Source organism: Neovison vison, chromosome 3, assembly GCF_020171115.1.
Source record: "Neovison vison isolate M4711 chromosome 3, ASM_NN_V1, whole genome shotgun sequence".
Taxonomy (NCBI): Eukaryota; Metazoa; Chordata; class Mammalia; order Carnivora; family Mustelidae; genus Neogale; species Neogale vison.
The window spans coordinates 80,552,524-80,624,612 of record NC_058093.1 but is presented as its reverse complement, the minus strand read 5'-3'; positions in this window follow the sequence as shown (position 1 = coordinate 80,624,612).

Here is a 72,089-nt window from a genome sequence, read left to right as displayed (position 1 = left end):
TTTCTATGTGAAATTCTGATTATATTGATATATTAATTCAGTTTTCTCCTATTAAAGTGACTGGAGTAGCTGGTGAAGTGTATTTGTAATGTGAAACATGAAGGACCAGAGGACTGCAGTTAAAAGGGAAGGAAACCCTTTTCCTTTTCAAAGTATCGTTGCGATCAACCTGGGGATTTGCCCCAGCTGAAAGCCCTGAAACTCTGTTGTCCCTTTTCGTATAACTCCAACAGATCCTTTCATAATCTTAGTGAATTCAACCTGGCCTGCTGGAGCTGCTTCTATTGGTTGAAAAATAGATAATGTTGCTTTAGATATAAGAGAGTATCTGTTCCAACAGTTTAACAGTAAAGGGGTATAGGAGTTGCTGGTCTCTTCATCAAGGTAGCAATAAAAAAAGATGTGTTCTTGATATACCAAATTGAAATTTTGAATGAACTTTTCTGATTATTTATTCAGCAACTGTTTGGGAATATCTATTTATATATTAGATCCTATTCTGGGACATGGCATACTGCCCCATTCATGTATCACTTATATTGTAGTAGGGAAAACAGACAATAAATGCTATACATGGTAAATGTGTAAACTGTATAATATGTAAGAAGTTAATAAGTGCAATAAAGGTTAAAAAGTAGGGCATAACATATTACTGAAGATGCCAACAGGAAAAAAAAAACACACTCAGAAAATGCGATTAAGGGGCGCCTGGGTGGCTCAGTGGGTTAAGCCGCTGCCTTCGGCTCAGGTCATGATCTCAGGGTCCTGGGATCGAGTCCCGCATTGGGCTCTCTGCTCAGCAGGGAGCCTGCTTCCTCCTCTCTCTCTCTCTGCCTGCCTCTCTGCCTACTTGTGATCTCTCTCTGTCAAATAAATAAATAAAATCTTTAAAAAAAAAAAAGAAAAGAAAATGTGATTAAAAAAAAGTTAATAATTAGACTATTTCAAAAGTGTGGACATACTTATGGAATCATGTAGGGACTAGCAGTACTGGAAAACCTTTAACACACCCAGACCTGAAGTGACAAGGGAAGGGAGCCATAAAGCACCATGCGGTGGGCACTCTACCCATGGGAATGTGGTTGACCCACAGAAACTATAGTCATAAATTAAGGAATGCAACACTGCAAAACTAGGGAATAACAAGAAAGGAACCATGGGATTAAATATTCTGGCTTCTCTTATTTTCTAATCTCTTGAGAGTGCGATATAATAGTCAGACTCAACGTGGAGCAAGGGAGCCTTAAATGCCAGAGCACAAGGCAAGCCAGTACCATGAAGCTAGAGAAGAATGTCCCTCAAGACTAGAGTTATTGAGAGAGTGAATCACTGTGGTATTATGGGTAGTTTGCAAGGTTAAATAAATTAGCCCAGTTTCATCTCACTATTGAATATGTTAGTCATGTTCTAAAATATAGCTAGCAAATATTATAAACACTACATATATTACATTGATTACCACAAAGCTTAGTAAATATGAAAAAAATGTTTCTGGTGAATAACGTCTATTTATCAACAACCTGTTTGTACATACATTTTTATACCATTTGTGCATGCATTCTAAGTCTTTAAATAAATTGGGTATTTATTATATTTAAGCACTAGAAATCAGATCATAAATTGTTATTTTGGTAAGCTATAAAGTGAATAGTGTTTTTGTTCTGTTTTTTAGTTCACTCTTAATATAATCATGCAGTTCTGTGAAAGCTCTGCTAGTTTCAAGAGTTAATATATGAGCAAGAAATATTAATAAAATTGACCTAAATTAGATGTGACTGGCTAGCCCATCACAGACAATGTGATAAAAAAGAAAAGAAAAAGATATCTCTCCTTTTCAATTTCAGACTTTCCTACCCTAAACTCAAAATTATTATTTTGTTTTGGATTTCAATATTCTACTTAACTATAATTATAGCCAATTAAATCACTATAATTTTATAGTGAAATGAAGCATTGTTCTATGAACCTAACAATGAAACTATTGTTCATATAGTATGTTCTGTATTTATTCAGTAAATACTGGAAACCTGAAACAACAGATTACCAAAACCTCAAGGACATAGATTGGGATGATACCATTGGTGGTTATTTGAATTATTCTCTGAAACCAATTTTAAATCTCCAATTTTAAGAAATGCCACAAGAAACAACTAAATATCTTCCTTCATTCAGGCACTGTAGTTGGGTATTTTGCTATTTTTAGTTGATGACAATGCAAATGGATACAACAAACTTGGTCTAATAAGATAGAGGTACATAAAAGAGATAGAGATTGAATACTTGCAATGATTTAACATGTAAAGGTATGGCAATATGAATTCTCTGAAGATGGTACTAAAGCCTAGTTTTGAGAAGAAAATTTTGTGTCAAAGTTACTCCAGAGCTGAGTTATTTAGATAAACGAAGAAAAAACAACATTTTGTAGAAAGGAAGCCATTTGAGCAATGCCAGAAAGGTGAAAAACCCTCTTGTCGTAACCCCAACTATTGGGTGGGGAACCCAATAGATGGTCTAAATGTTACACATTAGGTGAATAAAGAGATAAGCCTAGAATGCTAAGTAAACGCAAGATCACAGGGGGCATTTTACGCTCTGCTAAATGGCAGAAATTTTATCCTATGTGAGGAACAGGCTGTTTTTTTTTTTTTTTTCTTTGATCAATTATCCATATTTAAGAGATGGAGTAAAAATATCTCAGAAAGAGAAAGAGAAAAACTTTGGGGAAGTATGAGAAGAATTAGGAGAGTTTAGTTATATAGCAGCCAGTTGGCAGGGAGCTTCAATAATGATTAATACAAATAACCGTTCTTAAAATTTGTGTATCACTTTTTAGTTTTGTTTTGTTCGTGTACCTGCATTTTCTAATAAGCACTTTGGAATGTACACTAAATACATATTTAAAATTAGATTGGTATTATAAAAAGTTTTTTAAAAGATCTTTGCAAATAAATAATAATCATCTAAGTGTAATGATTTCTTCTTAGTCCATTTTTATATGCTTGGAATGTGAAGATGAGTTGGCATTCCTGAGTGAATGACTTATCTGTCTCTTAACAGATGTGAGGAGTCCTGTGTTTTCTAAACATTACACAAATGTGTTCTAGTTAGTATGCCTTTGATAACAATGATTTGGTAGGACAACAGTGTGTATGGAGGTTATTTGAATATATAGCTTAAGTATAATCTCAATTACATTAAACAAAACTACATGGATTCATGGATTATTTTCAAAAGAAAAAAGAAAAGGATGATTCTACATTTAAAAAAAAATAAGTTCATAAAAGAAAACATTCCATCTGGAAAAACATAGGATATAGGTTTATAAATATTAGTTTTTAAACCTTATATCAAGTATTACCAGTGCAACTTTCGGTCATGAATGCATATTAGAAAATGAAATGTTTTCATTTCCTTTGAGTATCTCATTCTCAGAAGTAAATTGCTGGGGGCACCTGAGTGGTTCAGTCAGTTAAGCAACTATTTTCCAGCTCAGCTCATGATCCCAGAGTCCTGGGATTGAGCAACATGTCGGGATCCCTACTTGGCAGGGGAGTCTCCTTCTCCTACCCCGCCCCCCCCGCGCCAATCACTTGCTCTCTCTCACTCACTTGCTCTCTTTCAAATAAATAAATAAAATCTTTAAAAAAAGAAGTAAAATTGCTGGATTATATGGTAGATCCATTTTTAATTTTTTAGGAACTCCATATTGCTTTTCATAGTAGTTGAATCAATTTACATTCCCAGTAATATTGTATAAGGGTTTCCTTTTCACCACATCTTTGCTAGCAGCTCTTGTCTCTTGTCTTCTTGGTAACAGCCATTCCAACAGGTATGAGGGGATATCTCATTGTGGTTTTGGTTTGTATTTCCCTGAGATGTTGTGCATCTTTTCATTCAGTTTTACTACCATTTTTAAAATAAAACTTTTTTTTTTATTATTGAGTTATCTGAATTATTTATGTATTTTGGATATTAACTTCTTATTTGACATGCAGTTTGCAATTTTTTTCCAATTCTATAGGTTGTCTTTTCATTTTAATTGTTTCTTTTACTATGCAGAAACTTTTGAATTTGATGTAGTTCCATTTGTTGATTTTTTTTGTTGTTGATGTTTGTGCTTTTGGAGGCATGTCCCCACAAATTATTGCCAAGACCAATACCAAGGAGCTTCTTGTCTATGTTTTCTTCTAGGAATTTTACAGTATCAGGTCTAATTTTTATGTCTTTACTCCATTCTCAGTTGATCTCTGGGAATGGTATGAAATGGGGGTCCAATTTTATTGTACTGCATGTGTTTCTTCAGTTTTCTCAGCACCATTTATCTAAGACACTATCCTTTCCACATTCAGTATTCTTGGCTTCCTTGTCAAGTATTGTTTGACTGCATATGCTTGGGTTTAACTCTAGATGCTCTATTTTGTTTCATAGGTCAATGTCTATTTTTGTGTTGGTACCATATTTTTTTAATTACTATGGCTTTGTAATATAGTTTGAAATCTAGAAATTGACATCTAATTTGTTATAGTACAAATTTTTGGTTTCTCTTAACAGAGCTGATTCACTGCTAAGGTTGGCATTAAAAAACACTTAAAAGGAAAGATTAGCAACAGAGTAGGGGAAGGGGTATAGTTAGCACTTGCAGTTTTGAGTGTGCCCGCATCCAGGTTGGGGATCCTCAAGTGGGAAGATTCCATATGTCTTTAGTCAGTCTTCTTGTCTCCCGAGGTAGACAGCAGGAGATGCTTTCTTTCGGTTCTCTTTGCTTACTTCCCCTTCTTTTCCCTCCCTCTAATCTCTATAATCTCTCTTCAGAGAAAGCAACTGGTCTCTCTACCTGAAGCACATGTGATGGGCAGATCCTCACTGCTTAACCCTCTACCTCTTCTACTTTTACGATCACGCTGGCTCACTGCCTGGCTGGCCGCTGCCTTCTCTGCCTTTACTAATAGGGCAATAGGGCTCCACCACCACTCGCCCCGAACTCTGTCTCCTGCATGCTCTAATCTACCCACTTTTGTGTACACAGGGACATGGATCTCTCAGGTGTTCTGGTATGCTATGCAGAGGCATATATTATCTATCTATCTGTCTGTCATGGTTATGGATGCCCAAATAATTGCAAATCATTTGCAATAATTGCAAATCAAAGGGGAGAAAAAAAATAGGCATAAGTCACACTGTCATGATGCTGACCTAAACACCATTTTTCAAAGTTGAGATTTAAAATCTAACAATTAGATTGACTTCCTATTAAATATGGTAAACTAAACATATGCCCAAGTTTCCTCCTAAAAATTTACTAAATTGACAGTAAAATGTTCATATAAATAAATAGTTTTATTTAAGAAAATACAATAAGAGTGATTTATAGGCACACAATTTTGGAAGTTGAAAAGAGCACAAATTAATGGAAACTGGTTTAGCAAATTTGAGAAATAGTACTTGCATTATAGCAGAAGAAACCCCAGAGTAACATGATCTTCACTGCAAAAGTCATTAAAATCTCAGAAATTGCTAGCTCAAAACATGGAGACAAAGTTGCTTGACAGCACAAGGATTTGTTAACTTGTTGAGTTCTTTTTAGAAAATGGTTTGATCTTCAGAGTCTTCCTTTACACTAGAGTATCCGTACGGAGCACCCCAGGAACATCTAACTTCAGGAGCACAGTAGTGAAAACAATAGAATATGTTATCAACCCAATTTTTTTAGAGGAAGTACATTCTGATTTAATAAAAATAGATGTAAAACAGGCATTTGTCATGGGACAGGACTTATTTCTAAAGAAAAAAAAAAGAGAATTGGATTCAATACTATTGAAAGAAACAGAGATTTATTACTTAGGGAGGGAACTTGGTTTTTCCAAGAAAGGGGTCCATTTCACCTACACAGTGGAGCTTGATGAAATGATAAGGGAGACTCTAGGTTACAGTAGATGAACAACCAGCACCATGACAGTGGTGTTTCATCTTTGGAATTGGCAGCAACGCTTATAGCCTTCTGGGAGGGAAAGAAGATTTTTACCTGAATATTTTAGCCAGTCTGAATTATACCTTTGAAGATGCCCCCAGATTATTGATTTGAAGCCTTTACTTGATAAGCTTTACCCAAATACACCAAGCTTCTGCTCAACTTTTTAATGCCTATCTCTTAACCATGAGTATATAGCCATGAATCCCCAAATATCTGAGGAAAATTCATAAAAATCTGATACTGAGACATACCTTCAGGAAAAATAAGATTGGATGACCAACAACAGTGTCCTCAGAGAGATGAGAAAGCTATATTCCTGTGAAGAAAAGTACTCAGAGTATAAAACAGGAGTTGTTTGAATTAAACATACTATAGCAGAAATTTTTTTTTATTAATAATTTTTTGGGAAAATAAAATTGAAAACATTCCTTTAAGAAGGGAGAAAAACATAAGCAGAGTAATGGAAATAGGATAATAAATTTGAGAAACACTTTGGGTCTCTAATACCAAATATCTGAAATTCCAGAAATAAAGACAAAATTTGGTCATGGTGTACACCTGGTTAACCTGGAGGTTAATTAACATTTGCTGGGTTGCATGTATCCTATTATTACCTTGTTGTAAATTTCCCTCAGTAACTTCTATTTCTAGTTAAATAATTCTTAATTATAATTTTTAAATATAAATAATCTAGTGCTATGCCTGTGGCCTCTATGCATATCACTTCAATGGTTATGACTTAAAAACCTCACTATCACCATTTATTCCTCCCTTTTTTATATATAATATTTATCCAAACTTACCAAGTCCTTCCATTTTTGCTGCCAGCTACATATTTCTCAACTCTATCTTCTTTTCCATCACTCTGAAGTTTGATTAAGATTTATTTATTTCTTGCTTTATTGTAGGGGACTGCAGAAATATACAATCTAATGTGAAATTTAAAAAATAAAAGTCTTGGGACGCCTGGGTGGCTCAGTTGGTTAAGTGGCTGCCTTCGGCTCAGGTCATGATCCCAGCGTTCTGGGATCAAGTCCCACATCGGGCTCCTTGCTTGGCGGGGAGCCTGCTTCTCCCTCTGCCTCTGCCTGCCACTCTGTCTGCCTGTGCTTGCTCTAGCTTCTCTCTCTATGACAAATAAATAAATAAAAAATCTTAAAAAAAAATAAAAGTCTTAGAGATTTTTTTCACTGTTTCAATTATTTGATATGACTGAATTTAGTATTGGAACTGTTTGCTTTCTGCCTCCTTCTTCAAGAAAAAGTAAATGTGGGAGGGATTCCTCTTGATAAAAGCCAGTAGAAAAAATCAGATTGAGATTAATATTTTAGAAATGAAGCTTCACAGAAGTATTCTCTTCATTTTATCACACAAAATTACTTCTGCTTGGACATTATTGAGGTTGGACATTATCAAGATGTAGTAGAGGCAACAAAAATCTGTATTTGGAAGTTAGGGAAAATGACTTTTCAAAAGTACATGCTGTATGCTATTGTTCTACAATGAAGGAAGGGTTAGGAAATTTTATTCAGGACATAGCAAGTATGAAGTTTCTCATTGACTCCTCTCAAACAAAGATTCATCTGACTTCAAGAGAGGAGCAAAAGCACAGGGCTTTTGAAATCAAGTAGAGTGAGCATGTAGACATGCCCTTTAAAGGATCAATAACCCAACTAGTAATGAGAAGCAGAGTCTATTTCAAGAAGTCTGATACCAAAACTCATAGATTAGGGGTTTTATTGTACTTAAACTTTCAAACTCAAACAGAAGAGCTAAAGAATTCATAAGAGAACGAGAGAGAGTCGATGGTCTTTAGTAAATCACCCTGTGACTTTCTCCACCACCAGTGAAGTTCCTATTACAAAGACTAAATTGAGATGTAGGTTTCACAGCTTATTTTGAAAATGTTTTCAGGGGAAGAGGCCGAGGCAGTCAATTTTCTTTTTAAAGGAACAACACCAGCAAATACTCGTGCCAAAAAGCTTGAATATCTTCCTGGATAAAACAGTCCTTGAGGCAAGAAAAATCAAACAAAAATCTGTCTCAAGCTTTGATGAGTCTTGATCTTTTCAAATTTTATTTTTTAAGCATGAGGAAGGTTTTGTGAAGTATTCACTGTGTTTTTATCTAAAAGCAATATATCTTATGTTTATAACTGTCACCTTACTTTTACATTAATTTTTATTATATAATTCTCATATTAATCTGGTAGGATATTGGCTTTTGTCATCATTTTTCTGAGTCTGGAATTCCTTTTCACACCATGGATAGTTTCCCTTGTTCAGTTTTAATTATATTTCTCTCATAAGTTTTTCCATTAGTTTCTAAATATGATAAAACATTTTAATGAGCTAGGGATTATCATAGGATTCTGGAGGATATGGGGGTTCAATATAAATGTCAGTATCCAAGCATTCTCAAGAAAGAAGTAAGATCCCCTTTTTAAATTTATACTTTAGGATTATATGATTGTATTCTTTAAAAATACTTTTTAAAGCAGTTTTCCATCTCATTCTCAGGAAGAATGAAAACACACACACATACACACACATACACACACAAAACATACATGTTTTAAGTTTACAAAAAGATAATTTAAAAGTAATCATTGATAGATACTGTATTTATGACTATTGTACATATAACACTTGTCTAAGAATCCCTTTAATTTGAAGTAAAAATGTCAACTAGCAAGCCAATGACTATATCTCAGATTCATGGATTCAAGTTGAGGAGATAATCTCATTTTTAATTTTTGCATGCCAAACTGTTCTGTGATGAGAGGCATATAAATTTATCAAATTTTTGAAATTTGTGGCTGTACATAAAGTTGTTACTATGGTATTGGGATGTTCATTTTCTGCCCATAAATTTCTGACTACAGATCTCATGAAAGTGATATTTGTTCTTTAATAATTGATTTTCAAATCGTTTTGCACCTCTGTCTAGTTTCTGACCTTAGTCCAAGTTCTTTATCTCTCCCTGTGGCTCAATATCCCCTTCTGTAAAATTAAGAAATAGAAGCAAATTGTTATTGACCCCCCCATCTCTAGTATTCTAGATTCCGTATCCAAATTATTGGTCATCTGAAAATATGTTACAGTAACATGCATGAAAGCTCTTATTTTCTAAATACTTACCTGTCATAGACACTGGAATAAGCTCTTTCTATTATCCTATTTAAACCTGATAACAACCATACACACTATGGCACAAATCAGATAGTTCAAGAGAAAAAATGACTAAGAAACAGGACCAGTGACACATATAATACAAGATATGGAAGATCTGTGTTTGATACCAAGACCACACTCTTTAATACTATCCTATACTGAAATTATTGTTCCTGTTCTGTGGACAAATTGTGCCTTAAAATTTAAAGTTAAATATCAGAAATGTGCCTTCATTATCCTGGGGGTGGAAATACAAGCCAACAATTTCTTTCTCTCTTTTTGTTTTTCATTTTCTATATTTAGTATTGTAAGATTCCCGGCCCAAGTACCTGGCCCCTAATAAAACTGAGGACAATGGTGACTAGCTATCTAAAGACAACCAGGAAATTATCTGATTCCAGACCTAAGACTTCTTATTTCCATTACGTGGCAGGCTGAAAGCCAGTTTCCCAGTTGGTGCTTGGAATAATTCACCAGAGGCATCACACCAACCCCTTTTCCTATTCTGTTTCTTTGGCATGAGATCCCACTAATATCTATGTAGTAAAATTTCCCTTCCAATTCAGTGTGAATATTACATCCTTCAGTGGAAATATTCTTTTCAGCCAGGCCCAAAGTGCCTTACAGAGGAATAAAAATTATTTCTATGGCACTTTGAGTTTTTTTGTGATAACCTCTCCCACACCTTGATTCCCAGACTTGTGTATTTTGACTACAGGAAATTGAGGCTCGTATATTATAGTCACAACTTCAAAGTTTAGGGATCATTTTGTAAAACAGCACACCAGGTTTTCTGGGTATTGTCTCCCAGATGGTAACACGAATAAGTGTTAGCAAGTATTTTTCAAAATGATAATGATTGATTTGAGAGTAATTCTAGACTGGTTCAGCGAATACCCAAGTTACACTTGGCCTGGTAGAGCTGCTGGTATTCAAGCTACCTCATATTTTGATACCATTTTGCATTCATGGTATGGGTACATCATCGGTATGCAGTAGGAGCCAAAATATCATGTGTTCTGTGAAACCATCAGTTGGTCATATTCCACAGCAAAGCTCAGTCTGGGTGTGCCATAAGACTTCTGACAAGCGTTCTCTCTGAAGTGTCAAAGGACAGTCTTTGGTGGAATGAGGCAACCATATCATCGCTGTGTCCACTGCCCTCAAGCTAACCAGATTCTCTTGCCACGTTCCATAAAGGCATTCCATCGCATTTATATTCAGTGTAGATGAAAGAGCAAATCAAATGATATTTCAGGTGTGTGGTAGCAATCTTCTACCCATCACACACAGACAGCTGTCTTAGCAATGTGTCATCTTGATTCATAGCCACACAAGCTATAGGTGACTGGATGTTCAGCAATTTCCTCCTGGTGCCAATCAAAGTAGTATCCGTCTTGGGTTATCAGAAAAAAGAAGCAAATTAGTTAAATATAGCCCAGAAATTGTGAACCAGATAGTAGGTCTAACTTGCTACCTATCAGTTGAGTGATCAGGGGTGATTATCCAGATTTAGTCTTTAGACAGAGCCCATAAATCTTCAGGAGTCCCCTTTCCCTTCTATCAGCAACAGCTGTCTTTCAGCAACAGACTGAAAGAAATAAGAGTATTATTTTCTTGCTCTGGGACACTCTCATTGGGAAAAAAAAAAAAAAAAAGTGTCGAATTCCTTTCATAACCCAGCCTGTTATAACCTACACTCTGCGCTCACTACATTCTTTCTCTTTCCTTGTTCATTTATTACCCGTTTTAACTCATACCCTTCATTCCCTGGTCGCATTTGCTGGCTTGGAAAATAGGTACTGTTTCATCAAGGTTTAAGAAGATGCTGGAGGATGTGACAGGAAAATAGTTAGAGATCTAATCCTGCCACTTGGTAACCTGGCCATATTCAGGAGAAGTTATAATGTCATGATAATCCTGATAATCCCGTAGAAATTATAATCCCCTAGAAATGCATGCATACCATTGAATTCAGAAGCATGGACATAATATCCTGTGGATTGATACCTCTCTTTCTCTAATGGTATTGTATCAAGTGAGTTGAAAAAAAATTGGAAGATGAAAATGTTATAAAGTTGTGTGGTTGTAGCATTCCTCACCTTCTCATTCCTAAATGCTAAAAACATTTCCAATGAAACTTTTTCTATACTGCCTCTCATTTGTGAAAACATTCATTTAGGCAGTTTAGGTAGCCAGTCAAGCCTTTTGTACCACTTATTTCAAGTAACAAATATCTAGTTGTCCATTTCATTTTCAGTGAGACCAATAAGACCAATGTTCTGAGGATGATAAAGACTTTGATGTTTTTACATGAAATTATGTTTCTTGCTTATACACACTACATATCTTTGTACAATACTAATATAAAGTGCATACCTTGATCTCAGGAAATGCATGCATATGAGCAAATTGAAAGACTATTTGCAGCTACAATCCTTTAATTATATTCATTGTGGTTAGTTCTGATACAGAATAAGGGAAACCTAGAATAGAACAGAAGATAAACCACAGATAAGAGAAAACATTTGAAGTTTATATATCTGATAAAGGTCTTTTATCCAGAATATATAAAAATTATCAAACTCAGTAATAATTTTTTAAACTAGTAGAGGTTTTAAACATACACTTTACCAAAGAAGATACAAAAATGACAAATACATGAAAATTATATTAAAGAAATAGAAATTAATTTGTATAACTTGATTCCTAAAAAGAATTGGGAACAGTTTTTATGCACGAGAATATGCTCTATCTTAGGAAATACTTTGTGTGCTTTTCAAATAGTATGCTACTATTTTTTGCCTTATCCTAACATCTTATTTAAGTCAAGTTAGTTGTGTCTTTCAGATATTCGATATCATTACTGATATTTTCCTACTTATCCTATCAATTATTTAGAGAGGCATCTTTACATCTCTGAATGCAATTGTGGATTTGTTTATTTTCATCTTCGGTTTTGATCAATTTTTGCTCCATTTATTTTGAAGTTATGTTATTAGATGGAAACACATTTAAGATTATTATATTCTCTTGAGGAATTGATTTCTTTGCTATTACAAAATGTCATTCTTTATCATTGGCAATACCTTTGCTCTGAAACTTACTTTTGATTTTCTGAATTGTTTTTTATGCTCCCAATATTGTTGATTTTTGCTCTAACCTTTATTAGTTTCTTGCTTCTGATCACTTTGGGTTTATTTGCTCTTCCTTCTCTGGTTTCTTAAGGAAAAGCACAGGTTACTTACTGTTAGTTTTTTCTTTTTCTGGTATGAGTCTTTCTTGCTATAAATTTCCCTCTAAGCATTGCTTTAGCTGTACTTAATAATATTACATATCTATATTTCAATTAGTTAAAAGTATGTTATTTCTTTGGAAACTTCCTCTATGATCCATGGTTTACTTAGAAAAATGTTGTTGAATCAGTTATTAGGGACTTGTTTCAACCTATCTTCCTGTTATTGATTTCTAGTTTGTTTGATTTTGTATGGTTTTATTTTCAGTTGTTTTAAATGTGTTAATGTTTGTTTCATAGCTCATTACCCACTCCATCTACTGCATTGAACAGTTGTTCTATGCGCACACAAGAATAATCTGTATTTTGGTGTTGAGTGGAATGTTTTCTAATACCCATTAGATCTACCTGGTTGACAGTGCAGATTTTCTTTACAGATTTTCTGCTTTATTTTATTCTATCAGTTACTAGAAAAATGCTACACTTCCAAGTATCATTGTGGATTGTCTGTTTTTGTCTCATGTATATTGTAGCTCTGTTTTTAGACACATAAATATTTATGGCTATTATGCTTATTTTCCTTGGAGAATTAACCTTTTTTTAATAAAGGTTTTTATTTATTTATTTGACAGAAATTACAAGTAGGCTGAGAGGCAGGTGGAGAGAGAGGGTGGGAAGCAGAGAGCCCGATGTGGGGCTTGCTCCCAAGCCAAAGGTAGAGGCTTAAGCCACTGAGCCACCCAGGTGCCCCAAGAATTAACCCTTTAACCACTATGCAATGCCTCTCTTTATCCATATTAATATTTTTTTTGGTCTTGAGACCTATTTTGTCAGAAATTATTATAGTGTCTCCAGCTCTCTTTTAGTTAGAGTTTGCACACTACATCTGGCTTTTCCTTTTCCTTTTAACTTGTTTATGTCACTCTGTTTAGAAAAGGTTCTTTTAGATGGCAAATTCGGGGGTTTACTTTCTTCCTAAATATGACAAACACTTTCTCTTAACTTGCACTTTTAGACCATTCATATTTAAGGTGATCATTAATATATTTGAGTAGAAATCTGTCACCTTGAAGGTTGATTTTTTAAAATATTTATTTATTTATTTATTTACTTATTTATGCTGACTGTTTTCAATTTTTTCCAAGCATTAATTCCTTTTGTTTTTCTTTTATTTTCTTTGCCTTCTTTGGCTTTAACGGGACATTACAAATATTTTTTATCTTTCCTATCGACTTAAAATTGAAAAAAAATAGTGCTTTCCCTAGGGATTACAATATAAATATTTTTTAAATATTTGAGTGCACATTTATATACTATTATAAAGTTTCAAATATGGCATAAGGACTAAGAAACAGCAAATTACCAATTCCTCAGTCCCAGTCCTTGAGCCATGAGTTTTGTTTTTACATATGCTATAAATACATTATAAATTTGCTTTAATATTCTGTTCTTTCTAGAGCAATTAAAACAAGGAAAATAGTTTTTTTTATCATATTTATTTCATCTTAACACTTTTATTCTTTAGTGTGGCTCCTGATTTCCAACCAGTATCATATTCCCCTGCTTGCAGGATATTCTTTAAGTATTCTTATAGCCTAGCTTTGCTGGGATTTTATCTTCTCACTGTTTTCCTGAGAAACTCTTAATTTCATTTTCTCTTTGAAAACATTTTTAGTTGGTATAGAATTATGGTTGGAAAAGGTTTTTTCCCTCCTTTTAGCATTTAAAGATTATTTTTGCCTGCAAGTTTTCTGATGAGACATGTGCCGTAATTAGTATCTCTGCTTCTCTGTAAGTGAACTTTGTTCTGTGGTTGCCTTCAAGATATTTCCTTTTCCTTTATTTTCATAAATTTGAGTATTTTATGCTTAGATATTTTTGTGGGAGGGGGAGAGTGTAGTGGAAGCATTTATCTTGCTTGGCATGTATCTGAGATTTGGTATCTATCACTGATTTTTGAAAATTCTCAACAAGTATTTCTTAAATTATGTCTTCTGTTTAATTTTATCTTTCTTCTTCTGAGATTCCAGTTACATCTATGTCTATGTTAAGCCCATACATATAGTACTTCAGCTCTTGTATGGCTCTATTCTCTTTTCTTATTATTTTTCTTTCTGGGTTGCAGTTTGGGTAATTTCTTTTGACTTATATTCAAATCCACTGATTCTTTCCTTAGACTCTACAAATGAGCCCTTCAAAGACATTCTTGATCCCTGTTACTATATTTTTTACTTATACAATTTTTATTTCTCATTCTGATTTTCATCTCTCAGCTAGAATTACCTTGTGATCATTCGTATTGTTGCCTTTACTACTAGATCCTTTAGCATATTAACTAGAGTTATTTTAAATTCCAAGTCTGATAGTTACATCATCTTTTTCATATATGGGAGCAGAGAGGTCTGGTTCTGATAGGTGCTCCGTCTGTGCGAAGTGTGTTTTCTCTTACCTCATACATTATTTTGACATTATACATTACCTCATATAGTATTTTTACATACATTACCATATACATTACTTTTTGTAGTTGTCTGAAAGCCAGCTATATTGTTTGACCCAGTGACTATTAATATTAGTCCTTTTATGTTTTGGGACAAGCACATTTTTCCTTCTAGGCCTTCAGTGTGGATCTTGCTAAGTTTGGGCTGAGTTTGAAGCTTGTTGTTATTATGGTTTTCTTCTTCACACCCAAGGCTTCTAATTCCCCCAGGGACAGCTTGTGTTTACGGTGTGGGCTAATTAACCAGAGAGCTTTTCTCAGTGTGTCCCCCCAACTTGCCTTCTTCCCACTTGTCTTTGCATCTATTCTCTGCTCTATTTCCCAGAAAGAATCTGTCTTCCAGCATTCTCCGATGTATCTTTCCCATTTAGTTTTACCTGAAGCCTGTCAGCCTCTTGATGTGGGTGAGGGAAAGCAGCTTTCCCTGATACTCTGAAGCTCTGGTTCAGACAGGACTGGGGCTCTGGGGTGTGGACTCCATACATTTCTTCTGCTCTCTTCCTGATGTAGCTCCAGGCCCAGTGGTACTCTTGGCATCTCTTCCACCAAGAAGCTTCTTTCCTTCCTTGTTTCCTTCCTTCTTTGTTTGCTTTGCTTTCCTTGCTTTGCTTTTTCTCTTTCTTATCTCTAACTGTGGCTCTCCACGAATTCTCTCAGGATACAGCTTTTATTGCTCCTCACCTGCAGACTGAGAAGGCTGTTTTGTGGGGAGGATAAGGTAGACGGGCTCAAATACATTTTCTACAGTGACTGCCATTCCCTTCTCTCAGCTGCAATAATTTTCTAACAGTTCATTCAATTTATAGTTACCATTTCTCAGAAACCAAAACTTTTGTTCTGTAGAGGAGGTGAGAGAAATAGTTCTTAATGGAGTTTGGAAGTGGCTGCCATTCTTCCCCACCAAACCTCAGGAGGGTAACTTTCCTCACCTCCAGTGAGGTTCCTGGAGAAAAATCCTGCATCAGGCTGTGAATTCCTTTATGTCTGCAGTCTAGAGGATTGACAGTCTCATGCTTGATTCACACGTTGTTGAAAATGCCTGGTGAATAGTCTTATTGGGTTATAGAGATGAGTTAGCCTCCCCTGTCTCCTTCCATCTTCCCATTCACCTCCCACCAAGTTAATCAAATGATGGGTCACATGTTTTTCCCTTTAAGCATCTTTCTTTTGTTATTTTCAAGTAAATTGTTTGACCTGACACCTTACTTTTCTAACATATTTAAGACAATCATTAATTTACAGTTTTGTTCAGATTTTTTCTTGTTTTAATTGTATTAACATTCTTTCCAATTTTCCAAGGCTGTAATCTAAAACTGCAAGTCCTTTTCTGAAAAATTATATATGTATATATATGTCTCTAATATTTTATAATAAATTTAATATCACATAGCAAAGTGATAAAAAGTAGCTATTTTCATCTAGATAAGATTCATTTAAAATGCTTGGATCTAGGTAGTAAAAGGAAACTAATCATTTCAATGCTATCCTATTTCTGTGGGTAAATATTTCTTAATGTGCATGTATTCCATAACTACTAATGCTCAACAACTTGAAAAGTCATATTGAGAACCTGCAGTGAAATATGGTTATCTTGAGTTGTAATATATTCATCCACATTTTATTTACAGGAAACTTTTAGGATGTAATCTTGCCTATTTCAGGTTGCTTCAGATTAAAACTTGGCTCATGGCTCTAAGTTTTTATGCACATTTTATTTACAAATTATTTAAAATTGTATGTCTAACTTTGATTTAGAGATCAGTAAAATGAAACCTCATGGCTTTGATTGATTTTTAGTATTCTCTAGATAGGTCCTAGTTTGGGAAAAAACACAATTTTGTGAGTATTTAGATTTTAATGTTGGTATATTGAAGTAAAAGTGCCTCTAAAATCTGTTCATACTTTTAAGTATCAAAATTTATTGCTGGGCATATGCAGTGGATAATTTTATTTTTTTCTCTCAAATCAGCATTGGCAGCATATTACAATCTTGTAATGGTATAATTAACCAGATTATTTTCTCAGTTTCACATTTTGACTATTCCTAAATACACTAACTTCAAATAAAATATTTAAATATATGGACACAGAGATATAAGTGAGTTAAAGAAAAAACTCATAACAGTCTAACAACATAAATCTTGTGTGTTAAAAATAAATACATTGCTTTATCATATGTAATATGATTTTTAAGTGGAATATATTATGTTACTATGTAGATACACTTTCTTCTACAATGTTATAGAAGTCATATATATGTGATTATTTATATCCATATTTTCTGAGAAACTCACATTTATATTGGCAAAAAAAAACCACACTTCTTGACTTTCCTTATAATTTGGAATGACTTTCCTATAAATGTTTTCTCCACTGTATCATATTCTTGGCCATTTTTTACGCTTCTATGCCTTCTTCAGGTGGGTCTCTGGCTTTAGCAGGGAAAGAGCGCAGCAATCTCCAGCAGCCAACCCAGTGGTGGGTGGGAGAAAACTTCACAAGCTCTTCACTACAGCTGGTTTGCTACATCAAGATTTGCTCCAAGGATGAGGTAGCATAAATATTACTTGTAAAGAAAGTGACAATAATATGACCTTTTATTTCTACCTTAAACCATTTATTTTTAGATCTAATAGAAAATTATATTGACATCATTTAAGTGTTAGGCTCATTTACTTTGTGCATAAAACAAATAAAATGATGTTTCCTTATATTGAGTTTGCTGTAATAAAGCATGGGGATATACTAATGTAATGAAACATGGGATTATCATAGGGATAATACCTGAGGCATAGGGAATCGTATTATATTACTGAGATAGCCAATCATCAAATCCTCCTGAGGTTTTGATAGCTATCAATTTATAACTGGCTCTGATTTTTTTAAATTCCCCCTAAAAACCATCTCTAGAAACCTAATATTAAGAAGATTCCTCATTTTTGAAAGTTTTTATTTTAATTCCAGTTAGTTAACATAGAGCATTATATTAATTTCAGGTGTATAATATAGGGATTCAACACTTTCCATACATCACCCAGTGCTCATCACGACAGATGCACTCCTTAATCCCCATCACCCATTTCCACCTACTCCTCCCTCCACACCGGTTAACATCAGTTTGCTCTCTATAATGATGAGCCTGTTACTTGGTTTATCTCTCTCTCTCTTTTTCTTTTGCTCCCTTGTTTCTTTCTTAAATCCTACAGATGAGTAAAATTATGGTATTCGTCTTTCTCTGGCTGGCTTATTTTGCTTAGCGGAAGACTCTCTAACTCTACTTGTGTCCTTGAAAATGGCAAGATTTCATTCTTTTTTATGGCTCAATAATATCCATTGTCTATATATACCACTTCTTGTTTATCCGTTCATCAACTGAAAAACACTTGAGTTGTTCCCATATCTTGGTTACTGTAAATAACATGCAATAAATATGAGTACATGTATTTCTTTGAATTAGTAATTTTGTATTCTTTGGATAAATAACCAAAAGTGTGATTGCTGGATCATAGGGTAATTTCTATTTTAAACTTTTTGAGGAACCTCCCTACTGTTTTCCACAGTGGCTGAACTAGTTTGCAGTCCCACCAACTGCGCACAAGGGTTCTTTTTTTTCCACTGAGGTGATATCACATTGTAGAGTTGATTCTGAATTTCCCCAATGATGAGTGATGTTGAGCATCTTTTCACATGTCTGTTGACCATCTGGATGTCTTCTTTGGAGAAATGTCTGTTCATGTCTTCTGTGCATTTTTTAACTGAATTATTTATTTTTGGGGGAGTGTTGAGTTTGATAAGTTCTTTTTTTTTTAAAGATTTTATTTATTTGACAGAGATCACAAGTCGGCAGAGAGACAGGCAGAGAGAGAGAGAGGAGGAAGCAGGCTCCCCACAGAGCAGAGAGCCCCATGTGGGGCTCGATCCCAGGACCCTGGGATCATGGCCTGAGCTGAAGGCAGAGGCTTTAACCTACTGAGCCACCCAGGCACCCCGAGTTTGTTAAATTCTTTAGATTTTGGATACTAATCCTTTATCATATATGTCATTTGAAGATTAAGAAGATCCATCTTGTTCCTCTAAATGCATTACTTCTAAAGTTCTCTTTCTTTCTCCTTTACTTCAGTAAGCTAAGTAAATCTAATTTTTTACTTCATCTAGGTAAAGGGTGTTCTTGATCATCCTTATTGATGAGCTTTGATAATCCTGGAGCTTTCATTGAGATTTTGTTAAAATCCTTTTTTGATACAGATAAATACCTATAATTTAGAAGTAGTGTGATCAGTTTATGTCTAAAACTGCTAAAGTCAAACTTGCCCGTAATAGTAAGGGAAGTTAATGCGGTATCTTGCTCCAAATATTTCATTGACCCATTCAAGGTTCTTTTTGTTTCTTCCTCAAGGTTTAAGAACCCAGAAATCTTTGCGTATCTGAGCTGTTTCTACCCATTTTCCTTGATAAAAGTCTGACAAATCTTTGATCGGTCATTAATCACTCTTTTTGTTTGTTTGTTTTTGTACTATCATATTTATTAAAGGAAGTTCAAGGCATCCATAGGTCTGAAAATGTCTTTCCAACTGATTTTGAGGTGTAGAGGCTCTCCTTAGACATTATCTTCTTTAGGACAAATTTTCCTCATGTTATAAACACAAGGAATCAACACTTTCCTGGGTCTAGTTTATATACAAAGTTGGAGATATTTTCTCCCTTGGGGTGCTTGTGTGGCGCAGTCAGTTAAGAGGCCAACTGTGGATTTCTACTCAAGTCACGATCCCAGGGGTATGGAATAGAGCCCTGCACTGAGCTTGCATTCAGCCCAGATTCTGTTTGTCCCTCTCCTTTGCTTCTCCCCAGCACACCTTCTGTTTCTCTTTCTCAAATAAATAAAAATCTTTAAAAATTAAATAAAGAGGGCTCCTGGGTACCTCAGTTGGTTAAACAACTGCCTTTGGCTCAGGTCATGATCCTGGAGTCCCAGAATCAAGTCTCTTATCAGGCTCCCTGCTTTTCGGGAAGTCTGCTTTTCCCTCTGACCTCTCCCCTCTCATGCTCTCTCTCCCTCTCAAATATATTTTTTAATTAAATAAAGATATTTTCTCCCACAAATTCCACTCTCCAAAAGACTCTTGATTTCTCAGTTCAGCAGGCAGAAGCAGCATGACCTTAAATTTCAGGATCAAAGATATGCACAAGAGATACTTTTACTATTGGCTGATTGTCAACTATCCTGCAATAGATGGTCTGCTGGTAAATTTATTCTCTCCTGGCACTTGCTTCTGATTATCCTCCTATTTATTTTTCCAAAAGGCAGGACTATGCCAAGGACACTTTAAAATGATTATAGTCACTTTGGAGAACTTTAAATATAGCCAAAATTGTATATTTGGAATGCACTCACTTGAAGAAGAAAGAAGGAAGGAAAGAAAGAAAGAAAGAAAGAAAGAAAGAAAAGAACCTTTAGGTGGAAATATAAACCATAACCCTGAACAACAAAGTAATTTCACTGGAATCATTACATTGTTTTCATTGGAACCAAGCTCATTAGGAATTAAAGCAGATACTGAAACAAACCTGTTTCCTTCTGTGTGTTTGCAACAATGATTCAATTCAACAGAGGGAAGTTTTCTACCTCAAGAGACCAAGAATCAGTAGGAATCAGTATGGAAATTCAGAAACAGTTTGTTCTAATTTGGCAAAAAGAAGAAGATACTTTATTCTTTCTTGCCCAGACCTATGTGAACTCTTCTATACTTTGTCTTAATATTGTCTCCAGAGACGTTCATCATCTTGAAATACTATAAATATATAGTGTTTATCTATTGTATTATTGACATTATACTCATGCTACTGAGCAGAAAATAGAAGCACCCTATATTCCTTGATAAGATGCATATATGCCAAAGAATGTAAAATAAATCTTGTGAATGTTGGTGGACCTGATTTGGGGCGTGCAGAGGTATCCTCTTTGAAAAGAGAGATAAAATATTGCACAGTATATGCCTCACCATGAAAATAGAATAAATTGTGGCCTCTTTGGGTTTCAAAGGTAACATGTATTGTTTGTGCTTTAATCTCTTCATTGGTAACTCTTAGGGCTGTCAGTTTCAAGTGGTATCTAGAGCAAAATATGGCTTTGCATCAATGGCTCAGATGCAATCCTTCCTGTAACTTTGACTTTACCACCTAGCAGACCAACAGAATCAGAAGTGGATCTTGCAGACAGACACGATACACGGAATCTTAGGAAAGGTCCACAGAGCTGGAAAATCTCAACTAAGACTATTAAGATTTTGGAGAAATCTATGCCACTATCTGCTGAAAATCATTGAAAAGTAGTTCTAGGATTGCTGCTAGACCCTGGTAGAGACTGAAACCTTGACCATTAACCACTGAAATATAATATTGGACTTGCACAGAATCATACCTTCATAAAAAGGAATTAGTATATTCTAGACTAGGTCAAGTTGCTAAAAAATCTTCATAAAATGTGGTCTTACAGATTTATTGCTTCTCCCACAGTCCTGAACTAATGCTTTTTGGTGAAATTGCTGTTATTATTTAATAAAGGAAAAAGTGCAGGTTGAATCACATTTGCATCTGTGGGATATGCCACAGCCAGTCAAGATGGCATTTATATTCTAATCTCAATGAAGAGTGACCTTTAAGACATTGATAAAATGAAGTCCTTTCTGTGGGTTGTCTTTAGGCAATGCATCTCATTGTCTACTTCATATGGCCCGAGATATGGTTCTAAAATAACTTATGAGTAGTTTCTAAGGGATTAGCTAGCTACTCAGGACTTGGAAAGAACAAAATTGGAACAAATGGTGACAAGATCATGTGGCTGGGTCTTTCAGAATGTACAGAGTGTAAAGATTTTTCTATCCTCCTTAAATTTCCACCAGACAGCATCCATGAAGAAAAGCATTCTTAATATATAGATAGAAATACTGATCAATTTTTTCTTAGTTATCTTAGTATTTACTCAGAAAACATGTATGAAAGTAATAACATGGTTTCAACCACCTGTTTCCCCCGCAGATCATGGCTAATCTGGCCATACTCACCAAAAAATGCTGGTATGGTACTATTTCCTCGTTGATCTATTACTAGATATTATTCTTCTCTACTTCCTAGATAACTACCTGGTGGGAGATAAATTTTATTATACTGCTCCTATAATGAACAAGACAACCTTCTATTTCCATAGAGTTGGCCATATATTTCAGAAATGGATTTGTATTCCCTGACCATAATATTCTGGCAGCTCTATCATTAATAAATTTATAGAATGCCTCATTCAGCACTGTGGCATTGTGCATACATTGTCTCTGTCCAAGGAATAAAGTTGATTCTACTAGGCAATATAATCTTTCACTGGGCCATTTTGTGTCCCTCATGTCTTTGAACCAATAGGGTTGAGGGGAAGGTGGTCATTAGATTGTTTTAAAAGATAAATACCCATTACAAGTGGTTGCTGTGTTACAATCAGGTTGCTGTGTTCAATAACAATAAAGAGTACTATATTTGGAATGAAGAGGATTAATTGGTATGCTTTTATTTTATTTTTAGTATCATTCTCAAATGTACTGGGGAATAGCAAATTAATAGCCAGACTGAGTTGAAGGACTCAGATTCTGAAGTATTTAAGACTTGGACAAAAATCCCTGTTAAGCTGAAAGGTTGGCAGAAGGTGAAGGGAACATAGAATGGGCAGTGAAAGAAGACAACCAGGGTAAGTCTCTTAAACCTCAAGACCAGTTCTTCAACTTTCTCTGTCTTTCAAATCAGTTTTTCACTCCTTTTTGCCCATTAAATTATATGAAGAACACAAGTGATGGCAAATATTTTAGGTTTAGGTAAGTATATAAGTGACTGTCTTTATGTCTTTGTATGCCTTATATGTCCATTTATATGAAGGATGATGGAATGTGTGTGCTTTGGGACAACTGGGGGAAGACAATATTTTTCTTTTTTTAAAGATTTTATTCATTTATTTTAGAGAAGGAGAGCATGAGCAGGAGGAAGGAGCAAGGTGGAGGCAGAAGGAAAGGGAGAAGCAGACCCCTGCTGAACAGGAGCCCCATATGGGGATCAATCCCAGGACCTGGAGATCATTATCTGAGCCAAAGTGAGACACTTGACCACTGAGCCTTTCAGGTGTCTCTGGGTGAAGGTAGCATCAATGGACTGTGATGGATACCTTTTATTTCTTATTCTTACCCCTTCTTACTAGCTTTCTAATTTAAGAGGCTGGCAGGTATGGCTTCCAAAAATACCTCCCGTATCTCCTGGCTTCCAGTTAACTTCCCATTTCCAATGAGAAATGTGGATAAGAAAAGGGAGGAGAGTAATATCAGGAATTTATCCCCCTGGTTCTTTTCTTATGAGGTTAGCAGAGACTCACCATTCCCATTGACATAATTTCACTGATTCTCTCAAAGAAGTCTATTCTATCCAAGTCACTTGGATTTTGATAATCATTCTCTCCTCTTACATCTTTAGGCCTTGGATGAAAAAAAATCTCTGATTCTCTTAGCCCTGGGTTGCTTTCTTAAACCATCTGGTCACCTTCCACACCCAGAAACCTTCTTCTCAGTTTCTAATTTGAATGCTCCATATAATTCTAGATGGGACCTAGGGGTTGAAAGAGTGGCCTATTTTGAAATGCAAAACTAATTTATTGCATTGATAACTAGTCTTAAAATTATTTTTTGAAATTGGAGAGTGTGATTTAAATAAACTGTAGAGACCTACTATTGTAAAAAGTTCCCCAAAGGCCACAATGTCCAACAAAAATAGAACATATTACTTTGGGGGTATGCTATAGAAATAATGGAGGAAAGTCTAACAAGAGGGATTTGCTAAGAAAAAGAAGAATAGTAGTAAACATAGGGAAAGAGAATTTACAAAGACTTCATGAAGGGAATATGTTATTCTATGTAAAACAGACAAGGCAGAATGTGGTACTCATGGCATATCACAATAATAAGAGAGAGAAATAAATTACACATATTTAAAATAAGGATAATATAAGCTATTAATTCACATATAATGCATATGTTTAGGTGAAATTGATTTTTTTTTAATTTATTTTTTATTTATTTTCAGCATAACAGTATTCATTATTTTTGCACCACACCCAGTGCTCCATGCAATCCGTGCTCTCTATAATACCCACTACCTGGTACCCCAACCTTCCAACCCCCCGCCCCTTCAAAACTCTCAGATTGTTTTTTGGAATACATAGTCTCTCATGGTTCACCTCCCCTTCCAATTTCCCCCAACTCCCTTCTCCTCTCTAACTCCCCATGTCCCCCATGCTATTTGTTATGCTCCACAAATAAGTGCAACCATATGATAATTGATTATCTCTGCTTGACTTATTTCACTCAGCATAATCTCTTTCACTCAGCACCATCCATGTTGCTACAAAAGTTGGGTATTCATCCTTTCTGATGGAGGCATAATACTCCATAGTGTATATGGACCACATCTTCCTTATCCATTGGTCCGTTGAAGGGCATCTTCATTCTTTACACAGTTTGGTGACCATGGCCATTGCTGCTATAAACATTGGGGTACAGAGGGCCCTTCTTTTCACTACATCTGTATCTTTGGGGTAAATACCCAGGAGTGCAATTGCAGGGTCATAGGGAAGTTCTATTTTTAATTTCTTGAGGAATCTCCACACTGTTCTCCAAAGAGGATGCTCCAACTTGCATTCCCACCAACAGTGGAAGAGGGTTCCCCTTTCTCCACATCCCCTCCAACACATGTTGTTTCCTGTCTTGCTAATTTTGGCCATTCTAACTGGTGTAAGGTGATATCTCAATGTGGTTTTAATTTGAATCTCCCTGATGGCTAGTGATGATGAACATTTTTTCATGTGTCTGATAGCCACTTGTATGTCTTCATTGGAGAAGTGTCTGTTCATATCTTCTGCCCATTTTTTGATATGATTGTCTGTTTTGTGTGTGTTGAGTTTCAGGAGTTCATTATAGATCCTGGATATCAACCTTTTGTCTGTACTGTCATTTGCAAATATCTTCTCCCATTCCATGGGTTGCCTCTTTGTTTTTTTGACTGTTTCCTTTGCTGGGCAGAAGCTTTTGATTTTGATGAAGTCCCAAAAGTTTATTTTCGCTTTTGTTTCCTTTGCCTTTGGAGACATATCTTGAAAGAAGTTGCTGTGGCTGATATCGAAGAGATTACTGCCTATGTTCTCCTCTAGCATTCTGGTGGATTCACTATCTCAACTTCCCCTTTTCTCTGGGTAGAAATATATAAATAATTAGGGTAATAATAAAATTTAAACAAAAATGATGCAAATATAGTTGTAAGTAAATGGTTACTCTTTGAGTAAGAGTCAACGGACAGTAACAAAAAACCAAAACTCCTCACGTGATTACAAAAAGCTGAATGTGGTTGTGAAGGAGTTTAAATAATAAGATTAGGATTGTGACCAAAATGCAGGTACTTTTGGGATAGTTCATGATCAGACAATCTTAGAGAATTGTTAAGGGTTGATATTTGCTAAGACCCTAAGTTTATCTCAGCAAGGATTTCTTGGTCAGAATAAGGTAGTGAAAAGCAACATTTATATTTGTCACCACATTATGGAATATTTTTCACTTAAATGGTTTTATTTAAACCTTGGACAGTCTGTAATTAAAGTATTAAGCTTAAATTATGTTATTATTCCTTTTTTATAAATGTGGGAACCAAAGATAAAAAGGTTGAATTAATTGCCAAATAGATCTGGCAAATAGGTTATTGAACTAAAGTCAGACTTCAGTTTCTTTTCTATTGTTTTTCACAATATCATGTTTTTCCATATAAAGTGTTTATGTTTTTTTGGACGCACCATAGGAACTGAATGGATGATAAATTTGGCTTTGGATTTTGTTTTTAAGATATTCTCTAATTACACTGAAACTATTCCTAAACATCATCAAGTTTACTCAAACTATATCAGCATTTCATGAGAACACCCTGTTTTCTTGTGTCAATAAATAATTGGTTGTTAACTTAAATGTGTACTAGGTATAATGCAATTTAGGTTAATGTCAATGATTTCATACAGTCTAAATTATGGAATCTCTCTAAATTGAAGCAAAAAACTCCTACATTTCTTAGAGGCAGTTGCATTTTTAGTTGCTTTTCAATTAAACAGACAGGATTCAATTTGAAGATCTGACTTTACCTAAATAATCAAAGTTATTAGTTCATTACTAGAGGCATAGTTGTGAATTTAGAACACAATCAGGGGCATCAGTCAAGCATAACAGGAACAGTTCTGTTCACATATGTTCTGTTTTAAAATGGAACATCCATAACAGCTCAGTGGAGCTCAAAATTACAGCTGAGAAGTGATCAGTTAACCACCCCAAAAAACTGCATATGGGAAGTAGACTGAAAAATTAGTTTCTTAACATTGACATGTTGCAGCAACATTATATTCATGGAAAGATCTAAAGAACATTCTCCTCAAAATAAACCATATATGTATTCAAAATATATTAAAACTTTAAAGGAAAAATAAGAAAATATTTTTGGAATAAGCATATATTTTTAAGATCACATTTTAAAAAACAAATTCTAAAATCAATGATAGGAAGATAAACTAAGAAAATGTATGGCATCTTGTTTATCATTTTGATAGGTATTGAGGGCAAGAAAGTTAATCTAGAAACTGGTTTCATGTTTGCAAGAAAACATTTCACATATGTTTACATTTGGGGGTTTCTTATATATTGATTTTCAAAAAAGTGATTAGATGTTCATAGTGTATAGAAACGGAGTTATGTGTCAAGAAAAGAAACTGTGCCATGAAATCTCACACTTTAAAAAAATTGTTCTTCATGACAAACATAACAGCAGCTCTAGTTTGTGCCAGTGCTGGTTGGGTGTTCCAGTTAATTGGAAAGTACACAATCTGTAGAGAAGAAGCAGATAAGAGTAGAAATGAAGACCATGGTCTATCAACCTCTTTTTGTCATTGCCAATCAACAGCAACAAAAATAACTGTGGAGTAAATTCACTTGGCAGAGAAACAGTAGAGTACATTGATCAGGAATATAGACTCTAGAATAACCCTAGACCAACCATTTACTGCCTATGAACAAGCTCATTATCTCTGTTCCAGATTCCCATTTATAAATTGAGGATAATAAAAAAGCTAATAAAATAATAAAAAAAGCTATTATCTTCCATACTAAATGGAAGATAATAGTAGCCTCTGATGGAGCTGTTTTAAAAATCAAATATTGATTGACATAAAATGTGCCGAGAATAGTGCTTGGCATGTTGTAAGTGTTAGATAGATATCAATATATTATTTTTATTTCATTAAAATATACAATTCCAAACCACTAACGCTTTTATTTTTTTTTAAACATTTTATTTATTTATTTGACAGAGAGAGATCACAAGTAGGCAGGAAGGCAGGCAGAGACAGAGAGAGGGGGAAGCAGACTCCCCACTGAGCAGAGAGCTCAACTCGGGGCTCCATCCCAGGACCCTGGGATCATGACCTGAGCCGAAGGCAGAGGCTTTAACCCACTGAGCCACCCAGACACCCTAAATATTACTTTTTAATTGAGGTCTACTTTGATATCCAGTTTAAGAATTTTCTGAGTCAGAATAGACTCAGCTCTGAAATCAGTCTAGTCTTTCCCCCCAAATACCCTGATTCATTTAGTAGAGAATGATACTTCAATGAACTCACTATCAATAGTCAGTCACTCATTGCTTCTACTCCAATTGTGATCTGATACCATATGTTGCAGTCTAGACTTACTGCTTTCTATATTTGTCACTTCTGTCTACAACAGTGAGAAATCCAAGGTTTACTGTCTTCAATATACTTACTTGTTTGTTTAAATCTAGACATTAATTTAATAATTGTTACCCTATATCACTATGAAAAGCAAACCTTTATGAGAACTCAGTATTGATTTTCAAAGTAAAATTTGCATACATTGAAATGAGCAGATCTTAAGAATACAATTTGTTTTGTTTTGACAGATGCAGATGCTCACTTAACTATACCCCCATTGATGTATATGTTCACATCCTCAGAAAGTCAATTCCCTCAAGAGGCAATCACTTTTTAAAAAAATATATTTTTTCTTGATTAGTTCTTTTTTGTTCTAGAATCACAAATAAATGGAATCATACAGTATGAGCTCTTCAGAGTCTGCATTCTGTCATTCAGCATTATGTTCAACAGATATGTCATTTAACATGCTATTTCAATGGTTGCACTATTCACAAAATGTGTGCAAAAAGAAATCAGTGGAAATCCATGGTTTGTATCCATCTTCGAGGAATTACATTCTGAGTGTATCCCCTGAGGCAGAAGTGTTTCTACTGGCTCACCTGCCCTTTGTTCCCTTAGAACCAAGTTTTCTACACAGATAGACAGCTTAACTTCATTGCTGTCTCTTCTGTTTTTAGCACAAACATTTGTTAACCTGGTCCCAGATTATTTGTCTTGTTAATGACAAGTCTTTTATACTCTAAGGACATTTTATAGCTACAGAGGATTAAAATGTGTTTTTTTTTAGAAGACTAATAACATAGATCCATTGAAGTAGCCTGTGGTGAAACAATGAAATTTACCTACTGTTTCCAAATACACATCTCGGGCAATGTTTTGCTTTTAAGGATATAATAGTAGGAGTCATACTCTAAAAAAAGACAAAAATGAGGAAACTGAATTTTGTCTTTCTTTTTTTTAATTTATTTTTTTATTATGTTCAGTCAACCACTGTATAGTACATCATTAGTTTCTGATGTACTGTTCAATGATTCATTAGTTTTCATCTACAGGAGGAAGAGGATAAGAAAATACAAATGAAAGTGCTTTTAAAATTTTGATTGGGAAAATTATTTCATTTGAAAGCTTATAACAATTAATACATATTTTTAAAAAATATTTTATTTATTTATTTGACAGAGAGAGATCACAAGCAGGCAGAGTGGCAAGCAGAGAAAGACGGGGAAGCAGTCTCCCAGCTGAGCAGAGAGCCCAATGCAGGGCTGGATCCCAGGACCCTGAGATCATGACCTGAGTTGAAGGCAGAGATTTTAATACACTGAACTACCCAGGCACCCCCAATGGAAAATTTTTTTAAAAAAGTAATATTTGAGAACCTGAATGAAGTATATAAAAGTTGACTTTTTTAAGTAGCTATCTTTGGGGTTCATAATCAGAGGTACCTAAAGGCAGTAATGGTAGTTTTTGGAGCAATAACTTTTCAGTCTCATTAAAATAATTTTCACCAATAAATCCAGTTAAGATCAAATTTTTTTGACTCTGTATCTATTTTCTCTGTCAGTAAATAAGAAGATAATAAAAGTACTATTAAGAAATGAAAGAAAGATTTTTTTCATAATATTAATGCTGCTCTAAATTTTGAGGCTATAAGAATCAAAATATTTGAGAAGTTCTTTATGGATCCTGGATATCAGCCTTTAGTCCATATTGTTGGATGTCATAATTCAAGCTGAGCCAATCTTTGAGTTTCAAAAATTCATAGATTTAAAAGACCTGTTAGGACAAGCTGAATTTGCTAGTGATAACTACAACTCTTCAGTTCCTTCAGTCTCTGAAGGAATTGGTTGTACAAAGCCCTAACTAGGACTTTTGAAGTCCATAGTGTTTGCTTTTTCACCCTTCAAATAATTTATCTTTGAAATTAACTAATATTTTGACTGACACCCTGTAGGGCACTACATTCAGACAGATTAGTGATATTGCTTATTTTATTATTAAATTTTCCTCCCTTTGGGGCTTGTCTCTTATGAACATTCAACATTTACATATGGTGAAGTTTTTGATATTCTGCACTTTATTCCTACCTTTTAAACACAATCAGATCATTTACATGTAAACTCAAATAGTAGAACTATAATTATTCTACAAATAATGTAAAGATGGACAATGTCTTCTGCCTGGGATGCACATCTATTGCTCTTATAGCCAACAAGTTTTAAAACAGAAGCATTTCAAATGTCTGTGGATCACTAAGAGGTCCTCGAACCGTTAGCTCTCCATCCAGGCAAGATGAGGAGTTTGAGCCAGAAAGCTCATCCACCACATGACTAAACACATGGTTCATGTAGCCCTCCCCATTATTTATTTTACAGGAAGACTTTCTCTAAATAGAAAGTAGTGTAACAACTCACATATTGATGCAAGTTCCTGAACTTGCTGCAGACTCGCACTTGGAAGTAGTATTTTTTTAAACCAGAGTTCAGCAAATTTTTCTGTAAAGGCCCAGCTAGTAAACATTTTGGACCCAGGGGCCATACAGGTTCTGGGGCAAAGATTCCACCCTGTCATGTAGCTTAAAAGCAGCCATAGACAATATGTAAGTGAATATGCCTGTCTGTGTTCTAATAAAGATTTTTTATGGATGATGACATTCAAATATCATCAATTTTTACATGTTACAATATACTCTGAACAATTCTTTTTCTCAACCATTTTAACATGTGAAAATCATGTCTACTTCATGCACCCTAGAAAGGTAAGTAGTCTACCTCCCACTCTCAGCCATCTTTCAATGATCAGGTTATCACTCATAAAACCTTCCATAATTTATTCAGTCAGACTTACTATTTCTTCTACAGTTTCTCTAGTATTCATGTGTACCTGTAAAGGTTTACTGAGTTTCATTTGTGTGACCCTTTTATTTTTTTTTCCTCTGGAAGACTGAAGTAACTTATTTGAGTTTCTACATCTATTAAGTGTGATTAGAATTTGAACTCAAAAGTCTTGCAGCAGAGTGTATTATGAGTCACAATAGCAAATGTCAATTCATATACTATCTCTTTGCTATCTAGTACAAAGCAGGGAGTGAGAAACAGAACTGGAAATGTGGAGAAGGAAGCATATTTTGGGGATTCCGCGAGTAACATTTAGTATATCCATATGTCTAGTGGTTTTGTTGGACTCTGGATAAGTTATTTAGTTTTTGAGTTTCTGCTACTTCATTCAGAGATGTAAAGGTTATGATATGTTCTCTAAATTTCTCTCATTTTTCCCCATTTTTATTATACCAGTTTATCAGAACACCATAGAATCAGGGAATGGTTTATACCGAAAGTATCCAAAATACATTTGCATATTGATTGGACAAGAAAAAGAGAATGTTAAAGAGGTTACACCAGAAAAACAATATTTTTTAATGGCTCATTAATCAATGTGAGTCCTGGAAATAATTCTATAAACACATTAGTATATGTTACACCGGTTTTACCATCAAATTAATGAAGCTGGAGTCTGGAACAGTGCTGTATTGCAGCATTTACAGGTAGGGCTTCTGCAAACTTGGAAATTATCCATGCACCAACATCAGCATTTTCAGACAAACCCTACAATTGTGTGATGCTCTGCCTAAGCTAATTGACAGCAGCAAGAGACCAGAACAACCACAACAACAAATCTAGTTTTGCCAGATCTCTGACAGTAATTCTTCTGATTTGAGTTTATATTATTGTCAATGATGCCATGCAAACGCAATTCTGTTTGGAGTTTTGAAGTATGTTTATCACATCTTGTCTAATATTTCTGTCATGACTGGTCAAAATCCATAGTAAAAGCCCCCTTAACTTCTATTCTCGTGTGCACGCTACTTGGAGATTGCCTCTTCACCTAATTCAAGTTCCCCACTAGCTTCCTCCAGAATTTTTCCACTGGGGTCTCTGCAATCCTTGGTTTAATAGTCACATAGGATATCAAACCATTCAAAGAAAACTTAGTGATAAATGAACCCCAAATTTCCTCCACAGGAAGTATAGATGCTGCTAAATTTTCTAGCTGTTATATTCTTTGAGACAAGAGGTAAAGTTGGCTTCGTTTTTGTTCTCAAAAAACACACTCCAAGATTGTTTCACCTGACACCATTTTTAAAAAAAAATTCTATTTTTGCTTTATTGCACTAGTCATATGCCATCTATTGCCTTCCTGAGCATGGAGACATTCCTTACTGATTTTATTTTATTTTATTTTTAAGATTTTATTTATTTATTTATTTGACAGAGAGAGAGAGAGAGAGGTCACAAGTAGGCAGAGAGGCAGACAGAGAGGGGAAGCAGGATCCCTGCTGAGCACAGACCCCCAATGTGGGGCTCAATCCTAAGACCCTGAGATCATGACCTGAGTCGAAGGCAGAGACTTAACCCACTGAGCCACTTAGGTGTCCTCCTTACTGATTTTAATACTTGATTAAAACTTACTACTCTATTTGCTAGAGATAAATTATTGGAATAATACTATAATGAAACCATTTCCCTAGTAGGTAGAATACATGGGTTGCCAGAATTATAAAATAAAACATAGAATACACAATTAATGTTGGGTTTCAGATAAAAAGAAATTTTTAAAGTATAAGTGTCCCTGTGAAATACTGGGGATATAGTCACATTAAAATAATTATTTGCTGTTTATCTGAAACTCAAATTTAACTGAGTATTTTTGCATTCTATATGGCAACCCCCCCATAGATGGGATTTAAGGCATATTATAAACTGAAATCTATAGATATATTTAATAAGGAAAATTAATTATGTGGATGTGTGTGTGCGTGTGTGCATGTGTGTGTGTGTGTGTTTTGAGAGCAAGGTGGATGCCACTTTTATTTTCCATTCCTAAATGGTATGGATTCCATAGATATGCACCTGTTGCCATATTTCCTTTATGTTAAAATGAGTTCCTTAGTCTGAGGCAATATGATGTGGAATCATATAGACAAATCCATACCCAGAATACATGCTAATTCTGATAAAGATGAATTATTGTTCTTACTAGGATGAAATGGATTTTAAGGGATCAACATCAAGTTGTTGTTTGGACTCTGTGACAGATCATGGTATCCCAGGGCTTCAGAGCCTAGAGTGTCTGCTGCTGACAGATTGGATATTTAGCACCTCTAGTGACTAGATCAGTTTTAGTGAGAAAGACTGTGTATTTTGGTCTTGCACAGTTTCTGTATCTGCCACCTCAACTATTCCATTTGTGTTCAACCCCTGGAGTTTTGAAGGGAAGAGACTTGTTGATATCTACAGCACATCATCTTTACTACCTGCTTATTGAGTACTACCATTTGGCAGATCCTCTCTTGGGTGCATTAATGGGTGCTAGAAAGACCCTCACATTTTGTGCCTACTCCTATAGATACATTCATATATCTATTGTTCACACTTTCTTGTCTATGCACTTCTAATCTCTCTCATTAGAAGTCCCTGGCCAAAGGGTCTACAACATGTTCTTCATTCAGGACTTATTCTTACACAGGTGGATGGCCAGATGTATAAGCCAGACCATTGTCCCAGAAGTAGTTCTTTTACCACTGCTTTTCCAAAAATAGCTTGAGAGAGAGTGTCATGAAACAGCCAGAGATATTTGGCTCAAAAAATACACCAAATTAATCAATTAATCCAATAAAGATACCCTCCCCACTCTCTGTTGATTTTCTGTAAGATACCACATAAGAGGTCATAAACATAAGCTGAGGGCGAAGCATTAGAATAAAAAAGACAAGAGGGCAAGAGGGGAGGGTGAGGTGCAGAGTTAAACTTCCAGGGAGATCTGATTCTGCATATGCATGGAGCACATGGCTCCAGTAGTCTGATGATAGTCCTCCAAATTGATCACAGTACTAGCTGTTGAAAGCAATAGCATACAGAAGTCAGAGAAGGGATGCATAGAAGGGTAAAATGGATCTTAAAAGGATCAGAGTAGAGCACTGACAGTGCCTACACATTTTATAACCCTTTTCTTTAAAATCTGTTCAGCAACCACCCACACAAATTTTAGTAAGTTCTCTAATTCATGGAGCTAAGCAAACTGGAAAAAAAATCACTGAACTATCTAGAGAGACATTATTACAAGTTTACTCTTCTAAATACTCACCTGGGTCTTCACTGTAACTGTTCTTGGTCAACAGTCACATGATAAACATTCCAAATCCACAATCATTACCTTAAATCCCACCTCCATTATTCTCAATAGACAACTTTAAAAACTGAGGTGATCATGGGTGTTCTTCTCAGCTTGCTGTGCCCAGATTCAAATATTTCCTCACTACCCTTCTGGTCATAGGTGGCTAGGTATTCTTCTCAGAATTAATCTTTCTACTTATATCAACACCATTAGGATACAGAGTCTACCTCTCTTTTCTTACCTTTTTTTTAGCCTATATTTATGAAAATATATTTTTATTAAGAAAAAAATCCTTGGCCCTACAAGCATTCTAGTGATTGTATAATACTCTTATTTATGTTTACAGCATAACTCATTAAAATAAAATCAAAGGGAATCTTAAATAGTCATTGAAAGCACTTTGATGCACTTTAGTCTCTAATCTGTTAGAGTCTGAGTTACTTCTCTTTCAGGTCTGGAAGCTACTACAGCTAAGGTCCCAGTAATTTCTGATTAACCAAAACAAAGACTGGTTCAGTGACTCTCTACCGGGTTATCACCCAATCATTAACACAGTTATGCATCTCATCTTTAACATAGGTACTCCCTCTTCAAATATGACACCATGTTTTCTTTGACTCTTCTAAGCCTGTCTAGTCAATGAATTTTTCATGAATTCTCTTCCACTGCCTAAGAGACACCACAAATTCTCCCTGACAATCCTATTTACTCTAAAGGTCTTGGAACATCACTAATACCCCTATTTTAGACTGGTGGATTTCAGGCTCACATATGCAACTTTATCTTGCAAACAGCTACTTTTATACTTCTGCTGACACAAAATTATTCAAAACTGAAATCACAATTTCTCTGTTTAGTTATCTACTCTAGTGACCAAGAGGTCATCCTTGACTCCTGTTTCTAATTCTATGACACACATTCAGTTTCTATAGCTACATTCAATGAATTGTCAAGTCCTGCTGAGTTTTTTTCTTATGCAATTCTCAAACCCATCCTGACTTATCCATTCCTACTTCAACTACTCTCATTCAAACCTTCACCATTTCTTACTTAAATTACTACAATAGTCAATAACTCTTTAAGTTTCTAGCTCCATCATGCTAATGTGCTTTTTCTGTGACTCTGCATGAAAGATTTATCTAAAATATAGACCAGGAACAAGGCTTTGAGTGCAAGTAGTTTAAATGGGAGAATGGGAGGCGATCCCAGGAAGTATCATTATGAAGTGAAGTGAGACAGGCCATGGAAGAAAGTCAATAAATGATGTATTAAAAAGCAAGTTATCTTCTCACCTTGGGAAATGGGCTCAACCTTGTTGAGGACCCTGTGAAAAAAATGCATATCATACCTCAGAGTCACTGGACTGAGGGTTAAGAAAGCTTGACAGTTCATTCACAAGTTCCCGTATCTCACTGGTTGAAGATCACTCCTGGTCACTTAACTTCCTGGCAGTTTTCCTTCCATCTACCCCTTGGGGAGGCTGAATAGAGTCCCATAATCAGGGAAAGTGTCCAACAGAGAGAAGCAGATGCTTGGTCTTAGGAAGCCATTAGTGGTTATGGAAACTGTAACTGAAGCTACAGGTGACCTCCACATTGGGCTAAGGGGATGGAAATGAGGCTTTGACAGAATCTGCTGGAATTTCCATGTTACTTTTTTATTTCAAACTCTCTTGCGTCTTTCTATCACATACAAGATGAATTCTGAAGCTCATGCTTGGTTACAGAAGGACTTGCACAGATTCCTCTAAGAATGCAACAAATCAGTTCTTATTACTCCTTACCTCATGCATTTTACTACAGCACAATGAAGTTGCTTATAGATCTTAAAAATACCTCTGCTACTTGTACATGTTAAACACATACTTTTGTATTGCCCCAAACTCATTCCCAACTTTTACCTGGCTAATAATCATGGTTCATGATACAGGTAAAGAATTATCTCTTCCAGGATGCCAAGCTAGAAACTCTCATCTTTATTTATTTATTTATTTTTAATTTATTTGTTAGACAGACAGAGATCACAAGTAGGCAGAGAGAGAGGAGGAAGCAGGCTTCCTGAAGAGCAGAGAGCCCGATGTGGAGCTCGATCCCAGGACCCTGGGATCATGATCTGAGCCGAAGGCAGAGGCTTTAACCCACTGAGCCACCTAGGTGCCCCTAAACTCTCATCTTTAGTGCTTCATTTTTTCCTCCAATACCATTCCCACAGTCATGTGACATGTTTTTCCCCCAATATGTCCATTATGTTTAATTTATCTGTGCTTGTTTTTTTTAACTTTACTTAAATTTGAGCTCTTTGAGGGGAACAAAATCTATATCTATCTTATTTATTAACTTTTTTTTGCAGTCCTAGTATATAGCTTAGTGTCTGACATAGCAAATTGTTCGTACTTACTGAATAAAACATTAACTTCTTGGTGTCTCATATTTAGAGGAGTAATTCAATCTGAGCAAGTCACTTTTAGAGCACAATGGGCCATAACTCAAAGGTATATTAATTTTCTATGTGAAAATTCTTTATGGTTTTAGTTCCATTTATGTCAAAACATCTCTTCTATACTCAGTCTTAAAGTATGCATTGTATAAACATTTCAAGTGCTCATCTAAGATATAGGAATAAATCAATGCTACTTTAGCTGTCAGTAAAAAAAAAAAAAAGAAGTATTAAAGGCAGAAGATTTCTACACTACTTATTGGCCCACTTGTCAGATGAAGTGACGCTAGAAGATAAAATGTAGAATTTGAATACCTGTGGAACATTATCATTAATTTTCTTGGAATTGAAGAAAATTCTTTCAGCTTAATTTCCCAGATATCTATTTTGCTGAATTCCTTCTAATAGCACTTTCAGAGTGAACAGCTTTATTTTTCATGTATGATGGATATGCAAATATTAATTTTAATTCATTCTTAAAAGCCTATTCTTCTTTTACTTGAAGCACTATAGAAGACCAATGCTGCACTTCCCCACATCTCTACCAAATAATTTTATTTCAATGACTAAAAACAATTTTACTGAAGACTCATAGATATTAAATCAGTAATAATGCATATTCCCATATATATTTGAAATATATATTAGTTACTAAGAAGTTTAGAGGAACAAGATAACTTAAGAAAATAACAGTGAAATGGTTGAAAGCATTTTGTATAAAATGTGATATGACCAGTTAGAACAAGTATCAATAACATATAACAGGAAGAAGGTGGCTCCACCTAATTTGATTTCTCTTGCCAGCTAGTGAAAGGATGTTTCTTGAATTATCAGAATCTCTGGTCTTTGTTCTTTCTGTTGAGATCTGACAGATGGGAGCTCAGCAGCAGCCACACAGAATGTTGCTGAATGTGACATGTGTACAGATCAGATAAGACCTTCTTTCCTGGGAGGCCCACTTAGTCTCCCTCAGCACCTTTGACCCAGTCCATCCAATACAACCTCACAACAAGATTATCAGGCATTTGTGGAATTTTCTATGAATGAAAATAAGCCTAGGCCATGCATTGTTGTTTTTTCCCCTTATTAAATATGAATAAAATCCATCTTTTCTCACATAAGCATTAGTTATATATTTCATTAAGTACTGATGACCATTTTTCCTTTACATGTTATCATTGAATAAAAATCTGTTTCTAGGAGGCATTTGGGGCTATATATTTAATGACAGATACACAAACCCAGTTAAATTTAGAATATATTCCAAATATGCTGACATATTCATCTTTAGGTAGTGTTCTGTCTTTAGGAAGAGTTTTAAATTTTAGTAATCACCAATATTGGCTTATTTTAAACTCACTAAGGAAGAAATAGTGACTTTAAAAGGCATTCAAATGGTTTGTATGGAAGTAGAATCTGGATAGAAATCCCTAGTGTTTCTTCTTGCAACTTCTTACTGAATTAAAACATGGGAAAACAAAATGAAACACAAACAAAAGACTCTGAACACTCAAAATCAAGACTGACAGAAAGCATTATGCTGGAATTGACAGTAATTTTAAAGCAATCAAAACTGGATTTGGAAAAGCTTAACCAGAGTTAACAAATTATGGTTTCACATCATGAAAAAGAAAGCCTGAAAAAAGAAAGTTAATTTCTTTGTGCTTTCCTAGAATGCCCTTTGACTCAATGGATCAGGACTTGCCATAAAAAGATGTTGAGAAACTGCCCCACCCTACCTTTCACTTGCTGCTTTGTTCCACAGTAGCAGTGATGAGTTGTGTCACCGTTTGTCTTATAAATCCTGGTCGGTTAGAGATTGAAACTGCCAGAAAATTCTATCAAGTTATAAAGGCACACAGTCCTCTGCATTTAAGGAGATGGGTGCAAAAATGGTTTACTCCTTTGAAGAAAGAAATTACAATCAAGGAACAATAAAATGTATTCTGTGAAATAATATTATTACTAATTAATAATACTATTATTCTGCTAGATTCTTTGTTTTTGTAACAGTTTCACTAACATCTAATTTATATGCCATACAGTTCACCTATTTAAAATGTACAATTTAATTTTTTTTTGTATGGTCATGAAGTTGTGCAACTATCAGCATAATTTTAGAAAAAAATACATTACTTCAAAAAGAAAGACTGTACCCTTTAGTGATCACTCCCAAACCGTATTATTTCCTCCAGGTTTAGGCTATCACTAATCTACTTTCCTTTTAATGTTTTTTAATAAAAATTGTATGTATTTAAGTTGTACAATATGATGATTTCATATACAGAGTGAAATTGTTACTATAGTCAAACTAATTATCATGCCATCTCCTCACAGTTACCATTTCTTGCATATGTGTTGACAATACCTAAAATCTACTTTTTCAGCAAATTCCAAGTATTTAATATAGTATTGTTAACCCTAGTCAAGATGCTATGCATTAGGTCTCCAGATTTATTCACCCTACATAACTGCAACTTTTGGTCTTTTGACAAACATCTAACTCCCTGCTTTGAAAAAGCACTGTTTTATTTCACTTAGCACACTGCTCTTGGGGTCCATCCACGTTGTTGTAAGTGACAGGGTTTCCTTCTGTTTCGTTATTGAATAATATTACATATACTATATATATATATAACACATCTTCTTTATTCATTCATCTGTTGAAGGAGGCATAGGTTGTATCCATATCTTGGCAATTGTGAATAATGCTGCAATACACATAGGATTTCAGATATCTCTTTGGTATTGTTTTATTTCCTCTGGATATATGCCCAGAAGTGTGATTGCTAAATGATATGGTACTTCTGTTTTTAATTATTTGAGAAACTGCCTCACTGTTTTCCATAGTGGCTGAACTACTTTATATTCCCACCAATGGTGCACAAGTGTTTTCTTTTCTGTACATTCTCACCAATACTTTTCATTTCTTGTAGGTTTTTTTGACGATAGCCACTCTAACAGGTGTGAGGTGATATCTCATTGTAGCCTTTGATTTGCATTTCCCTAATGAATAGTAAAGTTGAGCATCTTTTCATGTATCTGTCAGCCAGCTCTATGGCTTCATTGGAACAAACAACTACTTTGGTCATTTGTTAGATTCTTTATAAACCTCATCTTATTTATGAGATTTATTGTCTCCTGAACAATTGTATGAGGAATGATTATGATTCCCATTTTATCAGTCAGAAAGAAGAATGGCAAACATTAATGAGCTGCCTAATTTCATACCTCTGCCCCTAACTCTGTGACAGAATTGATTCCAACCCTTGTGGAAACTTTGTCTAGTCTGTGCCAATCTGATTTTCTATCTTTGGAATTCTGAACTTAGTAATGAAACCATTTAACTTCTATATGTTAATGGATTATAAGATAGCTGAGTCACCATATGCTGCTATATAGAAATAAAGATAATAAGAAGAGCAAGAGAGAAGAGGAATAGCAGTAAGAGGAAAGGAGAGAGAGGAATGAGAAAATGAGTCTGGATCCATTTCCAATCTCCTTGCTGCACCTACCTGACACCAAGATGCATTCTAGCCCTTGCTTTGCATCTACCAACTCTGTGATCATATGTTTTATATCAGCTAAATTTAGATAGAGTTGTTTTATATCATAGTTGTATATATTAATAAAAAACAAACTGAAAGATAATATTGGTTGTTATTATGAGATGGGATTTGTTAATCCATTTTTTGTTTACTTGTCATGTATTTGTCAAATATTCTACTGCTCTAATGAAGTAAATTAAGCATTAGATTAAACAAAGAGAAATTTAACTACTATAGCTGGCAAATACACATTCAATTATATGTTAAAATTAAGGATTTACAAAACCTGTTTGACAGCAATGGAGAACTACTGAGCTAAAATCAGAAGTCTTTATGACACAAACTTTGCAGAAATATTCAGCTAATCATTTGTATTAATCTTTTTTGTGAATACCTATTTTTAAGAGACCTTTTAGGATTATTGCTGTGTGTGCCTGTAGATGTGTGTATACATGTATACACACAACTTTAATTGAAAAATGTATAATTTTATATAATTTTTTTCTTAAAGGAAAATTAAGACAATTCATAACAAGCAATGCAAAAAGATAATATTCTAATATTAGCAGACAATCAGAAAATACAAAGGATATTTTTATGTCTAGACATATCTAAATACAAATAGAATGATAGTCCAGTAAATGTTAAGCCTTAAAGTTGTAGATTTATCAGAACCTGCCATTCTTTATATATTCTTAACTTTTAACTATTAAAAATTAAACATAATGGGGCACCTTAGTGGCTCAGTCATTAAGTGTCTGCCTTTGGCTCAGGTCGTTAACTTAAGGACCTGAGAATCAACCCCACATCGGGCTCCCTGCTCTGTGGTAAGCCTGCTTTCCCTCTCTCACTACCCCTGCTTGTATTCCTGCTCAAGCTGTCTCTTTGTCAAATGAATAAATAAAATTTTTAAAATATATTAAGCATAATAAACATAATTAAGCATAATTCTTCAAATAGCATTTCACAGTTTCTACTCTAATATAATGACTAGCCTAAGTCTTGTCATTACAGTATATTATCTGATTATAAGGTTCAGTTTTCTCAATTAGTAGGCATACATATATACTATCATACAAAAATGTAAGGCTTGGAATTAATATAATATGTATTTTCAAGATAGAATAATTGTCTATTTCAATTTCCAAACTGCCATCATTTAACATCTTCAGAGTGAAGACATAATTTTTATTTTACATTTAAAGACACAATCTTGAGTGCCTGGAAGGCTCAGTGTGTTAAGTCTCTGACTTTGGCTCAGGTCATGGTCTTAGGGTCCTGGGTCCTCAGAGTCCTCAGGGTCCTCAGAGCCTGCATTGGGCTCTCTGCTCAGCAGGGAGCCTACTTCCCTGTCTCTCTCTGCCTACTTGTGATTTCTCTGTCAAATAAATAAATAAATAAATAAATATCTTTAAAAAAAAAAAGACAAAATCTTAATAAATTGGTAGCAGTGGTTTTCAGAAAGAGTACTGATATATAAATTTTAGAAGGCAAATTATGCGTTATTATAACTTGTTTTTAATCTCAATAAAAATGAATAAAATTATTTTCTTCTTTTAACTATCTCAAAGTGTCTATTTCAATTTTTATCAATATTTTTACATGAATTCCTAAATATGATCTTTTTAAAAATATTTTATATACTTGAATCTTGTTTCAGAATGGGTAACAATGACAAGTTTAAAATCCACCTCATGTAAAATTTCCTTCTTATGACATAGGCATTCTTTTGCATGTCCTCCTCAATTAACAATTGCAAGATGAGACATTATCTTTTAGTCTGCATTTCACTTATTATTGGAAATATGATGGAGACAGATTGGCTCCTGGCTTCCTTGATATAAGTCAGGGCAAAATCATCAGTTCTGTCCCATGTGAACCAATTAATTTCACATAAACACCAATTTTTTTTGCCTCAGAGTAAAACTATGTTTCTATCGACTTATTGAAAAAAATCATATACCATTAGGTTCAAAGTATAAATGGCTCAAATGCCATCTTTGAGTACCTGACAGTATACTGTTTATTTATGAAGTTAAGTCCAGTGATTTCTCAAGCAGTGAAGGCACACACCTAGGAATTAAGATGGGGTATAGAACTGCATTTATGAAGGCTTGGGTTTTCAACCCATTTGATTTTTGGGGGATTTTTATTGTCTAAGGTTCTTTAAGTCCTATTTTTCCTTTTTAGAGTAAGACATAGTTACCTCTACTCCTGGAAAGGAAATATTTTGGTTTTGTATAGTGAGGATAACACATTTTGACAATGTAAAATACCTTTACCCAAGTTACTTTGAGAAATTATTAACTTAATAAATCTTTGTTTGTTTATTTGTACAAAATGCCCTGCATTATGCCCTGTTCCCTATACATAGGTGTATTTTACTTCATCTCCTTTGGCAAGCTCCAGACAGACCTACCTTCTGCTGAGTTTGGTATAGTTGGTCTAGGAAAATTCAGAAACAAAACAAAACAAAACAAAACACACTAGCCCATGTAATTAGCATGAAGAGGATTCATATATTTCTGTTGGAAGCTATATCCAAGCTTTGACACCTGAAATTCTGCTTATTTCTAAAATTAAATTAAAAAATTACTCCCTATAGATGTATGCACCCCAATATTTATAGCAGCATTATCAACAATAACCAAATTATGAAAAGAGCCCAAAAGTTCATCTACTGATGAATGAAGAAGAGGTGTTGTGTGTGTGTGTGTGTGTGTGTGTATGAATATTACTCAGCCATCAAAAAATGTAATCTTTTCACTTGCAATCACATGGATGGAGTTAAGGTGTATTATGCTAAGTATAATAAGTCAGCCAGAGAAAGACAAATACCATATCTTTTCACTCATTTGTGGAATTTAGGAAACAAAACAAGTGAACAATGGGGGTAAAAATAGGAAAACCAAGAAACAGAGCTTAACTATAGAGAAAACTAAGAGTTACCCGGAGTGAGATAAATGGAGGGATAGGTTAAATGGGTGATGGGGATTAGAGAGGGAACTTGTGATGAACACTGCTGTTGTACATTAAGTGATGAATCACTATGTTCTCCTGAGACTAGCATTACACTGTGTATTAACTAAAATTTAGGTAAAAACTTGGAGAAACAAAAACAAACAAAAATGAAATTATATGAAACATTTGCCACATGCAAAAAATCACACCTATAAAACCAGAAATATGAGTACAAACTTAACTGAGTTTAAGATAAAGAAAACGAATAACAGATAGGAACAGTTATAAGCAGGAATAAATCAAGTCATAAGCAGAAAAACATGAGAGAAAAATCTATAAAATCAAAAGCCTGATCTTGGAAAAAATAGAATGTACATGTATGAACTTCTAGTGCCATGGATAAGAGAAAAAAGAAGACAAATTTGCCAATACAGGAATGAAATAAGGGAGAATCACAACAGATGATATAGACATTAGCAGAATTATAGGGGACATTATGAACAATTTTATGGCAGTAAACTTGATATGTTATGTGAAATGGAAACATTCCTTGAAAGAGAAAAACGAAGAAGAAATAGATACTCTAAATAGTACTGTATCTACTAAAGATATTGAATTTGTAGTTTAAAACTTTCCAACAAATCTAAGCACCTTGCCCAGATGGCCTCACTAGAGAAATCTACCAAGCAGAATAAATAATGCTAATTAGCAACTCATTTTAAGAGTACCGCATTACACAGATACCAAAACCATGAACAAACATTATAAGAAAATAAAACTACAGACCACATGAATATAGAAAAAAGCATTACCATCATCATTATCATTCTTCTGTCTCTCTCTTTTTCTCTCTGTCTCTCAAATAAATCATATCGGAGTAAAATTATGTTAGGAGATTTGTTCAGCTCCCCATAATTAATGTAGTATAATGTACTTAATGTAATTAATGTAGCCTAAATGACTATAATAATAAAAGAATATAGATTCCTGTTGGTAGATGCAGTGATGCATTTGGCAAAGTTCAGTATCCACAGGTCATAAAATTATCTGCATAAGCTAATGAAAAGGTAATTTCCTCAACTTGAGGGTGGTTGGGTTATGGACATTGGGGAGGGTATGGGTTATGGTGAGTGATGTGAAATGTGGAAGCCTGATGATTCACAGACCTGTACCCCTGAGGCAAAAATGAATTATATGTTAATAAAAATAATTTCTAAAAAAGTGTCTCATAAAAACCTACAGTTAATATTATATTAAATGCTCAAAGATTGATTGTGTTCCTCTAGGACCAGAAACAAATCTAGGATGTCTGCTTTTACCATACCTTTTTAAAGTTGTACTGACTGGAGATTCTTGCCAGTAAAATCAGGGGAAAAAATTAAATAAAACATTCATTTTGAAAGGAAGAAATAAAATGTCTCTATTTGCAGGTGACTTCATTGTCTAAGTAGAAAATCTCAGATCTAAAATGAGCCACCAGTCCTAATAAGTATGTTTAGTGCTGTTACAGGATACAAAGTCAATAAATAAAAATCAATTGTATTTTTATGTAATGGCAATCAACAATTGGAAATTGGAATTTTAAATAGAGCTACTTAAAATAATACCAAGTAACTTTAAGTATTTATTATCTGTTCTGCCAAAATATTTTGAAGACTTTTACGCTGAAAACCATAAAATATTTGGTGATGAAGTCAAGTAAGACCAAAACTTATGGAGAGATACATGTTTATGGTTGAATAATTAAAGTAGGCAAAATATCAAATGATACAGATCATCCTTGACATAATCTACAGATATAGATCTATATATCTATATCTATATCTGTATCTATATCTCAACCAAACTCCAGCAAACATTTTCATGCAGAAATTAAAAAGCTGATTCTAAAATTTATATAGAAAACAAAGGATATAGAATAGCAAAAATAATTTTGAAAAGGAAGATCAAATTTACATTGTCTAATTTTAAGAATGATTATAAAACTCCAAAGATCAAGATAGTGCAGTGCTGCAAAAGTATAAGCACACAGATCTATTGAACAGAATAGAAAATTCAGAAATAGATCCACAGAGATATATGGACATTTGATTCTTAATAAAATTGTCAAGGAAATTATATTAAAAATAGTCTTGAGAAAGACAAAATTCCACATATGATTTCACCCATATGTGGAATTTATAAAATGGGACAATTGAATAAACAAACAAACAGAAGGCAGAATCAGACCTATAAATACAGAGAACAAACCTATGGTTGTAAACAGGGAGGAGGGATGAACTGAGTAGATGACCAGAGTGGATGAAGGGATGGGAGATATGGGCTTTCAGTTATGAAATGAATGTCATGGGAATAAAAGGTACACCACAGGGAATATAGTCAATGATTATTGTAATAACACTTGTATGACAGATGGTAGCTACAGTTGTGGTGAGCATAGCATTATGTAAAGAGATGTTGAATCACTAAGTTGTACATTTAAAACTAATGTAAGAATGGATAAGGAAGATGTGGTCCATATACACTATGGAGTATTATGCCTCCATCAGAAGGATGAATACCCAACTTTTGTAGCAACATGGACGGGACTGGAAGAGATTATGCTGAGTGAAATAAGTCAAGCAGAGAGAGTCAATTATCATATGGTTTCACTTATTTGTGGAGCATAACAAATAGCATGGAGGAAAAGGGGTGTTAGAGAGGAGAAGGGAGTTGGGGTAAATTGGAAGGGGAGGTGAACCACGAGAGACTATGGACTCTGAAAAACAATCTGAGGGGTTGGAAGTGGTGGGGGGGTGGGAGGTTGGGGTACCAGGTGGTGGGTATTATAGAGGGTATGGATTGCATGGAGCACTGGGTGTGGTGAAAAATTAATGAATAATGTTTTTTTGAAAATAAATAAATTGAAAAAAAAATTGTGTGTCAACTACACTCAAACTAAACCAAAACAAAAGGAATAGATAATCTTTTTAGTAACTGAAACTAGACAGGGCAAACTAGATAACGCCAAAAAAAGGGTATCTCTACCTTTCATTGTGTCACATAGAAAAAGGAGCTCAAAATAGATCATAGCCAAAATTATAATATTTCAAGAAAAAAATAGGAAAATAATTGTGACTTCAGTTTAGGCAAAGGTTTATAATATAAAACACAACAACAACAGAAGTAAAATATTGACAAACTGTACTTCATTAAAATCAAAATTTTCTACTCTTTCAAACATATACCGTGAAGACAAGGAAAAGAAATGCCACCAACTGGGAAATGTAAATTAAAATCAAAGTAAGATACTACTACACACCTATTGGCCTATTTAAAATAAGAGTCGATAATACTGAATGTTGGCAGGAATGTGAAACAATTGGAAATTCCATATATCGTATATTCAATGATACATCCATTTTCGAAGAGAGTAAGGAATTTCATATTAAGGTAACAGGCTTACTACGTAGCCTAACACTCCTACTCTTTGATATTTACCAAAGAAAATGAAGATATGTTCAAACAACTCCTGTATGTGACTATTTATCACAAGATTTATTCATAATCACCAAAAGCTAGAAACAATCAAAATTTTCATCAGCTGGTGAATGGTTTAAAATTTTTCATTTATACGTGTAATGGAATGTAACTCAGTGAGGGCATGAATTAGAAATGCAAGCAACAGTAAGAATGAGTCTCAGAGGGGCACCTGGGTGGCTCAGTTGGTTAAGCCTGAGCCTGCAGCTCAGGTCATGATGCCAGGTCCTGGAATCCAGCCCACACCAGGCTTCTCACTCAGCAGGGAGCCTGCTTCTCCCTCTCCCTCTTCCTGCTGCACCCTCTGCTTGTGCGCTCTATCTCTATGTTAAATAAAAAATACAATATTTTTTAAAAAGAATGAATCTCAGAAACATTATGAATGAAGCAACTCACCTGGAAAGACCATGTACTGAAGGATTCCATTTAAGTGACACTGAAACAATAATTATAGACAATAAAGGGACAGATATCAGGCCAACAGTTTCCCAAAGGTGTGGGTGGTGTAAGGGAATGGCTACAAAGTTACGAGGGAGTTTTTAGGGGTGATGGAATTATTCTGTCTTAATCATGAGGATGGTGAAACTTACTTTCAATTTGTCAAAATTCATAAAGCAGTATTCCTAACAAGGTGAATTTTACTTTATGTAAATTGTGCAAACCAACAACCAAATAACGGTATCATTAAAGAAATAGATCATGGGACATTAGGGGGGAAAATATCAAAAAATATATGGGCCTTTTTTTCTTTCTGGTAAGTACTCAGCTAAGCAAACTGCTCAATGCCCCTCATCTGTCCCAAATTTTACTCCATCTCTATCTGATTTCTTGAGTTCAGAAGACTCTCAAGCTCAGAAGCCCTTACCTCAAGACTCATTCTTTCTTTTGAAATCATTGTGTTAATCAATGATATGCCTAGAATTTATGCTTCTCCAATACATTCATAAATACCACTGCTAATTTGGTTGAACACAGATTTTCTGTTTTATTTACCAACTTGTTGCCTAGTTGACCACACTTTCCAGGTATACTTCCTTTTTGGCTGGCTGGAATAACTTTACATTCCCTGAGGCCCTATCTATCTATCCTACATTAGCAGTATCCATATCATTTTAAATTCTGATTTATTAGCTTGCCAAATGTGTCCTGAGTGTTTTATTTCCAGATCATTATTAATTTTTTAAAAGATTTTATTTATTTATTTGACAGAGAGAGAAAGAGCCCACAAGTAAGCAGAGCAGCAGCCAGAGGGAGAGAGAGAAGCAGGCTCTCTGCTGAGCAGGAAGCCCTAAACAGGGCTTGATCCTCAGACCCTGGAATCATGACCTGAGCTGATGGCAGCTGCTTAACCAACTGAGCCAACCAGGCGCTCCCAAATTATTATTAATTCTAAAGGCAAGTGCTTATTTTCTTTCTACAGCATGCTGTGTTTCAGTGATTCTTACTTAGCAATGCACAGTACTACAATCTTATTAATCAAGATTCAGGGCTCTACCCCAAACTCACAAAATCAGAATCTATGAGTAAGACCTCAGGAAAGTATATCTTTTCATAGGCATAAGTAATTTTAATATTTATTGTTGTTTGTGGTATTGTGAGTGACCAGTCTTATTCCAAACAATAAAACTGATACTAATAGTTATTGTATATTAATAAGACTGGAATTTAGATTCTTTTACTTCTAGTTTACTGCATCACTGAGATTATAAAAAGGGAGATCAGAACAACTAGATATATATTTACATCTAGGCTGAAATATGTGTAACATATGAAAAATGTCGTCAGTTTTCCTTTACATTTATAAAATTAATATGAATAATATGCATTGTGCTACTGAAACTGACATTTTATAAGTAAAATTCTACTTCCTATCTGATTTAAAATGTAAGCCTAGACAAAATATGTACACAGTATATATATTTTATGTATTGTTAATTTTATGTGTCAATTTAGTTAGGTCATATGATCCAGATATTTAATAAAACTTGTCTGGATGTAGCCATTAAGTTTAATTTTACATTCTTTAAGCTATATTAGTAAAGAAAATAATTTCCATCTGTGGGTGGGCCTCATCCAATCAGTTGAAGGCATTGAGAAAAAGACTGGCCTTCTAGAGGAAGAGGAATTTCTGCCAGATGATTGCCTTTAGTCTCATGCTTCATATCAACTCTTCTATATCTCCAGCTTTCATATTGTCCAGATTTTGGACATGTCAGCCTCCACAGTCATGTAAGCCAATTCCTTAATTTTAAACCCATTTTTCTAGTAAATAAGTAGATAGACCCAACAAGTTATGTGTATTTATACTTGTTAATACATACATCATATGTATATATTTACTAATATATACATTCTATCTGTTCTGTTTCTCTGGAGAACCCCGACTAATGAATACATATGTGTTTGCACAGAATCAATTCTATTTCAAAAAACATCAGTATAAATTAGTGCAGAATAGGTAAGCTATTAAGATATAACTTTCTATGTTGACTAAAAATTATTTGGTGGCATTCAAATATTTTTAAAATATTTATTACTGTTTTTTCCATAATTCAAATATTATTAATACCCTATTTAAAATAATGTACATTTTCAAGGCATTTAAAAAATATTTTTCCTTTTTTTTTTTACCATTATAAGCTTGTAAAATAGATATAGAAGGCATTATTGATAAGGATTTCAAGCATGTATTGGAAATAAATATAAAATTGTAAGGTAAAAACTTTCAGGCTAGAATCAATCCACAATGTAGAATAATCCAGCTAAGCAAATCTTAAATCAGACACTTGAAACAGAGTAGAAGAGGTTGATACTGAATTACTAATGAGGTATGCACTGTTCAAAAATCCAGGAAAAAAAAATAGAGTAACCATAGCAACATTGGTACATTCAGGACACATTAAACTGAATTCTTAATAAAACAGTTGAACTATATCTCTATGTTTTCAGTAAAACTAAACAGAGTTCTTAATTATAAGCTGAGGATGGACAGAGGCCTGAGTTTTTACCCATTCCCAAATGAATCAGAAATTACAATGTTAAAAATATCTAAAAAAAAACCTCAATAACTATTTCTCACTAAGAAGTATCCACACCTAGTTTCAAATGTATAGAAATGTTTGTAGTAGAAATTCAATGTTTACTGGAGAATTTTCTTTTTTTACTTGAATTACTGTCAAAAGTATTTGGGGGGTATCCAATCATATTACAGATGTTCCCAAACTGTTGTTGAAGTTGAGTATTCCCTCTAGATATTATTATCCTATTTCTATCTGTTTCTCTTAGGCTTGGTATTGACAAAAAGAAACAAGCACCATGTTAAGCTAGAAAAAGCTAAATTAAGCAGTCAGAATTCTAAGCCAAGTTAAATATTGAAAACATAGCAGGCTAAGACCTCAAAACAGACATAGTTTGCAAAAGTGTGATGAATCAATTCTAACGTTAGGCATGCAAGAATAGTGTTTCAAGAAACATGGAAACCCAAGAGCTCTATTGTTTTTCTGTTAGAGTAGCATATAATTATTGACTCCCTGAAACATAAATAATAATAAATCTACCTCACTGCTAGGATTAATACAGAGTTTCGGGTTGGGTTATCTCAGAAAGATATTGTGAAACAGAGTTTAGTGTGTGAGATGTTCATGGGAGAGTGTTCTTGGGATTGATAAATATAAAAGGAAGGGTGAAAAAGCAAGATGGCACAGTGGAAAAAGCTGCTGACTAGAAATGGTTCTGGAGCTAAATACAGCCTAGAGTTTTCCTGTTTGGCCAAAACGGCAAGACTTTTATAGCTGCCCCACCTTCCTTCCAAAATCACTGGATTTTGAGCTCCTCTAAGATAAATGTGTCCTTGAGTGAGGACACTCGGCAGCAGAGGCAAACCTAGGGACCTTTCTGTTGACAGTATGCTCAGCTGGGGAGACAATCCCTTCCTAAAAAGGAGTTCTGGGTGTCAGAGCTCCATGTCCATCAGTGCTAACCCCTGTGACTCTTGGATTTCAGCTTCTTTCTATACATTTGTAGAGAGGCTCTCTTGCACTGTCTCGGGGTTCTGGTGGACCTGTCTTTGTGGGAGAAACTTAGAAGAGTATTGCTTGGAAGAACTGTACCTGCCACCACTACAGTTGGTCTTGGGGGCATAACTGACACTTATTATCTCTCTCTTCTATTTGTTCTAGGTTCCTTCTTCCTCGGCTACCGTCTCTACTAACCCTATTTAGACTCTTATCCCTGAGTGATCTGAGTCCCCAAACAACATGCTCTGCAAAGGCTAGGAATGCTCTGCCTGTTCATTTATGCTCCCAACTGCTCAAGGGTGTAAGTTCCAAGAGACAATGAAGCAGATCACCTAGCTTCAAAACTTATTTTTCTTTGCCTCCATTGTGGAAACAGCCCTTACACGTTCTGATAGGTTCCATTACTCCTTCCAAGATAGTGCTTATTATTATTATTTTTAAATCTTTTGGTCCTCAGCTGTAAGGAGGGCAAGGTGCCCCAACAGTACACAGAGGCTATAGCTCACTAGGGTTCTTACTGTGTCTGCTGGAAGGAGTGCGCTGGTTTTGATGACTAAGGCCTCTAATGACACCGAACACAGAGATACAGTGACGAGAAGCACAGATTTCCAAAAAAGGTCACTGGGAGTGATAATAAGTATAGTCAAGATTTGTGAGGAAAATTTTCAGAACAAGCAGTTTTGTAGGAAAGCAAAAATAATTTTCCCTCTACCTTTCTATGTTATTGGCTGAAACCCCCTTGTAATAAAAATAGATTAACAGGAGAAAAACAAACACAAATTTAATAACATGTGTACCTCCATATATACCTTTCTAGGTATCTTCTTGGAAGATACCCAGGAAGACTAAGTAACTTCTCAAAATGGCCCAAGCCAACATCTTAAATACCATCTCCAGACTACAGATGAACAATGTTAGTTATGGGAGAGCCAGTTATGAGACATTATCAAGCAAAGAAGAGTAAACAAATTATGGTTGTGTAGATTGAAGTTCATGCTTTCTCTATTAATAAATTTCTAGATATTTTGCTCACCCTCATCTTCCTGGTACAAAGAGAGAGACTCTGACAATTGGAGAGTTCTGTTACAAATATAATTTTCTCAGCAGAAGGGTAATTTCTACTGGTCTTTAGAATTTTTCGTGTGTCTGCAGTTAAAAAATACAAAAACAAAAACAAGAACACGCTAAAGCTAATCCTAATGACAAAGAGGCATATTTTGGGGTGGCAAATTCTGCTCCTTTTCAAAAAAGGGAGCAGAAGAAAGAAGTGAGTTCCTTTTAGAGTTTCCCAGTAGAAATCTCTGTGAAACCTGAAATGCCTTCTGAGATTGTTATAAAATAGTCTTGCCTGCTCCAAGAACCACCACAGGTGTTAAAGTATAATCATACCTACCCAGGTTTGGAACTAAGTAAAGCTAGAAGTATAGTTTAAATGATGCCAAGATTTCTGAGATGCAAAGTCATAAATAGCTCTGAATTTTATTTTATTTATTTATTTATTTTAAAAAGATTTTTATTTATTTATTTATTTGACAGAGAGCGAGATCACAAGTAGGCAGAGAGGCAGGCAGAGAGAGAGGAGGAAGCAGGCTCCCCACTGAGCAGTGAGCCTGATGCGGGGCTGGATCTCAGGACCCTGTGATTATGACCTGAACCGAAGGCAGAGGCTTAACCCACTGAGCCACCCAGGCACCCCAGCTGTGAATTTTAAAATGTTGAGATTAGATATTAAAATATGTTCCAGTTTCAGATACTAATACCTATTGTGATGCAAATCAATATACGGTTGACCCTTAAATAGCATGGGTTTGAACTGGGTAGGTCCTTTTGTACATGGATTATTTTTTACAGTATAGTACTGTAAATGTATTTTCCTTATGATTTTCTTTTTTAAAGACTTTATTTATTTATTTGACAGATAGAGATCACAGAGAGGCTGGCAGAGAGAGAGGGGGAAGCAGGCTCACTACTGAGCAGGAAGCCCGATGCGGGGCTCGATTCCAGAACCCTGAGATCATGACCTGAGCCAAAGGCAGAGGCTTTAGCCCACTGAGCCACCCAGGTGCCCCCATATGATTTTCTTAATAACATTTCCTTTCCTCCAGCTTACCTTAAAAATACAGTATAAAATACATTTAACATATAAAATGTGTGTCAACTGACACTTTATATTATTGGTAAGGCTTCAGTCAGCATTGAAGTATTAGTGTTTAAGTTTTGCAAGAGTCAAAAACTTCATGTGGATCTTCAACTGTGTGAGAGATTGGTGCCCTTAACCTCCATGTTGTTCAAGGTTCAACTGTATATCAATATATTTTATCTACACGTTTCTCACTGTATGTTCTCACACTTGATAAGCCTATGATTGATTTATGTAAGTAGAAATGGCATTCCCAGTACCTAGCAATACCTATGACATAGACATTTCCTGCCAAGTTTTTTTCTGCTTTAATTGCCCCGAAATTTTAGTGGTTGTGAGGCAATCTCCCATGTTCTTCAGTATATGTCAGTATGCTGGATTTTAGAACAAAATTCCGGACAAAAACAGAGAAATCTTATATAGCCTTTCACCAGTTGCATGCTTTTAGGGAAGACAAATATCCTGTGCTTCTTGTTTTGTTGTTCACTTCTGTAAATTGAAGAAACTGATCAAAGTTTTATCATAGCCTTTTCCAAATCTTATATAGTATAATAGGATCCTTAAATTATTAATTTTTCTAAAAATAGCTCTTGCATGATATTTTTATGCTAAAGAGTAAGTCATCTTGTGTTTGACTCATTAGTGACTTTTACTTTATATGAAATATGTTTGGCATTTGTACTTACTTATGTAAGAGAACAACCATGAAAATTAAAAATTAACTCAGAAAGTTGATATGGGTTTCTTGTGTGTGAGAAACAAAATAGATGAGATGAGTTGGTCTATGGTGCATAGCGATTTGTAAAATTGGTGCTGATTTTGATGTTTATTGGGGAGAAATTTCGATTAGATTTCATTTAGTGTGGAAAATTGGACCCTGCTACAAACTCTATAGTATTCCATGCTCCAGACAGGCTTACAGACCTCTCCATCTGTCAAATATCATGCTCTTTGGTTTGGAACATAGTCTTTGGTTTTGAGCATTATGTTTGAACAGATGGAGTGGCCTGTTTGTAGATAAAATTAACAATGCATTTCTGTATATATTAGTCCGTTCTAGTTTTCATAATTTTTTCCCTGTGGTATTTAAAACCCAAATTACGTGTGTTGTCTAAAAAAGAGAGAAAGAGGGGATGAAAATGCTGAGCTTGAACAACTCAAAATAACCCTGTTGCAATCATGGCCAACATTAAAGGTTTTGAAAAATTACATGATATACAGTGGGTATCTTTTGAATATTTTTAGAAATATTGAACAGCAAAAATTCTTGTGTTCTGAATCTCTAAAACTGTGTAAGTTAGAACTATATTACACTGTGGATAAAATTTGATGCTTTCTATTAAAATCTCACTCTCAGATACTGTAAATTATCACAGATGTAAGAATAGAAAGAATACAAGAACTTCAGTGATCAATAGAAATAGATTAAATTTAGATCTCTCAAAAAGGAAAATTATTTCCTTCCAAATGTATGAACAGCTAAAAGACATTATTATCTGTTGTCTAATTTTAATTGTCTTATTTTCTTTTTGATTTGTAAAACATATATGTATAAATATCTTTAGATATGAATAAAATTTAAATACAATTTCACATGTTTTGTTATTCTAATTTTTAAATGACAATTTTACATATACATACATTTTATATATAACAGCAAAATAACAAAAAATAGTCACAACTATTCTTTTGTTTATAATTTCTTCTTTTAACATTTTGAGAAATTCTATTCCATAAGGTGACATAAATATTTTTGTATGTTTTTTCCATTAGTTTTATTATTTTCTTATTTTTATTTAGATTTAATTAGCCAACATATAGTACCTCATTAGTTTCAGATGCAGTGTTCAATAATTCAGATGCAAAGAGCACCCAGTGCTTATCACATCACATGCCTTCCTTTTTTTTTTTTGTTTAAGATTTTATTTATTAATTTGACAGATAGAGATCACAAGTAGGCAGAAAGGCAGGCAGAGAGAGAGGAGGAAGCAGGCTCCCTGCTGAGCAGAGAGCCTGATGTGGGACTTGATCCCAGGACCTTGAGATTATGACCCACGCTGAAGGCAAAGGCTTAACCCACTGAGCCACCCAGGCGCCACATCAGGTGCCTTCCTTAATGTCCGTTATCCAATTACCTCATCTTCCCACCCACCTCCAGTCCTGCCTGCCTGTTTGTTTCTTATAGTTAAGGGTCTTTCATGGTTTTTCTCCTTTTTTTGATGACTTCCCATTCAGCTTTCCCTTCCTTCCCCTATGATCCTCCATGCTGCTTCTTATATTCCACATATGAATGAAACTTTATGATAATTGTCTTTCTCTGATTGACTTATTTTATTCAGCATAATACCCTCCAGCTCCATCCACATCAAAGTAAATGGCAAGTATTCATTCTTTCTGATGGCTGAATAATATTTCACTGTATATATTTACCACATCTTTATCCATTCATCAGTTGATGGACATCTCAGCTCTTTCCACAGTTTGGCTATTTTTTCCATTAGTTTTATATTTACAGAGTAAATGTTTCATCATGACTGACCTATCTCACATTTACTTTATTTGTTTCCAGATGATTTTTACACTTGTATTGTCAGATTCCCACCACCCCACCTCCTTGTTTTCATTGTTTTGGGGTTTTGTTTAATACATGTAAAACATTTACAAAAAGATTGTTGTCTTATCAAATGAGACTTCACAAATGAGGCTTCTAATCCAGAAATAAGACATGTTTCCCACTTATTTAATGTATTTTTATTAAACTGAAAGAGTAGATTTTCTATTCTGTATCTCTTCTGAGTTGGATTTTTAAAGGACTAAGTTTGTAGGAAAACTATTGCTATGTAAATACATATTTTTAATTGATGAATTTATTTCATTTTAAAATTATTTTATTGGTTTCTTGGTGTTTTCCCAGAGATTTCCAAATAATCCTATCATGAATAAATGATGATAATTTTATTGCTATTTTTTCCTCTCAGTTGCTTAAAAATTTCCTAAAGTTTTTTTTTTTAAAGTCTAGCAACTGTGACAATAAACTTTTTTTTTCCTTTTTGCTTTACTGAGAATGTCTCTAGTGTGAGATATATGCTAATGATTTATATACCTCTAGCTATATCAAAATAATCATCCTGTAATTCTGTGCACTGGAAAGTAGCTAAACTGTTTTTCAATGTCCACATCCTTTCTGGTTTGAAGAACTACTGGACTACATTTCCCAGATCCTTTGCGTTAGATGGGGCTATGTAACTACCCATCACATAAGCACAGTTCTGTATTTGGGCTAGAGTCTCGAGCCTCTCCCCTTCCCTGAATGCCATTCCCTTCCCTGAATGTCATCTGAATGCAAAAAATCCAACTGAGGCCTGGAGAGAACCCACTGAATAAAAGACTGATTCCTCCAGTGACTTCATGGAGATAGCTCTGGCTTGGTCCTTCTGCACCCTCAACACCAACTGCATCGAACACAATGAATAAGAAATAATTCTTTTTATCTTAAACAATGGATATTTGGGGATTATTTTTTAAAATAGGTTTTATATCCTGAATAAATATATTTAAGTTTCTAAAAAAAAATTAATGAAGAATTGAAGAATTGATGTGAAATGTTTTTGGGACTCAGTTTTTCAGGTTGTATTGTATTTTTTTGTATTATTTAAACTATGGCTGTGATGAATTAAATTAACAGGTATTCTATCATTGGACATTTCATACTAGAATATGTGTCCTTAATCTCAGCAACTTATTTTTATTTCAGTAGAGTCAATATGTTAATATTATAAAAATATTTACATATATATTTACACATATATACCCATATACACACATAACATAGCTACATATATACATTAATATTAGAAAAATATTTATACATATATACCCAGATAAATGGGTATTTTTATATTAAATTTATAAAATATTAATAAAGAAATTATAATGGCCTGGTTTAAAGGTATAAATCAGCAACTAAGAATAATTATTTATAGATTTATTTGATTCCTTGCATGATAATGTTACATAATTGCAGGCAAACTTTCATTTAAACATTTCCTCTTCTATTTAAAGTATGATAACCACAGGGGCAACTGGGTGGCTCAGTCAGTTAAGTGTCTGCCTTTGGCTCAGGTCATGGTCCCAGGGTCCTGGGATTGAGCCCCGCATTGGGCTCCCTGCTCAGTGGAGCGTCTGCTTCTCTCTCTTCCGCTCCCTCGGCTTGTGTTCCCTCTCTCATGGTGTCTACCTGTCAAATAAATAAATAAAGTCTTAAAAAAATAAAGTATGATAGCTTTTAGAAAAAGTATAAAGCATAAACATCTGGTTATAGACATTTATTTGTTATTCAGATCTGACATAAACAAGCTTGTTAGACTTTAATACATTAATGGGCACACCATTCAATTAGTACTTAAAAAAGGAAATATGGCATTAATACATATAACAACTTCCCACACACATAATAATATCTAATACTGCTATAACCAAACCTGTTAATAGTAACAACAAATACCTCAGTGATATATTCAGAATCTATGCAATGTTTAAAAAAATTCAAATATTTAATATAAGATAAATTATTTGTTTAAGCATTATATAAGTAAATTTTTGTTTGAAGCTCTTAAAAATAGTGAAGCTTAGATTTAATAGATCAGACAATTCATATAAGTGGTATGGACATCTTGTTAGTTTAAAAGTTAACATCACATAGTATTATCTTCTTAATAATGTAATAACAATATCATCTGGGGACTTACAATTAAATCTTTAAGTAGATCTATTAATTACTTATTAATTTAGCATATAGTAATTTACAAAGATTATCCTTATGAAGAAAATGTTAATTTCTAGAATATTAGTCTCACTATTTCTAGCAGAAATCAGGTATCATTAAAATTTTTTAAAATAATCTGGGGTGTCTGGGTGGCTCAGTGGGTTAAGCCTCTGCCTTTGGCCCAGGTCATGATCTCAGGGTCCAGGGATCAAGTCCCCCCTCTCTGCCTGCCTCTCTGCCCACTTGTGATCTCTCTGTGTCAAATAAATAAAATCCTTAAAAAATTTTAAAAAATTTAAATAATCAACATTTTAATGTATTTCTACCTCATAACATTTTATAAATATATATATCATGATAGTTTAGACTTATCTCACCACTTTTCTCTATGGTTTTCATATTTTAAAATTCTATCTAGCAAGTTGATTCCTTGTTTTTTGAAACAGTAAGACAACCTGATTTAAGCAAACTTATTTTTTTAGTTTTTTGAATGACAGGCTTTATACATTAGATATGAGTTTGTTATTGTCATGGAACCTGAATATTGGTCAGTCACTCTATTTAGAGATCTCTAGACACATTGAAAAATACCATAAGGAAACAACTTCATCCATTTAAAAAAAAAAAAACAAAAACTTGCTATCAAAGAAAATTTCAGTGACAAGAACAAAAGCAAATTTAAACTGTTTTCCAAGTGTCCATCATTTCTGCTTTCACAAAAATGATCTCCAATGATACTTCTCTCTACTCTAAAATACCTAATGACAGCAGCCAACCTATGAATAATCTTGAGCAAAAAGTCGGACAAACCAATTAGTTCAGTATAAAATCCATTCATCAATGATTTCCTGTAACAACCATTTCCCCTAATCTAATTCATTTTGTGAAGTATTTCAGTGCTGTAAAACTCAAAAGATGTCAAGCTGCCATTTTTTTTTTGTTTGTTTGTTTTGGATTAAAATTTTTTCAGTTGAGACAATTGAACATCAAAGTGCTGGGACAAGCAGAAATGTCCTGTCTACTTTTCCATAGTTGTCACTTCAAAGAATTGGTTTTGGTATTTTGCAAAGCAAATTTGGCTTCAACAATATTGAACGGTCTGTTCAGTTCAAAAGCACTTTATAACCTGAGTATATCACAAACAGAGTTATGTTTGGCTCTCTTTCAATCTATCTCTGTCTCTGTCCCTCTATCTATACATCTACACACATGTGTTAGTGAGTGTGGTTCATGGTTTCTGGAATAAAGTCCAGCTCTACTTCTTTATTATTTTTTTTTTAAGATTTTATTTTATTTATTTGAGAGAGAGAGACAGTGAGAGAGAGAATGAGCGAGGAGAAGGTCAGAGAGCGAAGCAGACTCCCCTTGGAGCTGGGAGCCTGATGTGGGACTCGATCCCGAGACTCCAGGATCACGCCCTGAGCCGGAGGCAGTCGTTTAACCAACTGCGCCACCCAGGCGTCCCTAGTCCAGCTCTACTTCTTACCAAATAAGTAATCTTGGCTAAACTATGGAAATTCTCTATGGCTCAGTTTCCCAATCTTTAAATAAAGATAATAGCAATTGAAAATTTTCTGAGATTAATACATTTAAATTACTTAGAATATTATCCAGCTTTTATTGAGTTTTCAATAAACATTAACATAAACATTTTAAATGGAAGAGTCTATTGGAAAAATAATAATGAAAGGAGTTTAAAAAAAAGGTAAAAGAAAGGCTTTTAGAATGAGTATCTTGAGTACACTAGAGTACACAGTTAGATATGACCTAGTATCCATGATTTTCTTCATTATGTTTGCTGTCACTTAATATGCATCTAAAGATATGTTCTACCCTTTATTTTTTATTTATTTTTTAAAGATTTTATTTATTTATTGGACAGAGAGAGAGAGAGAGAGAGAGACAGCAAGGGAGTGAACACAGGCAGGGGGACTGGCAGTGGGAAGAAAAAGGCTTCCCGCTGAATCGGGAGCCTGATGTGGAGCTCGATCCCAGGACCCTGAGATCATGACCTGAGCTGAAGGCAGAGGCTTAACCCACTGAGTGGCCCAGGCACACCTCCAGATTTCTTTTGATTCTGTAATCTTTCTAATATACTTCCACTAAATTCAATCTTACTGTTCCTGTTTTATTATAATTAATACAGCTAAGTTTTTTGTTGTTTATGTGGATACCTCAACTAATTTGCACTTAACAAATACTGTAGCATTGACAACTACCTATAAAAGGGAGAACTCTGGGGTGCCTGGGTGGCTCAGCGGGTTAAGCCTCTGCCTTTGGCTCAAGTCATGATATCCTGGTCCTGGGATTGAGCCCCTGCTGAGCAGAGAGCCTGTTTTCCCTTCTCTCTCTGCCTGCCTCTCTGCTTACTTGTGATGTCTTTCTCTGACTGTCAAATAAATAAAATTAAAAAAAAAAAAAAGAAGAAGAAGAATAGAAGGGAGAACTCCTGTGAGAATGGTTAGACTCACAGCCCAGAACAAAAGGATTCAGTGCAACATCTGTAGCATCTTTGATCCAGTAACAGAATGGAAAGTAGTTTCTCTCATAGAGAGAAAACAACCATGGCAGTGGTGGAAAGAAATCCAAGTCACTGGCCCTTGGTCTACAGAAAATCTTGCTATAGCTCAACACAGACCATGGGTGAGTTTTAGATGGAGCGTCCAGCATCAAAAGGTACTTGGAAAAACAAGGGTTCTCAAAGCCATGTACCAGAGAATTGCCATTTTTGTTTGTGTTGTACTACATTGTTGTAGATAGTTAAGATAACCTAGGAAATTATAATAGTGATTCTAGGTAGCATTCATTGAGTGGTTACTATGTACTGGGTACTCTTAAAAGTATTTTGCACATTTTACTTCCATATTGTACTAATCGTAAAAATGATTATCTTAATTATACAAACTAGAACATGATAGGGACGCCTGGGTGGCTCAGTTAGTTAAGCAACTGCTTTCAGCTCAGGTCATGATCCTGGAGTCCTGGGATTAAGTCCCGCTTAGGGCTCCCAGCTCCATAGGGAATCTGTTTCTCCCTCTGACCTTCTTGCCTCTCATGCTCTCTCTTTCACTCTTTCTCTCAAATAAATAATATAAAAATCTTAATAAACACCCAGACACACACACACACACACACACACACACACACACACACACACACACACTAGAGGAGCGCCTGAGTGGCTCAGTGAGTAAAGCCTCTGCTTTCGGCTGAGGCTCAGGCCAGGATCTCAGGGTCCTGGGATCCAGCCCTGCATCAGACTCTCTGCTCAGCCGGGAGTCGGCTTCCCTCTCTCTCTCTCTGCCTGCCTCTCTGCCTACTTGTGATCTCTGTCTGTCAAATAAGTAAATAAAATCTTTTAAAAAATAAAAAATAATGAAAAAACACTAGAACATGATATAAAAAATCAATTTATTAAGAGGTTCAAGTACAAGTGAAAAAATTTGCTTGGGGTGCCTAGGTTGCTCAGTTGGTTAAAAGCCCAACTTTTAAAAGCCTAATTTTGGCTTGAGTCATGGTCTCATGGGTCATGGGATGGAGCCAGGAAGGTGTCAGGATCCATGCTCAGCAGGCTATCTGCTTGGGATTTTCTCTCTCTCCTGCTGACCCCCCACCCAATCTCTCAAGTAAATAAATATTTTAAAAATTTTGCTCATAAATCATAGAACATTCATTGACTATTCTCTTTGTGGAATTCCTTGTTTATTCTCTGTTAAATATGATTTGTGAATTAATTTATGATGTTAGCATTGGCAATTCCCTGCTCCTTACTTTGTCAATACTGATGTCTTACCTGATCACTCGCTCCTTATTTCTCTCTCATATGTCTCCTTTATCTTCTTGATAAAGGCAATATTAAAGGATAGTTATATAACTATTTCATGACAAAGCCAGAATTAGATTCTGACTTTTCAACTTGTTACCCATAGGCCTTGGTTAGGGTACTTAAATTTAAACTCTTTGTGCCTACATGGTAGCATCTAATTCATATGATTATAATAAATGCATCACTTAATGCATAAGGTTGTTGTGAGGATTAAATGAATCAATCTACATAGAGCTCCAAAAACAATACCCAGAACAGACATAGAAAACACTCAAAATATGCTATCAAGAAGATCTTTTTTCTTGGTTTCCCTGAGTACCCTATGCTGTTTTTCATATTTAATTACAATGAAAATAACGTATATTTAAAAAAAATGAAATGATTGCCATGTAATGGTCTCCAGTAATGTAAAAGTGGTATTTAGCAATAATGATATACATTACTCATTATAAATAATTTACACTATGTACTCTACTTGGAGACTTAATGCTTAAATATAATTATTTTAGCATAAAAACTTGATCATTTTATATCTGAATTCTTCCCTTTACATAAATGATTTCTAAAAGCTTTCTTGTAGAAATGCTGACAAATAACCTCATATCTTAAAACGGTATATATAAACGTTTTAAAATTTAATTAGTAAATAAAGCATTTAAAATAAAGTAACTTAAAGAAAAGAATTTAATCTTGTTTCTAAAAACATTTACAAACATAAATAAATAACATGAAAGTTAATAGATCAATGAGTTTGATAATTCAATTTATATAGAGATAAAAATTTAATTTCTATTTTTATTCTTCTCATTTGTTTTCTTCTATATTATCATGAATAAAGTTGAGAGGAGCATTCTGGTAAAAAAAAATTTGATTTGTGTAACTTTTTGGTAAGTAGTCTAATCTATATTTGTAGAAAATATATGTAATTGTTATCTTTTAGACCCAAAAGAGAGAAACTAGAAGTTCTGATTTAGATGGGATATATAACATTGGGATGTAATTTCTTAAAAATGTGATTCATATTTTACTATATTAAAAAATTCATTTATGTAGTTTTATGTCTAATCAAATTGAACCATAAACATATTTTAAATAGTAATATAATAGACATTTTTTAGTTGATTTCACTTTTAAACTTTTTTCATGATATATTCATCATAATAATAAGGGTTTATCAAATGAGTAACAGCTGCCAAAAACTATGTAAAAAATAAATGATTTATGTTAAGTGATCTATAAAATGCATTATTTTTGACTATCTGAAGTTGCTACTATTTTTATTTCTATTTTATAGATGAGAAGATTAAGGTTTATACCTATTTTATAGATGATAACTTGTCTAAGATTACACAGAGCTAGTTATCTTCATCCTCTGACTCCAAACTCAGTGCTTTTAGTCAAAAAGTCTTGCTGCATCAAAGGCTAAGATTTCCATTTTTTAAAGGTTTTATATGTTTGTGTGTGTGTGTGTGTGTGTGTGTGAGAGAGAGAGAGAGAGAGAGAGAGAGAGAGAAAGAGAGCGCAGGGGAAGGGAAAAAGGGAGAGGGAGAAAATCTTAAGCAGACTCCCTGCTGAGCTTGGAGCCTGCTGTGAGACCTGATCTCAGGAGGCTGAGATCATGACTTGAGCCCAAACCAAGAGTCTGATGCTTAATCAACTGAGCCACCCAGGTGCTCCCAAGTTTTCCTTTTTCACTTTTAAATATGTTTCCCCATTTTTATTATATTTTCAAGTGAAATATGTATTTTCAGTTTGAGAGTTCTATGGGAACTTTTCATAAACACTTGTCTTAAATACTTAAGAACGATTTTTTAAAATGTACCACCTGTCACTAACAGAGTCAATTTTAACCAGGAAAATCTCTAAAAGCTGGGTTCACAGAACAAACAATAAAAAAATTTAAAAAGGTGTTTAACACCATCGAGGAGTAAAAAAAAAAGATAGTTAGACCTTATGACTCCAAGAACACAGAGGGAAGGCAACTAAACTGAGGTTAATTGGACTTCCTTAGTAGCGTTTCACTCTGGTTTCAGCTGTTTCGTAAGGTGTGCCCAAATAGTCTAGAAACATTGCAAACCAGGTAGAGAATAGGTTTCACAAGACCTGGAAAAACCATGGAATCTGCTTAATCTCTTATAGATAAAGGGATTAATCCTTGCTCTTCAACTGCTTGGCGGAAGGAAAATAAATCCTTTAGGAGGATGAGAACATGGTTCAGATACTCTGTATTTTCATTCACAATGTCCGCCAATCAACTACAATACATGATCTAAAATCAAGGGAAAATGAGAACAAACAAACATTTTTCTTATTGCTGGAAGTGACTTACAAAGACTTTAAAGTAACCTGGATATATCTATATTCAAGAAAAAACATGAAACAGAAATGTTTCTTAAGAGAACTAGACAGTATTTTCAGAAGAACCAAACAAAAACAATTAGAACTATAAAATTGTTGGCTATCTCATACTGAACTGGAAAATACATTGGTAGAGAATATCAAGAGAGAGAAAAAGGAAAAACAACATATTCTGGTAATGAGTAATGCTGCATCTACTTAAAAACATAGAAACTGTTTAAAACTCACCCAGAGAGCAAACCCTGGACCCAGAAATCTTCATTGATTAGTTTTTCTGAAAACAAGTTACAAACCTTACCCAAATTATCAAAGAATAGAAAAAGAGGGGGTGCTTATAAATTTATCATATATAGCTAGAATAAACTTGATAACAAACCCAAGGAGGACATTATAGGAAAGTAAAATTCTAGTTCAACCTCTCTCACAAGAGACAAATGGAAATCCAAACAAAATATAAGAAAAATTACTAGGGGAATATATTAAAATTATTCCATATAATTATCAAGAGGTTTTCCAATAGTGCAAAATTTAACAATTCAAAACACAGTCAATCCAATTCTGTATTTTAAAATAACATACTTTTTAAAACCATATATAATCATTGCAATTAATGTATAAATAGTATTTTATATAACCAAAACATGTGATAGAATGAAACAAAGTAATATTATGAGCAGTTTAGGAATGGAAGGATGTAGACTTTCTTACTCTGATAAGGACATCTTAAAAAAATATAAAACATCACAATTAATTGTGAAAAAATAAAAAATCATTCCCTGAGTCCTAAAACATGACAAGGATTCCCAATATCACCAATTACTTTAAACATTTTTTTATAGGCACTCTCCAGTACCATAAGGCAGAAAAAATAATCAATGTAGAGCAGGAAGTAAAATTGTCATCATTTGCAGATGACTAGATTATATACATAAAAAAGACCTAAAATTTAAAAATAGAATTAACAAGATAATTCACTAAATTTGTCAGATCAAATACATCATTAAATAAATTTAATTATACTGATATACAGCAAAAATAAATAAATTTTTACTTAGCTTAAAATAACATAAAAAATGCCAAAGACTTAGAAATAAATTTGCAAATGTTATATAACACTTCAATGCAGAAAATTATAAACTTTAGATAAGAACATATTAGGAGTAATCAAAATTTATTTTATGTTGTTGGAAATTTTTAAAAGGTGGTATTATCCCAAGAATCGAAAAATAAATTTAAGGAACAAAATAGATTGGCCAATGAGAGACCATATATACCCAGTCACTTGATTAATCACAAAATCCCTTGTGTACTTCAGTACTGTGGGAAAGAGTTTCTTTTCCAGAAAAATGTACTGCATTGACTGAGTAACATTTTTTGAAAAAGTATAAGTATTCTTTAGAAAAAGAATAAATACATCCAAGAACTTGTCCCAGATAAGTCATAAATCTAAATACAAGTGCAAAACCGTATAGTGCCTGGAATCCAGGCTAGGCAAATTGTCCTCATCTTGATAGGCAAAGATTTCTTAGATAGGAACAAAGAACACACACACAGACACATAAAAACACAGACAGACACAGACACACACACACACACACACACACACACACACACAACCTGAATTTAACTGAAATTAAGTACTTCTTGTTGTTAAAACACGTCAAGAAGAAAGGTAAGGATGCTGGAAACAGTTTAGAGAAAATATCTTCTATGCCTATATCCAACAAAGGCTCTCATAATTTTTTGAAAGATTTATTTATTTGAGAGAGAGAAAACATGTGAGCAGGTGGAGAAGCAGAGGGAGAAGGGTAGAATCTCAAACAGACTCCCCGCTGAGCTGGCAGCCCGTTGAGGAGCTCCATCGCGTGACCCTGAGATCATGACCTGAGCTGAAATCATGAGACTAACACTTAACTGACTGAGCCATCCAGGAGCCCCTCTTTTATGCTATTTGTGTTATCTAAGAATTGTCCCTATGCTCTCTTCATAGTTAAGTGGACAAATGGTGAAAACAAAACAAAACAAAACACATTTGTCTCTCATTTTATCATGTTTTTCTCTGCTAGAATTTAGATCCATCATGAAAGAAATAGAATCACCAACTTAAGCTGTCATTTACCAGCATTCCTAAATTGAGTAACATATAATTAATATTCTTACATAGTGTTAATATCTAGTCTACAGAAGGGAGAAATTTGATTGCCTGTCACTAAAGCCATTGAGTTGCTTTCTATGAGTTGTTAGTGCTAATTTTCAAGTTTACTTTCTTTTTATGTGTTTGTAAGGTCTTTCAATAGAGAAGTTAGTTTCCCCGAAGCTATCTGCTCAAAAAAAAAAAAAAAAAAATTGTTTAACAAAGACTCATTCTCCTCTAGTTTCCTTAAAAATTTTAAACAAGTTTACAAATTTTATGGGAGTGATGACCAAAGACGCTCTAATTTTATGTGAGAAGAATTGCAAAACAGTGCATTTTAAATATAAGAGCAGATTAGGTTTTTGCCCTCCCCCCAACTTTATTGAGAAATGTAATTGTATAAATTTAAAGTATACAATGTGATGATTTGATATACATATACACTGAGGAATGATTACCAAGATCAAGATAATTAACACATCCTTCACCTCACATAAGTCAGCTCTTTACGTATTTTTTGTGTGTGTTGTGAGAAACTTTAAGATTTATTCTCACAACTTCCAAGTGTACAATACCATGTTTTCAGCTATAGTCATCATGCTGTACATTAGATCTGCAGAATTTATTCATCTTTTAACTGAAAGTTTGTATTCTTTGACTTACATCTCTATCTCCCCTCCTCCCTGGCCCTTGACAGCCACCACTGAATTCTTTGATAGATAAGAACATGCTAACATCATTTTGGGTTTTTTTTTTTATTGTTTTATAGTATTCTTGTTCTTTTCTTTCCTTCTGGGTGTCTTATTTTGTGAATTGTTGATTTTTATAGTGGTATACTTTGATTCTTTTCTCTTTATCATTTGTGTATTAGAGGTTTTTACTTTGTGATTACCATGAGGTTTTCATAATATGCCTTATACCTGTAAGTCAATTTTAAGTTAATAACAATGGAAAGCAATTCAGCTGTAACATATTTTACTCAATTCTTTTCATAAGATTTGTTTGAAATATATGAGCTTTTAATTTTACATAGTTACTTGAGTTGACTATGACTCAAGAATCTTCATTCTGTGTTTTAAAGTTTTCTCTGTTTAATGATTAGATAATATATGTTTAGTAACAGTCATGGTTTTATGTATTCCCCTAAAGGAGGCAGAGTAATATGCTTTTAAAACTGTTAGCTCTGAGGGGCGCCTGGGTGTCTCAGTGGGTTAAGCCGCTGCCTTCGGCTCAGGTGATGATCTCGGGGTCCTGGAATCGAGTCCCGCATTGGGCTCTCTGCTCAGCAGGGAGCCTGCTTCCTCCTCTCTCTCTCTCTGCCTGCCTCTCTGCCTACTTGTGATCTCTCTCTGTCAAATAAATAAATAAAATCTTAAAAAGAAAAAAAAAAACCTGTTAGCTCTGAAATAAGATTGACAAGATGTGAATACAAGCTCTGCCATTTGCTTAGCTGTGTGGATCCTGGAAAAATCATTTAATTACCCTTTGGGTCAGTTTCCTTACATATAACATGGGGTAACACTTAACACCAAACCTGTAGGTTGCTGAGAGGTTAAATGAGTTAATAAAAATGTTATGGATTAGTCAATACATAATATGTTAACAGACATTCAAAAATAACTAAAAATGTAAATTATGTATGTGCCTGGCACAGAGCAAGGGTTTAAATGTTAGCTATTACCATGATTACTACTTCTAAAAAGATAGGTTTTTAGTTGTAAAAGTGTCCTTTTGCCTGGACCATTTCATTGTCTTCTCACCCTGATTCTCTTTATTGAATGTTTATTCCCTCTTCATGGCCTAGTTCAAATACTCTAACCTCAGGCTGAATTTATTATCATTTGTTTGTATCTCTTATCAAGTTGTTGTTTTTAATTTACTGTTTTGTAAATATTTATGTTATGTTTTCTCCTCCAGAAACTATGCCTTGAGGACTATGCTGCATTCAGAGTTCTTAGCTCAGCACTTTGAACTTAGAAGAATATATAATTAATGTTTGTAAAAGTTTGCTTTAGATTTTTTTATTTCAGTGATTGTAGTTGTGGTTTACCAAATTGTAAACCCCATCCTAAGCCTCTGTGTGTGTGTGTGTGTGTGTCTGTGTCTGTGTCTGTGTCTGTGTCTTCCTTCCCGTTTCTTCTGCCCTTCAGGCACTATCATTTGCTTATTAATCTCCAGGTCACTTGAAACTGACAGATGGCTATCTTATTGGAAAAAAGGAAAAAAAAACTTAGCTATTTGGGGAAACCATTTGTGCATAAGCTTAGAACTATGGGGTAAATATTCTATATAGATCTGCTATACTGTATGATTATAGCTATGACTGAACCCTCAGGTTGCATACCTTCATAAGAGACTCGGGAAATGCCATCTTTGGAACATATTCTTTTTTTCCTACATGAAGGACCCTGGTAGAATTCCATTAGCACCGGGTAAATGCTCAGAAGACTTGGATTCAGGCCCTATTTCATGTACCATGTAGCTTTGTAATCTGAATGTGGCTTTCCACCTCTATGACATATATACAGGGTGACATCAGGACTTTAAAACACAAGTTCAACAGAGACTTTGTCAGTAAACTTGGCCAGGCCTCCTAGGTGGGAGAGGCTGAGAAAGGGGAAGCAGAAAGTGGTGTCAGAAGCTCCTTTACACTAGAGAAGTTTTACATGTATTTACTTGTGTATGTATATGTACATTTTTAGAAATCTAGATTGATAGGAAAGGATTACAATGATGAAGCATTTAAAATACTCTCTCTCAAGGTTTCTATCCACTAGAATTGTACAAATTTCCTGATAATATTTTTGTTTGATGACCTAATAGATGGGTATTGGAGAAACACTGTAAGTAAACATTTGATTTATTTATCCTATACCACACAACTGCAAGAAGGCATCTTAAAATCAAGTTGTCTGGATTCATAGTTTAAGTCAAATTCCTCTTTTATTTATTTTTGAGAAATATATATGCATAAATTGATTATGGCAGTGAACATAGGATAATTATAATTATTTTCAATGGACAAGGATTTGACAGTTCATATTTTCAACCATCATGTTTTCTATCCTTACATTTTAAATAGTGTATCTTTCACAATTAATAAACAAAAAATGGCAAAGTGAAAGTTTAATGATTTCTATAAATCCTTCAAAAATGCATACCTAAGTATAGGAGATATCATTTTTTACATTTAGATTTTGTGTACTTTTCTTCATTTGACTTAATCCTTTGCTTTTAAAACCACAAACTTCCTATCATTGCTGCCGCACATTCAAAACATAATGGTATTTGACAGTAAATACATAGCCTCATCAAATCACTTATCTCCCCATGCTTCTGCAGTAATAGTGAGGGAATCTGAATAAATCACATCTCAAAGGGTACAGCTGCTCTCAAACAGCATAACTAATGAATTGCCTTGACTGGAAGAGAGCAAGTAATGTCTTGCATTCATAATCTAAGACAGCTGACGGCCCAGTGCTTGATCTGAATCAGTCACCATAACTAATTACAACTTGAAAAATTATAGCCATTTTCTATGTTAATAATTAGTAAACATCTAGTAGCAATTCTTAGAAAATATATTGCCATAGAGTTTACAGAATGGTGAAATCATACAATTTGTACTGTGATTCAGACCCGTGTTTTTGTTTTATTTTTACCTTTCTCTTTTCTTCATCAAAATCACAGTTGTCTGTTATTATTTTAAAGCATAATTAATAATATGAGTCAATAAAATAAACTAATGATAATAATACTATATTGAATATCAACATAGGTTAAGAAATAGATTTCAGGTACATTCATCACACACAAAAATGGGAACTCAGTAGATATGTTAAGTAGCTTGACTATAATCATTTCGCTATATATATCAAATCATCATTTTGTACACCTGAAGTATACACAACTTTTATTTTAAAAAAATATATATAAAAAGAACACAATGATGTAACGATAGAGATATTAAAAGCTATAATAAAGAAAAGGCAACTAGCCATGAAATTAGCTCTCATTTCAGTTGTGTACTTATTTATATTTATACAAATTGCATAATATTTTGGTATCTTCCTAATGTTATAGTGTAGGATTTGTGGTTAATATCTACTAGAATAAATTCCTGCTTAACGCTATTGAGAACAGTTTCAAAACAAGGAACAGAATTAAGAATTTGATATTTATTTAGTACATTTGACTGATATTTAAATTTTATAATTATACAATTTATTCTACAGCTAGGTTATCAAGCTCACAGGTAATGATTGTATCTGTAGAATATAGCCCAAAGAGTAAATAACTTCCCTATATAATCACATGAGTTGAACTGCAAGTATATTGCATTTCTAAGAAAGAAAGGAAGGAAGGAGAGAGGTTATTCAACCTTCTTGTTAACAACAACAACAAAAAAAAATGTGAAATAAAATTATAGGGGCTCAGTCAGTTAAACAGCTACCTTTGGTTCAGATCATGATCCCAGTGTCCTGGGATGGAGACCCGCACTGGGTTCCCTACTCAGCAGAGAGCCTGCTTCTCCCTCTCTCTCTGCCAGCTGCTCTGCCTACTTGTGTTCTCTCTCTGTCAAAAAAATAAATAAAATCCCCTCAAAAAAAAAAATCTCTAAAAATTTTTTTTAAAAAGTAATAAAATTACGATTAGGTGAGGTGCAACAAAATTTGTCCTCTTTTAAGTGCTGGTAAAAATACAAGATGTTAATAGAATGCTTTCCGTTTCTTGTATTTATTAATAGATATTTCATGGGGAATACATACATCAATTTTATAATTAACATATGCATGTATAATATAATGACAATATGTTTATAAACAGCCCAACTTAAAGATATGGATTCTCAGATATCTGCTTACCTCATTTCAAGTGCAAATACAACCCCCATCACCTTTCTACATTATGAGTCAATCATATAATATAGAAATTTCTGGAACTACAAAATTAACATTGTTTTATCTTACATAGTTGCAATTTCTAAAAGATGTGAATATCCTGTTATCAAATTTTTAGTTTTTTTAATATATTTTGATAAAAATGCTAAAAATCTTATCACTAAATCTAATATAAAACATATTAGTGGAAGCCCTCATGCTTTTTATTTTTGAGTATTCTCATTTAAGAGGTTAACATTTTCTACTATGTGTAAATTACAAAGAAAGGTAACATTTTATTCGATGTATAGTATGCATACATATAAGAATGCTTTATTTCTTTCATTTCCGGAGTTTGAGTTCTTTCCTAAGAACACCTCTGATTTCCCTTATAGAGATTTTTGTTAATACAATATTTATTTTTCAGAGACATGAAATTGATTTCTTTGCAAATGATAATATATGTAGACAATTTACATTATCATAGATATTTTCACCTCTCATGTTAAAAAAAAAAACATGCATTTTCTATTCAATATTCCTGACAGTGCCACAATAAATATTTTGAAATGATGCCCAAATCTAAGCAGTAAGATAGAATGATTATAGAATCCCTTTTCCACATGCAAATCAATCCAAATATATTGAACTAATAAATACGTTGCTTTTAAATTTAAAAGCCATAAAAGAGATGAATTAATGAACAAACAGATAAAATCCCTAACACACAGATTGGGCCCACGTTGAATAAAGGAGTGAAGGATGCTGAGTATAAGATCTCAAGGAGTCAAGATAGAAACTTAGAAATTGGTGCAGTTTTGAAGGCTCACAGGTCAACAAAGACTGGACATCAATCAAGATAGGTGTCAAAAGCATAAAGGTAAAAAAACTTTAGTAGATAAATAATTTAAATTACATATAAAATTTTAAGTATTGAAAATAATAAAAAAAAAGAAAATAATATAGAAATTTATAACTATTTCTTGGGTCTAGGAAACTTCCAGTGCATTGGTAATCAATTAAAAATATGAAGAAGAAAAGAGGATTAAATATTTGCCATTAGCATTTGTTTGTGTATTTGAGTTTAATTTTTTTTTTTCTGTACTTTTCTCTACTTTAAAATAAAGTGTCTGGGGACCTCCGTGACTCAGTTAGTTAAGCATCCAACTCTTGATTTTGGCTCAGGTCATGACCTCAGGGTTGTAAGATCAAGCCCCAGTTGTGGTCCAAGCTCAGTGGGGAGTCTGCTTGAGATTCTTTCTCTCGCTCTCCCTCTGATCCTTCTCACTGCGTTCTCTCTTTCTCTCAAAATAAATAAATAAACCTTTAAAAAATAAAATAACACTTGCACTGATTCAATTCTACAAAATTAAAACCCATATCTCAATGCACCAATCCTTCTTTCATCAAATAGTTTCTTCCCATAATCAATATGTACCTCAGCACTCGACGCATTGTGATTATTCAATGAACTTTTGTTAAATCAACAAATATATATTAAATGAGTGCTTAGAGTGATCTGATACCATAGAGACTAACAAGGACCAAAATAATTACTTGCATAATTTTTATGAGGATTCATACTTAGAAAATTCATAAAGTAATATAGGTATAGGCATGAAAAGTGATTTTTTTCATAGACTAAAAACTGCCTATATAATTTATATTGTAGGGTTAG